This window comes from Accipiter gentilis, chromosome 5 (assembly GCF_929443795.1).
Source record: "Accipiter gentilis chromosome 5, bAccGen1.1, whole genome shotgun sequence".
NCBI classification, from domain to species: Eukaryota; Metazoa; Chordata; class Aves; order Accipitriformes; family Accipitridae; genus Astur; species Astur gentilis.
Genome location: NC_064884.1, coordinates 33,676,251 through 33,732,761, shown reverse-complemented (window position 1 = coordinate 33,732,761; position 56,511 = coordinate 33,676,251). Strand labels below are relative to the sequence as shown.

General features: G+C 40.2%; 2 protein-coding genes across 3 annotated transcripts; one reads left to right on the top strand and one right to left on the bottom strand.

Annotated features, from left to right (window-relative positions):
- Positions 1–354: 354 nt before the first annotated feature.
- NUP43 (nucleoporin 43) lies at positions 355–9,429 on the bottom strand. The gene is made up of 8 exons (XM_049800555.1): positions 9,292–9,429; positions 8,807–8,929; positions 8,429–8,506; positions 7,339–7,516; positions 4,939–5,074; positions 3,876–4,027; positions 2,782–2,904; positions 355–1,446 (listed from the first exon to the last, which is right to left on the bottom strand). The coding sequence occupies exons 1-8, from the start codon at positions 9,409–9,411 to the stop codon at positions 1,232–1,234; spliced, it is 1,125 nt and encodes a 374-aa protein (XP_049656512.1). The 5' UTR covers positions 9,412–9,429; the 3' UTR covers positions 355–1,231.
- A 6,389-nt stretch (positions 9,430–15,818) lies between these two features.
- Positions 15,819–51,696, top strand: PCMT1 (protein-L-isoaspartate (D-aspartate) O-methyltransferase). 2 transcript variants are annotated; one of them, XM_049799924.1, is made up of 8 exons: positions 15,819–16,080; positions 28,375–28,479; positions 29,677–29,708; positions 31,440–31,544; positions 34,938–35,058; positions 39,799–39,884; positions 41,482–41,651; positions 49,450–51,696. In XM_049799924.1, exons 1-8 carry the CDS (start codon positions 15,819–15,821, stop codon positions 49,460–49,462), a joined length of 894 nt encoding a protein of 297 aa, XP_049655881.1. In that variant the 3' UTR covers positions 49,463–51,696. The 2 variants fall into 2 exon arrangements, with proteins under 2 accessions (XP_049655881.1, XP_049655882.1); XM_049799925.1 differs by having other exon boundaries at positions 41,482–41,698.
- The last annotated feature ends 4,815 nt before the right edge of the window (positions 51,697–56,511 follow it).

Sequence of the window (56,511 nt, the reverse complement as noted above, 5' to 3'; positions counted from 1 at the left end):
TTCAGACCAACGGGGAAGCAAAATTTAAGACGCTGTGGGCAACGCCACCCATTCCTGCACGAAGGGAGGACAGCCCTGTCCCCAGCGCACCATCCGTCTCCTCCCACCCAACACACAAATTCAGATCAGGTAAGGCTGTGACGTGGAAGTACAGTACACTCTAAAGCGGTTTTGAGGGAAAGTGACATGTAAAACCTTGTAACTTCATCTGCTGCTGCCCCAATCCCGAGGTTTCCCTCCATCCTTCAGATTGTATCTCCAGGGTCAGTCCAAATAACTTACTATTATTTATCTTCCTGCAAAGATGACTGCAAGTACAGCTATTTGAACTCATTTAGTAAGTCAGACCAGTACTCTTGTGCAAAACTTTTTATTAAAAAGAGAAAGGGTCTCTGCAACAAAAGGTAGGTACAACACTAATCGTAAAATTTTAACTCTTTCAAGATTGCAACAGACAAGATGTGAAATATTGACTGTGACAAAGACTTGCGTCTCAAGTTTACAAAGTCTTATTCTCACACCTGAAAACACAGCCAGCACATCTGTCAATTATTACCTCTTTAACTATAAAAAACCCCACTTTTCCATTGAGAGAGTTACAGCATATTATCAAGTTTTAACATGTAGTATCCATGATGAAGCTGTAAATAATCCAAAGTAATGTTACTAAAATGCTAAGATTCCTATAGAACCTTACATTTCACAACTTTAACAGTTTTTCCTTTCCAATTCTCATGAGCTAACATAAAAAGTTATGTTCCCCGACATACATAAAAAATGCAGCTTAAAAAAACCTCATCTCTCAGCTTACATAAAAAGAATTTCAAAGAACTCCATAGTTTGGCCTTAGAATTAATACCTGAAAAAATACCTTTAAAGGGAAAAAAACCCCAAACCACAAAATCAGGGGTTTACCTTTTCTTCACTTCATATGCCTGCATGTATCATGGACATCAGTTTACAGCAAATATCTTGCTCTAGTGACTACCTTCCCACTTACCAAAACCAAACAGGCACCAGGGAAGAAGTCAGTTACCTATCCAGGAGCATGAGTAACAAGTGACAGCTGTCAGTATCTGAGGTACCTTACATTTCTTCTGCAGTACCAGCACCAAGCTGTAGACCACTCCCACACACACTGATAACAGACTAATGAGTATCATTAAGAATGAACCTGACATTTCCCAGTAGTTCAGGGTGAGCCATACTTCAAAGGGATACTGGAGTTGTTTCATGCAAAAAGTTGTCTGTTCACATAAATAGCTTCTGCATCAGTACCATATACTAGGCATGGTCCTAAAATATCTAAACTATTCACAGACAACGTCTGATTTGGAATTAAGTTGGTGATTTCCATGCGGTCTTTGGTAGGATCGTTGCTTAGCCAGGCACTTACTACAGACTGGTTAATGGTACTGTGTGAAAAATAGGTAGTACTTCTTCCTCCTGAAAGGAGAGGAAAAGAGGGAAGAGAGGAAAATAAGTTCCAATGTAGTTTATATATTCTCAGAATTGGAGAAACGTAGGTATGGGGCAGACATAATGGAAATACCATTTTACATTTAAGTCAGTTTTCAGAGAAGTTAACTGTTGTCATCTCTTTGGTAAAAAAAAAAAAAAAAAAAAAGAAGAAATAGCTTAAAAAAAAACCACAAAACAAAACCCAAACAAGTACTTGAAGTAATTACAGAAACCTGCTACCACTTCTTTCCTCAGCTAAGACAAATAGGTCAGAACAGCTACAAACTCATATCGCTGAACAAACGGTCTAAGTATCTAGAAGTTTTTCTAGCCACAGACTAAAGCAAGGACAGACCTAAGAACAGAAGTCTGTTTATACAGTGTCTTCCTATATTTGGGGCATCAGCTTTGCTTTACTAGCACTTATTCCCTACTGTCCCTTCTCCCTACTTACTCTGCAGCAGGTGATATACCTGGATTTGACTTAGATTTTTTTTCCACACAACATTTTACATTCAAACTGAAGTCTCACAGTTTGAGAACTATCATTCAGCATAAAATTAACAAGTGGCTGAAGTGGTGCTAAAGGGTTTAAATTCAGTATACCTGAAAACATGCAGAGTGCAACTTGAATTAGTTGTCCTACTGTTTCCCCATATAGAACTGAGCTTTGAATGGCAACTTTGATGCCAAAGGCAGCAAATAACATCTGAAAGTTTCCCTATTGTTTACAGTCTGAAGTGGCAAGCAATTAAGTGGTCTTTGTGACTAAAATGGGAAAAAACAATGTTTATATTAAGTCAGTATATCTTTAATTAAAATCCTGCCACAATACAAAGGTATCCAGTTTCATTCATTGAAAGTTCCAATTATGACCTTCAGTAATAAATTCATAATTCCACTATCCTATTAACGCATCAGTTATTTTGGTATTGTAACATTTTGTTTATCTCCCTCAGAGACTCAGATAGTAATATGTCATTTAGGCTGCCTTCATTTCTCTTCTATGTACAGATGATTTTTAAGTGCACATGATCTATCTTTGAAATACTAGATGTGCCTCTTCACACATTGGACAGAGTACAGCAAATTAAAAAACTCAAACAACCAAACAACCCAGACCACAAAAAACTCACACAACTGTTAGCCTCATAAGTAGTTTTCTTGAAGTGCCTATCAGGGCTTTCTTTCCAAGACAAGAAGCCACCTTTTAATTTTCTGTATTAGGATTGTGTTATTAATTGGGTCATGTGAGAACATCGACTTTCATTATGTTGCCAACTGACAAATTCGGTGCAGATTGACTTCAAACATCCTTACCTTGATGAAGAAAAGACGGTTTTTCAGATATGTCTGTGGAAGTATCCCAGTGCCAAAGAGATCCATCTTCAGAACATGTAAATAAGTGATCAGGGTTGGAGGGATGGAAGTGAACTTCCCACACTGGAAGTATCAAACCAAAAAAAAAACAAACAACAAAACAGTTCAGAACAAGCATCAAGTACTTTGCTCAGTGCACTTTGGCTAGTATGATGTGGACATGCACTTACAAGAACCCAAGCCCCCACCAAAACCTTCCATTCTTAAGTGTGTGTGGGTAGGAGACCCCAAATCCCATCCTTAATTATTTACTGCAGTTTTCCCTCCCCTTGGAGAGGGAAGAGAAAAAAAAAAAAAAAAAAGACACTTTTGTAGCTTTTTCGGTACTGCGAAAATTGTTAAAGGTTAAAATCTTATCTGAATTCAGGCATTCTGAATATTTTCTCATGCCGTCTTCCCTACTATTAAGTTTAAATTTGCACACAGCACACATTCCTTTCCAGCACACACATTATTATTTTGTGTCCAAATACCACAGCTGGGGACAAGATATTTAAGTCAGTAAAACTTAACATCTCAAGAAATATTTTTACTCCTTAGATATAATTATGGCATCAAGTCAAGAAATTTTCAGCACAAAATGAATTGCTATCTTGTTCATATAAAGTTACCAGGAAAGTGAGCTGTTTCAGCATTGTGGAGGCACCAAATGGATCTCTACTATCTCCAGTTTCCCCTCCTTCCTCACGTTTTCAAGTTCGTTAGTAACTGCATCCTTGCTTTACTATACCTGCATACCACAGCATCAATTTCTATGACTATTTATATACCTACCCTTCTAGAAACACAGCCATTCTGATTAAATGCATCTAACAACTCATTAAAGAACTGCTTACTAAGTCTACTTTTAGTTTAGATAAGAACAGTCTCATATACAAAGAAGGAACAAACTAAAGCCAACTGCATGAAAACACATTAAGTAGCAACTATGTGGTTGGTTTCCATCACAGCTACACCACCTTATTTTTTTTACAGAAGTTAGAAACTTTTCTAAAATGCCACCTTCTTCTCTCCCCTCCATTTCAGATACTTACTTTCCGCTTCATGAGCATTTAGCAGGGACACTGGCATAGTACCCTGCCTGATGTCCCATATACTCAGCATCCCATCCTGGCCCCCCGTGGCCACAATATGCTGCTGATTGGGATGCCTGTCCACACAGTGCAGTGGCACTCTGTCACCTGTCCTGCAAAGGAGAAGGGAAAAAAAACCCACAACCCAAACATGAATTCTTTATTCAGCTTCTGTTTTCTCCTTCTTAACCCCCTTGGAGTGTTGACGAACAAGGTAACGGTATCCACTGCAGCTTCAATTTCTGTAGCATCTGGTCACTACAGGCTGAAGCCGCATGACATCTACTGGAAATTAGCGGTATGGCAGTAACGTGAAGCTAAAATTGGATAAGAATCAGGTTCTGTGCCCTATGGTATACAGGCATCTGCAAGGTATCTGACAGCTTTATGGGACTGAGAAAGCCTTGCATACAGATAATACTCTACCTATAATAATAATAAGGTTACTCTGAAATTCGTGTTATAATTACAGTTTCAACATATACTAAGAGTTACAAAGGGAGACTGGGCACTAACAAAACCAGGTACCTAAACCACAGCCTATTAACAGCAATGGCAATTATTCCACAGACAAGATTTGAGTCTAGCTCAGTTTGTTTTCTCACAATACCTTATAAGGCACAAAGTTATCTTTCAAATACATTTCAAGTGCCAGAAACTTTATATTAGGCCTGTGGAGAAAAACAGATGTAAAGTATTTTTAATGAGGGAAAGAGGTTTTGGGTTGAGGGTTGTGATTTTATTTTTTTTCCTTTAAAAAAGAGCAAGTGTACAGGTGAGAGAGTCCTTCAAGAGTTAAATCATAAAACAGACCACCTAAATACAATGCCTAGCCATAATAGTAATTCAGCCATTAAGCAGAGTCTGCTTTTGATTATTTAAATACCAAAGAAGTTAAAAACCTTTAAAAAAAAATAATTTATCATCCCATTGTCAAGAAGGTATTAAGAAAGATTTAAATCAGATTATATAAAGTAACACATGCTTCTCAGTAAATATGTAAAAAAGATAATTAAAGTCTTACAAAGAAAGTATTTGAGATGGCTCATTTCTTTGCTGTCTGAGGTCCCATATTTTTAACTGTCCAATCGAATTTACTGTCAAGATCTCAGTTGTGCGAAGGAAAGTCACTGCATGGAGGGTACTGCTGTCTGCATTGTCTGCAAGAGACAAGGAAAGCATTCAGGTAAACCTATGGAATGCTAGTCTCCATTTAATTACAACAAAATAACTCTTTAGAAAACAGAACACAGCTGCTTCAACATGGTTACAACCTGCATTTTCGGGGGCAGAGACAGACCTGTGTCATCTGAATTTTAAGTCTTGCAAGGGTACCCTGTGAAAAAGGAGACCTTGCTTCCTATATTAAACACTACTGAGACAAACCTGTAAGAAGCTGTATTTAATTAGCTCTAGTGCTTACTGAACTACTTGTTGATGCATAAGATTTCTTTCCAATAGTTCCTAAGAAGAGGAATCAATTTAGCCAGGTCCGTGGTTTTCATAAGATTTTTCCTTATCTGCTCTGCCTCTACTGACAGCAGGCAAGCTATGGAGCTTTTCATAAAGCAGTTGCTCTTTTGAACACAACAAACAGTAACTCTGGCTGAGAACATTAAGCAGTTGTATACAGAAGCACTTAATTCACCAACTTCTTTAGACCTTTTCCAAGGACTGTCAATCTGATATCCACCCATGTCCCTAAAGCCAAATCAGAATTTCGCTGTGCTTGTTAATAACTAAATGGCAAAGCTCTTTTTTCAGGTCCTTTCCTCCAGTGCTTCTTTTGGTCACAATAATTTACTATGTCAGACACTTCACAGCATCAAGGTGAAACTTATGAGGCTTTAGGAGAGAACACAGACACTATTTTCCTTATATTTTCATTCTATTATTTATATATAAACTTTTAATCTTGATTACGATGGGGTAACATTAAGTCTACTTTCACCTCAAGTATTTTAAAGTTTTTTGTGTAAGCCCATACTGAAAACATAGGTGAATTTTTTGCTGCATAAGATGGAAACCTTTTCTGATAGTGAGACAGGCAAGTTACATTAATGCCTGGTTACAAAGCAAGCATTTTTACATAGTACTATTAAGTCAGCACTAAGAAAACTAACAACTTGCATCCTGCACATTATTAAATCTGTATGTAAGCATGTGAGCAATTGCACAGAGAAAAATACCTATTTTTTTGTGGACATCTGCTTCCTGTGAGTCAGCAAAACATTCTACTCTATTAAACTTGCACCAGAACACTCTGTGTTAGTATCTGTGTATAAGTAAAAATTAAAAAAAAAAAAAAAAAAAAAAATCAATCCTTTTAAACTAGTTAATGTTCTCGCCCCTCAAAGGGGAAGTTACCCTGTTCTGTGTGCCTGTGCTAATAAAATCTGCCTCATGCCCTGCTACCTTTTTTTTTTTAAAAAAAAGCATGGGAAGGTTTCCTACAGGAATTCTCAAGGACCTTCAGTAAAGGGCTGTATGCAATTAATAGGATTTATCTTATGTGTGTATATACAGCTGTGGACACACAAGTAACCTGTCTAGAAATCCCACAGCACTTCCTTCCTTAATTGGCTTATCACTGTGTGAATTCCTTCATCTGTTGAAGCAAAGACTTTGCTTGAAGAGAAACACAGGTGCTGTGTCAAACTGTAGTTTCAGGGAGAATGTCCTGGTTTAATAATGCCACTATCAAACATGGTGTTACTGTCCTTTAAATGATTTCTGCTTTTAAGTTGCATTTCCAACAGGTGCTACAAACTTGTATTCTATTTCCACGAGACTAGCATGATAGAAGGGTTGGGAATAATGAAGTTTTGACACCTTTCACAAATATCTTACTCTATCGCATAATCTATTACTCTAGGAAATATGGAGCTTTTTTCATTAAGGGAAAGATGATCTGTGTAAGCCATGATATCTGGTAGAAGAACAGGGTACAAACAGTGGTTTCTGGTTCTTGGTGTTCCTTTAGACACAAATAGATGTTTCTGTATATGGACACCATGAGGACTGATATTAGTACAAATAGTGAACTGAAATAACCATTTCACTGACCTCCACTTAAGAACTTGAGACACAATACTTCTTGAAATCTAACCATATTTCATGTACATTCTCATAGCATTTAACAATTCTAGATGAAACAGAAGTCTAGAGAATGTTAGGCTTGAAACTTCTGCATCAGTTAAAACATTAAGTTAGAGATACCTGAATGAATATAGAAATACATCTGAAATATGCTTCAAGCGTCTTAAGTCTTGAGGAATACAGGGATAATCTGGAGCAAATGCATTCAACTTGGAGTATTTAATTCAATTCTCAACTGACTTTTTTTTTGTTATTATTTGAGAAACTAAAAAAAACCAAACAAACCACTCCCAACTAAACTAATTTGAACAGTTATTTGACATACCTATAGTTCTTACTGCATCCTTTTGGTCAGCTCTGAAGAGATTTATTCTACCATCTTCTCCAACAGTGACAATTTCTGGGTTGTTGCAAATGACTCCAGTACACGCTGCTCCACCACAAGATGTGTTTTGATCCACATGATAATGGGCTTTCTCCCACCGCTGGTTGGCAGATAAAGTCTAAGCAGTAACAAGACATGAAATTCTGCTGTTAAATAATGATCCTGATAGACCAAAGCTTCCAGAATGCTCACAAAACCAGAAACAAGCTCCACGAAAGCCATACTACCTCACCAGAATGAGAATCTCCTATACAAATAAGAATCAGAGATCTATATTTTCCTCAACACTTGAGCACACAACCCTTCAATGAAGCATTATTTCTTGTCTGAACCACCTTTTTCACATGAGGTAGAAACCAAGAAGAACATAATCTATTTATGAACTATGAAATGTCTTCCACTAGACTTATCCCTTCAATCTTTCTCCAGGACAAGGGGAAATAGCTGAGGCCTTTACAAAACATAAGGTCAGATTTAGATTTTGAGTGCAAGGAATTTAGTTTATTTTAGGTACCACATCAAATTATTAACAGATACTAGTCTTTACTGTGTCACTGTGAATATATATACAAAAATCATTATGCATTTATATTCAGTGATTTATAATCAAAGAGAAAGACTACAGAGTTTACAAGTCATCTCTCACATGACACTTGTGAGAAGAAATTCAACATGTGTCATTTAGTTCAAGAGTGCAAAAACTCTAATAAGGCAGGTACCAGTCCATTAATACCCACTCCCCCAAAACAATCCATACTCTTGAAGTATGTTATCAGTGAATGGACTATTTGATTAGATACATACTAATGGATACCCCAGCCTATCTGCAATTAATCTATGTAGTATGTGTGCAAAATGCTTTTTTCTTTCCTTGTATGTATAAAGCCAAAGCTTTTTCTAGCAGACTGCAAAAAATTTATTTTGGTATGCAAAAGTTTCTTGCTCTAGTAGTTTTGAGAAATCTTACGCTAAGATCGAAGTGATCTGTATTACATAGAATAGCAGCTTAAAGCCAGTGCAAGTTACTTACCTGGTTATTTTGATGATGACGGAATACAGTTACAGTTCCTGTTGATGAGGCAACCACGATTCTCTCTTGATCCAAAAACTAAAGAGAGATAATAAGCACGCTATTAGTTGATGTCAGTACCAAGATGATCATTTTGATTTTGGAGGAACCTAAAATATTAGTAGATACAGTAAAAAAAAAAAAAAAACAACCAAAAACCAAATAAACAAAAAAACCCCAAACCACCACACAACAAACTGATAGCGGTTGGTTCTTTGCCCTTCTTCTTCATCAGGATTTTTTTTGTCAACCTCAGCATTTTGACAGCTCCCTATCACTTAATTTCTCTTAAGTGACAAGCCCTTAAAAAATACAGATCTGTTCAACAAGCTACTTTACCTGCATATCCATAACATCACCGTTGTGCCTGATGTCACACAGCAGCTGAGGTTCTCCTTGATATTCACCACCGAGGCCCACATTTCCAAGCTCTCCAACAGACCAAATGGAGACCCTGTTATCCTGTAGGGAAACGACACCACCGGTTTGACTTTTGAAAATGCTTTTGAAAGTACCTTAACAGTAAGCCAGCCTAGATGTCACGGCCTCCTCGCGGCAGCCAGGGAAAGCAAGGGGCCGTCGGCCGCAGGGAAGGGCTCGCCCCCGCGGGATAACCCTGCCGAGCAGCGGGCCGGCCCCCCGGCTTCCTTAGGGACGCGAGCGAGGCACAGTCAGGCGAACGCGGGGTCGGGCAGCGCTCACGGCCAGCTCCGGCCCTCCTCTCCCACGCGAAGCGGCGGCGGCTCGGGGGGCCGAGGCGGCGGGGGGCCCCGCCGCGAAGGACGCGCCGCGCCTCCGGGCCGGCCGGCCGGCCCGCCCGCTACCTCGTTGTCCCAGGAGCCGGTGGCGAAGAGGTCGGGGGGCTGGAGCGCGGCGGCGGGCAGCGGCCGCCAGCGCGTCTTGCTGATCTTCTGCGACACGAACTTGGCGCACACGTCCTCCATGGCCGCCCCCGCCGCGCGCCGGCTGCCGCCCGCCCCGCCGCGCGCCTGCTGATTGGCTGCGGCGCGACGGCGAGCGCGGAGGGACAGGTTTGGAGCGCGGCGGTGAGCGCGTCCGGCCGGGCCGGGGCCGGGGCCGGGGCCAGCCATGGCGGGGGACGGGGGCGGCCGGCTGCCCGGCCCCGCCGTATGTAGCGGCCGCGCGGCGCCAGCTGCCGGCGTTTACCGAGACGGACGGGCCGGGGCGCGCCGCGCCCCGCCAGCCCCGGCCGTTCGCTAACCGGCAGCCGAGGGAAGCGGGCGCGGGGCTTACGTCCCCGTCCCGGGGTAACGGCGGGACGCCCAGGGAGGGAGGGCGGCCCTGCCAACAGGGACGGCAACCGCTAAAAGGGCGCCGACCGCCCAGGCGGTACCCGCAGAATCGGGTCCGGGAGGTGCAGGAGTGCGCTTACCTGCCTGCTGACCTGCGGGGGGTCTTCCCCCACCCCCCATCCCCCTCCACGTCACGCGCAGGTGTCCTGTCTGCGAGGCCGCCGCCGGCTTTTATCTCCTCAAAATCAGTGACCTTTAGGCCAGCTCATCGTCTCTGGTCTAGACTGGCTTTTAAATACCTGCGAGTGGTACTCTCCTCCCTCCATCGGAGTCCCACCTGCACAGAAGTACAACAATAATTTTTTTGTTTCAAAGAGCGCCTCAAATCAAACAAGCGCACACATGCACTTCCTTTATCGCCTTTCACTTGAGGCCTAAACAACCGTGCAATAAAAAGTTCAGAGGTTAGTTGTAAAACGAGCTAAAGGCTGACATAGCTACGTTGTCATTTCGGACGTTGGGACTCTGTCCAGTCCCTGCAGTGCAGTAAGGGACTTCCTCACAAGCACCTTCCTATTTTTACAACCTGATTTTCTGCTCCATTTTTGTCAAAGCTGCCGCTGCCAGCTTTCTGAGGTTCTGTCAGGTGGACTTAGCAGCAGCAGCAGTGGCTTCGTCAAACTTTCACCCCTGTTACTGTGGTTCGCCTGCTAAAGCCATGTGTCAGATTTTTTTCTGTACAGCACTGCTGAGTTCCTCATCAAGTCTGCTATGCTGTTTTGTAATCCTTCAGATGTGATAGGAAATCGGTGATGTTTTATGTGCTTTATGCATCATTTGAACTTCAATTGTGAGGAACATTTTTTTTTTCATAATTACGCACAGCAGAATCCAAGACTGAACATATTCAAAAAGCTGGATGCTATTGTAGTCTTACCATACTGCAAGCCCTAAAACAGCTTTGATGCATGCTGCAGCAGCATTATTATTCTACAGTAGCCAATACCTCTGGCACCCTGTATTAAGCTGCTAACAGCAATCCTGCAAGTCACTGTCAACCCCAAGGGTATTTTCAGCTAACTCTCACAACACTTGTGGGAAAGGTCAGTAGGCAGCCTCAGAATACAGCTACAGACCAGATAACTAAAAGTGGAAGAGATAACACTTTGGGATTATTGAAATGTTTTATTAGGCAAATATTTTTGTTGGTTACTTTGTGATTTCTGTGTGTATTTTTTATCTTGTGTTCTTGGATGGTTTCTTTCTTTGCTCAGGATTGCTTGTTCAAAAGCATTTGGGAAGTATTAAGGAGAAGAGGTTGGACATAGAGGCTTATTTTCATTAAGAGGTAAAGAAGAACCGCAATTTTTCTTCCATCTTACTTTTTTTTTAAGGAAATATTGGCAGCATGTTATATGATGGAGGTGAGGGCTGTGATGGATTTAGGGCTACTCTGTAAACCTTCAAATACATCCTCTGTGTTTGATCACTATGAAAGAGGTGTACTGTGTCAGTATGTTGTTTCAGTGTAATAGCAGATTTAAATAAACAAATAAAAGGAGGAAACAAACACCAGGAGAAAATATGCCTCATCAAATATCTCTGAGACTGTCAAAAAGGACATTAAGTCTAGACGAAGCTGACTCTGTGCATTGGGTCCAAACATGTTAGCTGAGACAACAAGGATCATTTATGGATTATCCTTAAATGTGGCTAAAGCTAGGAGTGTGAGTGAAAGCAAAGAGATCTGCAGGCATGCCTGTCTCTCTGCCAGAGGTTAGGGGGCCTGGGAATGAAAGCGCTTTCTAGATCAGTGGATGTGCTGGGGCAGGATAAAGCTAATTCTGAACTCTATTTGCTTATAATCTGCTTTCCTCCAATTATCATTCAACAATATTTTAAGGAAGTTATTTGGAGATGCCAAAAAAATATTTACTGTTGGTCATAACTCCTGGAGTTGTGCCCAGTTCGATCTCTTGAACAAGCGCAGTCGCTCTGCAGGGTAGTGCAGAGCAGATACCAGAGCAGAATGCCAGAGCTCGGACCGCGCTCATAAGCCTTACTTGCCCTCACCTGGGGCTCCCACCTGGGCTGGGGCACCCTCTCCTGGCCTGAGCTGTGTCGTAGGAGGGCCTGTGCCCAGCCATGTCCCTGACTTGGCGACTGGCTTGACTCGGGGCCTGACTTGTCACTTTGCTTTTGCTTGATGGCAAAACCACTACCGTCCTCAGCCCTGTTCTGCTTGCCTGGCTCGGACACCATGGCGTGGTGTCCTGCTCTGTGGCACTGTCATCCCTGGCTCCAGGCTCACCTTCCCTCATGGAGGGGTCCCAGTTCTGCTCCTCCTTAATGCGGAAAGTCCTTCTCACCTCCTTTTTGAGTGCAGGGCTGGGAAAAGAGGGATGCCAAGTTCAAAATAATGTAAATTTCTGAAATGGAAATACAAAATGAAGGTATGCACTGGACTGGCTTGAGGAGACAGGAAAAGAGATGAGATGAAGGAGAGTGATTAAGTTAAAAACAGAATGGAGGCAAGGAGAGGAGTGAGTGTAGGTGTAGAAGCCAGTTAGTGTGGGGTTTGGGACATAACTGCGGAAATGTTCAGCAGGAACATTTCACAAGGAAATTTCTGCTTGTGGTATGTATATGCAGCAGCAGATGGGATCAGACAGTGATGATCAACTTTTCATATGCTTTTTAAATTCAAAGAATTAAAAAAAATCTAATGGGTTCATAAGGTGGGAGGGAAGGGATGAAACAGAAATAGTAGCGTGGAGGGGTTTATATATAAATGTATGTAAGTACGGCTGAGGAATTGAGATGTGGGTGAATGTGCAGAAAAGGAGAGAGATCTGACCTGCTTACAATTAGTGGGATCTCCGTGTCAGAACAGTCAAGTGATGGCCCACTCTGTCTGTTGGCATTCCCATGCCTCTTCCCTAACAGGGCCATGCACCAGCTCCCTGGAGAGTCTAGGGAGATGGCTGTACCTGTGGAAGATGGAGGTGCCTGCAACTGACAGTGGGCATCCAGGGACCAAAGTGCTTACACTTGTTTGGACAAGCAAGGGAGAAGAGGATACAGGAATGCCAAGAGTCAGAGCAAGTGGAGAGGCTCCACATGAATGCTGATGGCCAGAAAACATATATTTAAAAATTTCTGCTTGTCTTTTACCCCAGTGTAGAATGTCTACGTTCCTTTTAGTTTTACGTTAATGGATATGCTCTTAATAAGCCTAAAAAATGGACTCATGGCCTGGGGTTATAGAGCAGGAAGAGCTAGGGACCCTCATGTTTGTTTGTTTACTGCACAAATGGGTGCATCCTGTCGCTATTGGTGCATGTTAGTTTCTCTGGGCCCTTTGAGGCAACTTGGCTTGTCTTAAAGCTACTGGAAACCTGCAGAGCCAAGTGCTGTTTCCTTCACGCATGCCTGGAATCCATCCAAGACACCCCAGATATCGGTTAGGAAGGCTCACACTTATGTTGTTGTTATTCTCTGAATAGTCATGCCAAGAGACTGCCAATAGGTAGATTCAGTCCGAAAGTGCCTGGGCAAGTCTGCAAGTTCCTAGGAGATAAAGGTGGGCTCTTTCTTTGTGCTCTGTGACAAGTTTAACACTAACTCAAGCTGCTCCTGCTCAGTTTGTATGTAAATGGTTTCTCTTGTGTTTCTGGGCTCCCAAGGGGGTAAGTATCCCTGGAATGCTTTTAAACATGGGCCAGCTAGTTTCCTGCCAACAACCTCTCTATGTGAGAGCAATGCAGTTTGCTTGCATCTGACAACAGAAAATGTCTTTTGCATTTAAAAGAATGAAGTATTTTTGTGTGTGTATTTTTACAATGTCTGTCTGTTCTCTGTACTTGCTGCCCTTCGGGGATTCCTCTAACTCCATGGCTTCTTTCCTTCTCTCCCAGCCCACTGGATGTAACAGGGGGACCTTTTATATTCTGGGGCAGGCTGGGAGCCTCTCACAGACTGGAAAGCAGTTGCCATATCATGCTTAGGAGAAGTTAGATGGAGAATACAGAATGAAGCAGTGGATTTGTGTCCAGGATTAACAGAACCAGATGGGAAAGGTCTGGGAAGTCTATGGGTGGGATCTGGTGTATGCATTGGGCAACTGCCAGGTTTGCCCTGGACTGACTGCTAGCCAGAAAAGCAGATTCCCACCTCCACCTCATTTTCTTCACCTGAACCCGCAATGATGGGATGGAGTACGTGTGTTGTGTGGAGCTGGAACAGGCTCATCCCTCCCAGGGTAGGTTCTGTCACAGAGGACAATGTCACCTGTGTCTCCCATGGTGGTATGTTAGGCTGTGTGTGTCCTTTTATCAGGAACGCTTTTAATAAACAATATAACATTTGAAATTGTATCTGCTGGATGATACCTTATTTTCTCTAATGTTTATACAAGGTACTATTGGTAGGGCCTGCCTATTAATAGTTAGGTATCACTATTTTCACGTTTCAAAAGCAAAGAACTGAAAACCATGCCGTCCAGTTGGTACCAAGCAGATGACACACCTGGGCTGTTGCGCCTGGTCAGGAGAGGAAGCTCTGTAAAATTGCAGTCCCGGGCGTGTGGAAGCTCGTTCACGGGGACCAGAAGGGGGCACAAATGCAAAAGTCACAGCGCTGACAGCGGGTTCCCCGACATTGTCTGCAATAATGGAATTTGCTTTCCCTTAAAAGCAATAGAAACACAGAGAAATAACAGGTGGCAAGTGAATATTGGTGGCAAAGTTAACCATTAAGGACTTTAGGAGTACCCAGGAATATCAGATGACTGTAGGAAGTTAGTTCTATGGTTTATAGCATCATGCTGCAGGCTGTGGGAGGAACCGGAGGTGCTTCTTTTCCCTGAGGATTGCTACTTCATCGCGTGCCTACGCTGGGACAGACTAAAGGCCACATCGGAAGCATCCCTTTGGCATTTGTTAAATGCTGAGTCAACGATTTTGTGACCCAGACACCTTTTAAAAGGAATTTGGATTCGTAACTCGGTCCCATAACAGCACGGCACTAGCGGATGCCGTCGCAGATCGTTGGTACTCCGGCGGCGTTTAGCCACGCACGCAGGTGCCAACTCCCATCACCTTCCATCCCTCCCCGTGTTTTGTGGTGTTTCCCAGCTCTTCGGTCACATCTTCCTTCCCCCGGCAGCCTGCCGACCTCCCCCGCCCCCGCTCTCCCCCCCCCCCCCCCCCCCCGCCCCGCGCAGTGACTGCCGCCGCGGGGGCAGGGGCGGTGGGACCGCCGGCGCGCCCGCGCTAGCTGACCAATGGCAGCCTCCAACACGTAGGCCTGGCCCGCGCGGGCTGGCCGCGGCCAATAGGCTCGCCCCATGCAAAACAACCCGCCGCGGGACGGCGATAATTGGCTCCGCCGCAAGGGCGGCGGGGCGCGCGCTGGGCCGCTGGCGGCGCCAGCGTAACCGGCGGGCCGGGGAGCGCCGCCCCGCCCCCTTTCTTCGGTACACGGCGCGTGCCGGCTCGTTTCACGAGGGCGGCCAAAGCCGGGTGGGTGGGGGGGGGAGGGGAAGTACGGCCGCGCCGTTTCGCCAGCTCATTCGTTAACGGAGCTCCTAAGCTCACAAACCCGCTCACGAAGCCGCCGCCAGCGCGAGATCCGCGGCCCCTGCGACCAAACCCGCGAACCGGGAGCGGCCGCTGAGCCCGCCCGACTGGCGCCGCAGGCTGCAGCTGTGGGGAGGGGCGGGCTCGGGCCCCGGCGGCCGGGCGGGAGGGCGCTACCGGCACCGGGGCTCGGGCCACCCGTGTGCTCGGCCACCCCGGGCGCGCCCCGCGGCCTCTCCGCACCCCCGGCGCCGTGCGAGCGGTGCTGCGACCGGGGAGGGGGAAGGCCGGCTCCCCCGCGCGGGCTGCCGGAGCGGCGGCCGCCACCGGCCTCCACCGCCGCCTCCAGGCACCGGCGGGGCGGGAGGCGACCGGCCCGTGACGGGCGGACCAACCGCCCCGGCGCGCGCGGGGCTCTCCCCCACGCGCGCCCCCGGGGGCGATGGGCGCGCATGCGCGGGGGCCAGCGCGGGCCGGCGGAGCGGTGGCGGCGGCGGCCGCGGCGGCGGCGGCCGGAGAATGTCGGGCGCGCGGGGCGGTGGGCGCGTGGCCCCTCCCCTCGGCGGGCGCGCGGCAGCGGCCGGGGGGGGAGGAGGAGGAGGAGGAGGAGGCGAGGAGGCGGCGCCTGTGTCGGCGCTGGAGGTTGTGTCCTTCCTGGGGAAGCTGCTGTGCGCAGTCGCGGCGCTGAAGGCGGCTCTGTACCTGCTCCGCAGAGTGTGTCTAGCGATGGCCTGGAAGTCGGGAGGCGCCAGCCACTCCGAGCTCATCCACAACCTCCGCAGTGAGTCCGGGGCGGGGCCCCTCTCGCCTCAGCCGCGGGGCGACCGTTACCGGCCGCTCGGCCGCACGCACTTCGCATTCCCGCGGCGCCCGCCCAGCCGCCAACTGTCAAGGAGCAGCGCCGGCGCGGGGGGAGGAGGCGAAGGCGGCGCCCGGCCCGGCCGGGGCGGGGGGGGGGGGGGGGGGGGGTGGCTGTGTGTGTGTGTGTCCGGGTGTCCGTCCGGGGTCCTCCCGGGAGGGCGCGGCGAGCGGGACCGCCGCTGTCCCGCAGCCGGGCGGAGGGCGGCGGCCGGCGGCTGCAGGGCGGGCCTGGGCTGTTGTTGCGGGAGGCGATGCGGCGGGAGGGGCGGCGCCGATGGCGGTCCCGAAGGGGAAGCGCTGTGCGGCGGCCGTGGCTGTTGTCAGCCCGCCTCCTTTCCCCCCCCCCCCCCCCCCCCCCACCGCCCCGGCCCCGGCCCCGTTCCCGCCGCCTCGTCCCCGTCTGCCCGTAACGCTCTTGGGCGAGCTGTGGCGGGGCGGCGGCGGCGGCGGCGGCAGCCCCGGAGGGCCCGTGATCCTCCGCACGCACCGGGCTCGGCGTCTCTCTGGCTTCGCCTCGGCCGCCTCTGCCGGGTCGGCACGCCCGGCGGGCGGGCGGGGGAACGGACGGCGGTGTCGGCGGGCGCGCAGCGACCGTCCTTGGGTCTTGGCGGCCCCGGCTAAATGCAGCCCGGGTTTGGGAAACGCGCCGAAGAGGCCAAGGTTGTTTTTGTTGGGGCAGCGGCCCGCTCGCGGGGTCCGAAATGCTCGTTTCTGGCCCCAGCCCCGAGTCGCTCCGTTCGAAGCGGTGGGCTGGGTCTGCGGGGAGAGGAGCGGAGATGTCGAGGTTACAGGCTCATGCTGTGCCCGAGCTTTCTGGTGACCGCCCCGGACTTGGCGTTTCTTGTCCTTACCGAAGGTTTGTGCTAACCCCCTGCTGAACGTGGCAGGTGTCGGTGCTCTTCACTGAGGTTCTTCAGTACATCCTGACGTCTGCAGGGTCATCTACATGCGATCCAGGCTGAGAGGACAGGGTGATAACACCTTCTGTTTTTCAGTGCTTCCATTTTTCATATTGGCCTCAGATTAATCTGTTAGATACACTTGTAGTATCTCTTTTCTTTACTCCTGGTCTTTCCCTTCCTCTCCTCAAGTCTGTGTCCTAGACATAAAAGTGTGTAGATTTGGAGCCTGTGTTATGGCAGTTGTCTCCCGTTTTAATGATGCTGCAAGACTACAGACAACTTTGCCTGTTTGGCCTCCTTGTTATTTTGGAGACAGAGGAGACTCATCTTTCTCCAGTCTGCTTATGTTAGATCCTCTGATTCTGCGGTCTTTTCCAGTGTTTTCTTTTCCCTCTCTTTTGAGAACTCTTCCATCCAATAGAGCAATATATGCTGAGGTGACTTTCAGTTTCAGTGTAAAAACTGCCTGTTTAATAAATAGGTAACAAATTCTCTAGTTACAAGAGTCGCCGTGCCTTTTTTTTTGTTGTTGTTGTTTTGCAGCTGTAAGGGCTAGAAATACTGTTTTATTGAAATTCTGTTCCCTTACACAGCAGGGGAAAACTTTCTGACGTAAAAATGAATGTCAAGCTCCAAAACGTATCCAAAAAGGATCATTGCCAGAATTGTCTGTGGCTCTGAGAACCTGAAGGCAAAACTGATTTCTTTGTTGGAGAAAACAATGACAGTGGTTTTCAACACATGGAAACTGTTTAGGGCTTTGCAAATAATGAAAAAGCTAAAAAACATTATAGTCAGTGCACAACAATAGTAGTATAGGAGAGGACAGTAAACTAGAATTGTTTAATATTGTAATCTTAAAATATGCAGTGATGGCAATTACCTGGAAAATTAGTCTGTGATTTCCCCCTCTCTCTTTGCATACGTATGCCAGAATATTTTGGGGGATGTTAAATAGTGGATTGGAAACAAAATGTTGCAGAGACATAGAGGCTTTTGGTCTTGCAGCAAGACTGTGGTGTTGACCTCAGGAGGACTCCAGGGATGGCATAGGGCTTTATCACTGCAGAGCAGTTGCAGAATTAACACCATAACTTTTAAGTAAAAGTTCTCCAGGTAAGATGATACCTTGTTGCTAAAGTTGGGAACAAGTTTAGAACCTTTTTATAGGATATATAATTATCTTAGATATGTTTTTAACAAACTTAAAAATCATTGGTTACAGAAAGACTAAAATGTTCTAGAGAATTCCTTTTGAGTAGTAGATCCCTCGTTGTATTTAACTTTTTTTTCCTGTAAAACCAGCTAAGTAGTATAGCATTTCTAGCATCTTCATGCTAGAAGTGAGAATACAAGGCAGGTGAGGTTAATTTGATGTTGTCTGAGTGTTTATCTTGTGTGTAATTTGCATAACTCAAAGGAAATAATGCAGGTTGTAATGACACAGTATGTTTTCTTCTGTAGCAAAATGTGGTTGAGAGGTTCTGGCTCCTGCCCTTACGCCACAAGTCTTCTATTCACTGTGCTTGTAGAACTGCTTGTGAGGGAGGCTGTGTTGTAAGACTGGATCACTTTCTCATTACTCTTCTTGCAAAACATCGAGGTTTAAACTCCTCAATATCTGTAAGCTGTTGTACTATCATGGTTACAGAAGCAGTGAACTTTGTTATGGGTATAAGTGGGCTGGAGAGAATGGGAACTTCTTAAATTGGTTTTGCTTCCAGATAAAAACCTCAATGGAAAACTCCTGTAGGCTACATATTCTTTTTGTTTAAAACAGGTATAAAGATTTTTCTTCATTATAAGCTGTTACTGAAAGTTACTAATGCTTCTATTTTGTGGCAATAAAGTGCTCTAATTTCATGAAACTATTAACATATGCTTGTTGCTCATTTCACTGTTGCCTTACAGAAAAGTTAATTCTATAGTTAATGGTAACGATCATTGTGTTAGACCAGTGGTAAGTGCTTTTGTGTATTTGGATGCAGGTTTAGGCAAGTACTCTTTACAAGCTTTATCTTTGCTTTCATGTTTTAAAAGGGACAAACTAATGAAGAGGGCCCAGGAACTCTGCATATTTTTTCAGTGCATACTTAGAGACAAGTGACTGAAGAATGGTACATGACTTTCTGTTTTGTTGTTTTGATTTTTAGCTTCTTGTTTCATCGTAAACATGTTTTTGCACTGTTAATTTGAGGCATCATAGTTGCAGAATGTGACATACACAAAAAACTTGCTTAAAATGCATTCTTTTCTTCACAACAAAAATGCTGTCCTTGAATGTGCAGTTTCCATGAGGTGTTCAGCTGCTTTGTTTTCCAGTGATTCTCGAAACTACTTCTCATTTTAAAAAATGCTTTTTTCTCTGTTTGATTCTTCCAGCATTAGAGCTATTTAAAAAAAAAAATAAATCACCTTTACAGAGTAATTATTTCAATCTTTGCTTCTTCCTCACTGAAAATAGTTGAACACGTGCCTTCAAACTTGAGCAAACTTTCCCCCTAAAAATATTTAAATGAAGAGCTTTTAGCAGATGACAATTCTAGGAAACTATCTAAATGCAGGTTACTGTAGGGTTAGAAATCACGCTAAATGTAGAAATAATTGACTATGTTTAAATCCATAACTCTGAACTTTCTTTTTTGTTACAAACCTGCTGCATAGGGATGCTGAGAAAGCAGGAAAAGACTGAGTAATTGGTGACTTACTTACTGTTATCTTGCTTGGTTGAAGATCGTGCTTTCTAAATCTGTTATCTTTTTTTTCCTCTCTCTATCTTCAGTTATCCACTGTTCTCTCATCTTGCTATTGGGTCATTTTGATCTCCTTCTGTCTTTCATACTTGGGTTCTTGACAAGTCCTGTTACTTTACAGGCCAACATCTCAGAAACCAGCTTTTCTTCCCCACCTGCAGAACTGAAATGTTGGTACCTGTCCAATTCACAATCCATCAGAGTTAATTAAGTTTCCTTATCACACTTCTTTCTCTCCTCCAATCAATACGGTATGCTGCCATATGATAATCTTTCTTTGCTTATTTCTCTGATGGTGTTGTGCCAATGGTGTTATAACCACGTATACATGCTTTTGAATCCACATTTCCAGGTGAAAGTGAAGGTGAATTAACTTGACTGTGGCTTAAGTGCTGCATAATGTTGTTAACCATCTGTGGGTTTGTTTCCTGCTACACTCTTTTCTCTTCCTCATCTAATAAACTTGTATCACAAAAGTTAGCAACTAACTTATGAGATAGCACAAATTCCATAGAACTTCATTCCTTATTTGAGACCAGATTCCTAATTTTTCAGTGTGAATGGTGTTTCAAATCAGTATATATTCAAATATCGTCAGGCTTTGCAAATTCTGTTCTTAGAGATGCTAAAGACACTTCTCTGAGCATTTTATTATTTAGATGTTAAATAATTCAAAATGACATCTTGGCAAGTTTCATCATGGTAAAGGCTTATCTACAATGATTCTGCACTTTTGTTGCAGGCTTCTGATTGCTGAGGACAAATCTCTTTGGGAACTGCCATCAATGTGAAGGCATTGAATATGGCATTGCTAAGCCTAAGCCAGGTTCAGCAAGAACTAAATGTTTTTGTTTTGTTTTACCCCCTGCCATGTCATTTCCCTTGGTTTATCCAAATCTCTTCTACATCTGTCTAACTTTGCTCAAGGAAGAGTATTGTAACTTGGATGAACATGAAGAAGGGACATAGCAATGGAAAATCATACCAATAAAACCCACTTAACCCAAATTTAATACCTCCACTGTACAAGCAGTTATGCTGCCTGTTGTGTACATTCAGTGAATGCAGTTTCTTTCACCTTATGTGTTGTATTGAGGCTTCAGTGACTAAGCATTGTAACTTATGGCTGGGTAGTGAAACAGTTGAAAATTGAACTATTTTTTTAAATTAAAAATTAATTCATCCACTGATATGCTTATGAATATCTAAAATCTTTTAAATTTAGTTAATGTCCTAGGTGGCATAGAATTGGAATCTGTGATGCTATTTTTTTGGAACTTTGAGTTTTTGGTTTTTTTTTTTAGTTAGTAAGTAGTTCAAATAATTGCCTGAAAGAGTTGCCATGAGACTTTTTTTATTAGTGATTTAAGTATTTGTTAGTGATTTGCCCATGTGAGTGAAATGTTTTGAAGGAATTTCTACACCCTTGACCTTCTAAGAGGCAGGCTTTCAAGTAAATCAAGATAACTTAACATCCCAGAAAATAAGAAATGTTAACAGAAAGGAAAAATAACTTTAAAAACATTCATCACATTTTATCTATGTGTAAATTAGGATTGTGTTCTTAACTAGTTCTTTGTTGTTGGCATAATTTTTTTTCCCCTTAGTGTTAGACAAGGTGTCGATGTAATGTTAAAAACATACCCATTCTTTCCCACAACAACCCCAAAATTCAGTGCAATAAAGTGCAAGTCCTCAGTCATCCAGGAAAAAACAGAGAGCATGTTTTTGGCTGTTATGTACATCACAATGCTTTATAATGAGTTGTTTTAACTTAAAAATGTTTAGCTCTTTTGCTTGATTGAATATATATTTTTCTTTGTCTCTGGATTTAATGCCATAATATGATTTTTTTTTTCTGGTAGTCTGAAGCTCCCTAATAATCCATAGTAAAACGGAAATAATTTTGCAAATCTGTTGCCTACAGGTGATTACTGTTGCTCATGGGGATGTTAAAAAAGAGGGAATCTCTTTTGTGTTAGTTTCAATGTAACTCCAAGCTTTTGTTTTAATGCTGCTGTTTCTTTTATTCTGATGTAGTATCAAGAGCTCACTAAGAGCTATATTAAGCTTGGAAAGAAATGTATAATGTTTGTGTTCTTTTGAATAATTGCTTCTGTGAATCTAATACCTCAAAATCATGTTTGTTAGTGTTGTGATAACACTTTTTAAAGTAAAAATTTTTCTTAAGACTGCTACAAGATGAGGTTAATTTTATTAACGTTTTAAATTTTGATTTAAATTGCCAAATTTTGGCAAAACCAGAGTAAGCTCTTTCAGACCTTGAGATCAGTAAAATTTTGGATTGACATCTCTCCTGGACTGGTTGACTTGTGAATTATGTTTTAAGACTTCAGAATCTGAATACTGCAACATTGGACTTGAGCACAAAATAGTTTCAAATGCCTGCGCTGTCAAAATCTGAGAGATGGCCAGACATATATAACTTCAGAAATTCTTCCTTATTTCTGCTAGTATGACAGTTTTGTGTCATTTTGTCCTGAGAGTCGGTGTCATGTTTCACTGATTTTTTAGTCTTCCTCAGCTTTTGCGTAGTACTACTGCCTGTTTTAATGAAACCACCTTTGTAATAACAGACTGTTCGTGTGGCCTGGCTGCTGGTCTTGACAGCATTGGCTTTTCTGAAAACAGATCAGCAAAGTGGTTGTGTGGAATCTGCTCAGTAAGGTGTAAGATGTGCGGCATCTGCCTTTCTTTAAAGATCTATTGCAGCTACTGAAGTAGTCTTGTCTCAAGCCTTACTGTGAGGAGAGTTCCATATCTATCTGTTCTATCCCGCTAAGTTTATCTTAACCTCTGCAACAGTTCTTAGTTATCATTGATGGTTGTTGCCGCTTTGTATTGAACTCTTCATTTTTTACGTTCCGTGTGATTTCTAAGGTGAAGTTCAGCCCTCTCAAGTGTAGAGGGATCAAGGTGTGCTCAGAGGTGAAGTTTCCCTTGTCTGCACACAGGTGTAAAAACTTCATTGGAAAGTGCAGTTCTGTGTTCTTGCAGCCTGAACCCAACCATAGAGTCGCTTTCTCCTTTCATATACTCCCCAAAGTTTCTTCACTTAGCTGCTTATAAAGATTTGGGTGAAAACAACATAACCATTTTGATAAATGTGAGTACATTATGGACAGCTTTTGTGATAAAGATATGCACTGTAGGACTATGAACAAAGAGCTAGCATGCCTTTCTCCACCCCCGGAGAAGAAAATGGTTGATATCAACTTTGCAACATTGGCCTACAGTATGAGGAACCAATACAGCTGTGGTTAAATATGTCTAAATTAGCTATCTGCAGACTTTTAGATCCATGAAAATGAATAGAGAGCTCTTATCTGTTTTGCCAAAATGGACGGGTTGTTTTTGAAGGTGATCGTTATTAAATAGGGAAGGAGTACTCCCGTAAAGTAGAAGTGAAATTTTGGAGGGTAAGTTTGAATCTTGAGGCTGTATACTCATCTAGTTTGTTGTGTTGAACCTAGCTTTAGGTTTCAGTGTGTTTTTATCTTTACATGTGTTGAGTAGCATTTAAATGCTAATTTAATATATATTTTTAATTTTTTTTATTTTTAATTTCTACCTCTTTGAGATTTTAATGGGATTTGATCTTTGTGTTTAATTTCTGGACTCTAAGATTAGTTCTGATGGACCCTTACTTTCCTCAGTCTTTCCGTCATTGTGTCTCTGAATGATGGACTCTCGACTGATTCCTTCCAGTTAGCGTATGCAATGTTCTGTTTGAATAATGTGTTATTGTGAATCCAAATCATAGTGATAACAGACATGCAGGTGAATGTTTGAGGCAGATACTCTTAAATTATCAGCAAAGCACAAGAGGTTTGTATGTATGAGCAGTTTAAAAACCACTTGTTTGCAAACACCTACTTTCAGTTTCTTTAGCACAAAGAGCTTTGTATGTTTTGGGGTCAGTGTCCTTTATTGGATCTTGGGATGCTGATCCATCATTTCTTGTTGAGAGCGCTTTCTTTGTGTTCATGGCTTACAGTGAAATCCTCCTATGCTTGTTACTTCAATAGAATTGTATTGACTGAATTGCTTTCTTTCCCATCTTTTTCCTTCCTCTCCCCACACAAAAAGACCCCAACCTTAAAAACATCAGTTGATCAGCTGCTTAAAACCAAGTAACTCAACATTGCTTGAAGATCAAGATTGTGGTTCTGTTCCAGCTGACTTCCCTCTTGAAAGTTGCTAGCTGGTTTGCATGGGTCAGATGGAGACATCTGGAAACTGTTGTTTGTCACTTCAGTAATTTTAATCTACTGGATTTCATGTTTTGTAATATAGAGCTGTATGTGCTTTGCATCATGTTGAAGACCTCTATGATTTAAAAACATCACTGTTTTGCTGGAAAGTTATCTTCATAAGTGAAGTACTCTGCAGTACTTCAGGTTATGGAGAAAGTAATCTGGGGAGAAACTAGGCTATGTGGATGCTGAAATAGCCCCACAGTAAATGGCTTTGGGATCTGCATGAGCATTTTGTTTATGTAAAGCCAGCAACAGGAGGTGTCTGAGTAGCTGTTTATAGTTTGTATAGTAAGCTTGTGTGCTGGATTTTGTCATGTGGCAATGAGACATCCTTTTTCTGATCTGGAAGCTAGTGTTGGCGTAAAAGTTGACTGCTAGTGTTTTATGGTTTGGTTGGAAACTTGTTTGATCAACAGTCAGGATGCCATCAGCGATGTAGGCTGTTCTTTGAAAGATAAGCAATGGATTTGTTGCCAAATAAAAAGATAGGTTGTTTACTTGTTGCAAGTCCATGGTACCTTTTCAGACTTCAGCTCTTTTTTCCTTGCTCTTTGACAGCCAACTGCCCAGTTTCCCAGGTTACGTTCAGCAGTGGTATGTTTCCACCTTCAAATCCATGCACTGCTCCATGAGCTCTTTTCCTGTTTTCATGGTGTTATTTGTGGAAAAGAAGCAGACCAGAGTGAGTTTTAAAAACATGCTCCAATTATGTCAAGTTGTCATTGCCGCAGCCTCTGCACAGAGTAACTCTTGAACTCTGCAGGCTGTGTTCCACTCTTAAGTGGTTACGTTTTGGCTTCAGCCCTTTGAAGCTTAGGAGTTGTGCTGATACAAGTCTAATAAACAGAGTATACTTTTGACTAAGCTGTAAGATAGTGTGTTTGTGTACTAGCCTTTGCTTGTAAACACTTTATAATTTAACATCTGATTTGTTTGCAGTACTGATTATAAGTGTCTTGAAGCCCAGCAGTTTCCACAAGGAGGGTCTTCTGTACATGTTATCATTGGAAAGGATAATCAATTTAAATATGTATGTAGTTAAGAATTGTTTTCCTGCAATATATAGCTTCCTTTTAAGATTTAGAAAATGTTTTGCATTGGCACTTTATTAATAAATAATTTACTGTTGATTGTCTTGGTTTTTTGGCACTTAGATATGGCATGAAATTAGAATGTCATCTTTGCAATATGAACTTTTATTATTGGCTTTTTTAGGGGATATACTTGTTTTCTGGACTTAATTCAGATTCTGACAGAGATTTGTTCCAGACGGAATTAAGATCCTGGCAGTTGGTCATCTTGGGACTGACTGTTGCAGGAAAGGACTTTCATTGGAGTTCAGTACCTTGCAGTTGCTGTGTTTCACTGTATTCAACTGTGAGACCAAGAAAAATTCTTTTTGTTATCAACACAGAAAAAGCCAATATTGACTTTACTGTTTAGGATTTGATTGCTTTTTTTAATTCCCACCTAAAATTTGTTGTTGTCTCCATTGTATAATAAGCAAATTTGAAAAGATGACTTAGTCTATGGGGGGATAATGTGATACCCTGTAATTCCACATTCATAGCTGAGAGGATGTATTTTTTATGATGAGGGTTCATTATTCAATAATTGAAGTATATGGCTGAGACATGAGATCCACCTTCTCCCAAGGATTCTGCTGGGAAGTCTGAGTATGGGTAACTTGCCTAACTTCTTATTTACTGATGAAAATGATGACACTAATCAAAGACAGTCCAACAGTCAGCAAATCTCATGAGTGTTTGCTGAATGAAAGCATCCTGAATGTTCAGAATTTGTAGAATATTAGTAGCTACAGGTTTTGATTCTTTTTTTCATTTGCCTGTCACTCTCGATAAAGTTATACATACTTTGGCTGAAACAAAGTTTTGTGCTTTGTTTTGCACAGACATCCACAGTTGATCTCTGCCATGGAGCTCTTATACTCTGATTAAATAAATTGGGGGAAGAATGGGTAAAATATATAAGTAAAGTAACAGAATGGAGGTGGAATACAATTTGCAAATGCTGAGAGGTGAATTCACTTACTGATACTCTAAGTAGAAAGATGACAGGAGTAGATGAGAGAGGTGACAGGCATGGAGTTTTGTGAAAAGAGGAAATGGATTATGGGTCGCGTGAAAAAGGAGGTTTGGAAGAAGCCTGCAATCACAGCAGTACAGAGAAGGTCCCCTGAAAACTAGAGGAGGTTCTCGGCCTTACAGTAGGGCCCTGCAGTTGCTCTTTCAAGCTGGAAGCTTGATCTGCTTATTCTCTGCATGTCTTTTTCCCCAAGGCACAAAAGGAAAGAGCAGATGGCTACCTGTAGCTTCTAGAATGTATGCATCTATCTGCACAATACACAATCTCAAGGAATAAATCGTTATTTTAGATATTTCCTGAGTGCTTCTCTGCTGCTGCTTTTTGACCTCCCTTGTACCCCCCAGAACCTTTCTCTCTTCACTCCTGTTATCATCAGCTTTGATTATTCTCCTGCCTCTTTTTTTTTTAAAGTACATTTATTTTAGACATACTAATTTCTTGGTGATACCTAATGAGAATCTAAGAGTAAAATTTTGATTTGTTGTTTCTATGCTTTGTTCACAGAACTGATGTATAACTAATTCCAAGTGGTCAGGGGAAAACGTTTTTGGTTTGGGGTTGGTTTGTTTTTGGTTTTGGTTTTTTCCTACTAGGTTATATTGTCAGTGACAGTATGTTAATGGATTGATTGTTTGTTTTCTTTTGAGGGACAGTTTTGCTCAGCAAGTAAACTTATGAACTGCTGCCTCAGACTAAAAAACTTGCATTGAAATGATGAGTTTCCTCTAACTGGAACTGTAGTATACAGTTCTAAATGAAGTCAAAGCACAGAATATGTGTAATGTGTGTGATCTGTGAGGGGAGTATATGCTTTTTCTGGGACTTACCAGATATAGAAATAATTCTAAAAAAGAAAATATATTTTTAAAATAATTGTGCTTTTCCATAATAGTTTGGCAGTATATTCCTATTGCAGTTCTATTTGATACTTTGCCTTCAGACCAAAAAGCAAAATGTTTTTAGGGGTTATTTTGCTCTCTGAATTCAAGCCTCTGTTATATAAGATAATTAAATCCTGGACACAGGTAGTAGATAAGAAAAAAAACCAAAAGAAAATCCCACGATTGATAAGGGTAGTGGGGAGTACACTGTAAATGGTCAGAGAAGCCTCTGCAGAAGTTAGCCCAGGCCTGGGCACAGGTGTGTTAGTGTTGGTAGTACTTTAAAAAAACCACTAGTGTGACTTCAGTTAGGACAATCTTACAAAAGCTCCTTAATCTGATTTTACATTACTGCATTTTGGGTTAGATTTTAAAGATCCTCAAATTACCTATTTTTTCCCTTTTAAGTATAATTTTCCAAATAAGTCTTCCTTGTTTAAAGTAAGTAGTTCAATGAAGCAATCCATTGTTGAAATTTCAGATATTTGTAGTTTTCTGTGTCTTTTAACATAAGTAATTAATTAATTTCTTCCATTTGTTTTCTAAAATCTTCCATTATTCATAAATGTCTTCAGAACTTTAAAAAAAAGAAGTATCAATGTTAAAAATTCAGTAAAATTGCAAGGAAAGATGGCTGCACTGCAGTGCTTCTGATATTTTACATGTATGTGCATTTACATTTTATTTTGAAAAGTGAACAAAGATTCAAAGTGTTTTGATATAAAATCTTTGTCCTCAGTCTGCCCCAGCGTAAGAATTCTGATTCTGTAGGAGTTTCTTTACAAAAGGATTTTTTGCTTTTTCCAACACAAAAGGGAAAAAGATCTTGAAAATAAAATACTGAGCAAGGATGCTGCAGCTTCACATTTCTAATCTGCTTTTGTATATTTTTTCAATAAGTACTCACTTATATAGCTCCTTAGGAATATGAAGTATATCTTGTTTGGTGTGCAGAGTAGTATCAGTTTCTTATTGATTATGTTTTCAGGAATATCAAAAGTGTGCATGAAGTTCAGTTTTTCTAGGGGGTAGATCTTTGTAAATGGTCTCTACTGTTTCAGAAAAGCATCTGTAACTGGTGGGAAAGTCTTGTTCAAAGTTCACTGGCTTTGTTTGATTGATTTAAGCATTGTTTGATCTATGGACCACAGCTTAAATTCTAGTATGATGAGGGTTAGAGTGTTATAAGAGGGTAAGGCAGCATGATTTCTTACAATATTAAGACTATATTAATGGATTTCACATGCTGTTGCATTGCAGAAGAGAAACAAATAAATTTTATTTGTTTACAGAAAATGGAATAATCAAATCAGACAAGGTATTTGAAGTAATGCTGGCTACAGACCGTTGCCATTATGCAAAATACAACCCTTATATGGATTCTCCACAGTCTATAGGTAAGACCATCTTGTAAAAACGATTGAGATTGTTCTAATTTGCATAACTGTGACTGCCTTTGTCATATATATGTTAAGAATGTGAACATACTTTTTTAAACTTGGAAGCTTGTTTAGTTCTTTATCAGTTTATTCAATACCTTTTAAGTAAGTTTCAATTTGTTATGGAATGCAATTGGCATACTTGGATACATCAAGTAGATGTTCTTTAGGCAATATTAATATATTAATGTGTAAATATGTATTTACTTTTTAAACCACAGCAATTTGTGGTGGTGCAGATGATGTTTAAATACTTAAAAATAATTTGTATCCAGTTTAAGTCAGAAACAGTCTCTCTCTTTACAGAAATGATTCAGTTGAGATCAATGTGGAGTTACTTACACCTTTACATGAGATTTTTTTTTATTATGAAAATAGGCTTTAAAGGGGAAGATCTACTGATAGGACAGTTGTTTCCCATCCAGATTGCAGTTTTATCTTTTCAAGGCAGGAGAATGAATTATGAGAATGTACTAATTTCTGGTTTCTTGATTTGCACACACCCCCTTCCCCTTTGTTAGTGGGTGGTGAGAACTATGAATGGTAATGGGATTTTATTATTTGTATAGGAAAATTCTTGATTTTTTTTTTCTTTAATACTGGATGGTGAGAATTAGGAATTGTATTAGGTTTTTATTAGTTGTATAGGAAAATTAAAAAATCTTTTAAGTTACATGCATACTCAAAACTTATACCTTCAGAGAAATAAATACAGGTAAGTGTTTGTCTATGTTTTCTCATAGATGTGTGCTGGTTGCAAAGTAGATGAGGTTATTGTCTCTGGATGTCCTCTGGTCCCCACCACATCAAAGTAAAACTAACAAATTCAGGGTTTTAAGTAGGGACTGAGCGAAAAAGGCATTATGTTATTCTGGGAGACATTACTGTTTTGAATTCAACACACTTGATCAAGCTAAGGCAATATAGTGACAAAATGGAGATTGTAACTGAGATCAAGGATAGAACCTTTTTTTTTTTTCCTGTCCAGAGCTGACATGGCATAGCTTTCAGATGATGTACCTTAACTCACTTCTGAAGTAGAGCACCTGTGTAATGGGGGCTGTGTGTAGTGCCCTGAATGAGGGCAACAATTAAGGTATTGCATTTGCTTTCTGAACAATGATCAACGTGTGCTTCCATTCTCTTATTTTACAGGTTTCCAAGCAACAATCAGCGCTCCACATATGGTAAGCTTAAAAATTACGTGATTAGTATAGGTGATTTAAAAAACATCTAAATGCTTCTGAAATAAAATATTTATCCTAGCCAATTTAATGAACAGTCGATTACAGTGAGGGCACAGAGAAGATTGAGCCTGACTTTTCTTGGAGATGCACAGTGATAGGATAAGGAGTAGTGGACAAAAAAATGCAATGTGGGAAATTGATTAGTTTCTATGGTGAAAAAAATATTTCCCTTTGAGGGTAGTTAAGCACTGGAACAGATTTCACAGACTGTGGAAATTCTGTTCTTTGACATACGAAGCAGCTGACTGGATGGGGCTCTAAGCAGTCAAATTGCCTCTGTGTTGAAAGAGGGTTGGACCACAGGATTTCCAGAGATCCTTTCCAACCTAATTACTCTGACTCTGTAATTTAAAAAACCCACAAGAATTCAGGAGTTGATAACAATGATTTCTATAGTATGGTATTGCTGTAATGCTTTTAATTCTTTGCACAGGGGAAAAAAAATCCAAAACATTATACTGAGATGCAGGGGTTTTTGCCAAGTGTTTTGAGACCAGGGCATTAATGACTGAGCGTTAAGAGGGGATTTCAGTACATAGATCTAGCAGAGACATAATTTTTGTGTGTTTCTTTGAGAATAAGGATGAATAGAAGCATATATTTTGTCCTCGCAATGTTTGGAAAGTGTCAAAACATAGTAAAAATCTGCTCCTCTTGATGAAAAACTACCTAGTTGGGTTAGAATTCATTTAGTTATCAATATAAAAAAATCAGGAATTTCTTACAGAAATGTCAACAATTTTAGTCAAGGAAAGACAGAAAGAAGTCCTGTGACTAAGGGAGAAAATAAGTATAAATTATGTTTTCAAAATTTTAACTAAGTCATTATCTTTGAGTTACCTTATGCTTAGCACTAGTAGTATATGAAGTATTAGAGCAAAAACGAAATGTATTCTCTAAGCAAATGTTAAAAATAACTGTTCTAATTACTTCTGTTTTCTGGGTGTGATGGATTAAGTTGTAAGACTGTTGTAATGACTATCTCTGAAACATTAAAGAATGAATTGGTTTGGTTTTTTTAGTGTGTGACCTAAGCTTAATTTTTGTACTGGTTCACCACGTAGGAAAGCAAAACTCATTAAGTGTTTCTGTAGCCTACTGCATTTCATATATGAGCCTGGCTATCTGCCTTTGTAAAAGGCAACTCCTTTTTCCTACTCTTTGATTCAGCAAATGTGCAGGTAATACAAGAGGTAGTTTTAATAGCCATTTTCCTTGATGCTCCAGAGCTGCTTCTTCCTAGCTAGCTTCTCTCCCAGCTTATTCGAATATATATAGCATAATGACAAGCTGAATTCTTTATGGGCCATATACTGCTGGAACAGTAAGATCTACCAGACCTGAAGATAATTAAATTGGTTTATGGTGCCTCTCCCAGTAACTATATATAAATTGAGTGTGTGCTAGAAGCTTGAATTGTCAGATGAATTTATATTTACTAAAAAAAAAAAATTAAGGAAAAAAATACACAATTTGTTGAAGTTGATGAAATAACAACGATTATATTGTGTTAACTCCCCCCCCCCCCCCGCTTTTTTGTAATAGAAAATAATTCTGAAATTTCCTACATGAATCCTCAGTCCATTGCCCAAAATCACTGAACAACATATATTGGGTAAAATAGACACTTAAAATATTTTGAAATTTTCTGTCTCTGTCTTCTTCTCTTAGCATGCGTATGCTCTTGAACTTCTGTCTGATCAGTTACATGAAGGAGCCAAAGCACTTGATGTAGGATCTGGAAGTGGAATCCTTACAGCGTGCTTTTCACGAATGGTGAGATAATTAGTTTAATCGCTTGATCATCAGAACTGCTCGAACTATGGCGTAACTCTGAATTAAAGGGGGGAAAAACCCCCGTACTTCGTACAGTGGACTGATGTGTATTATACGAAAAATAACTTACTCTCCTGGGTATGATTAGTACCCATTTCTTACCCTAGCTGATACTAGATGGTTGAGTTAAAGGATCCAGTAAATTGTGTGATGGTGAAGAAACTGCCTAAAGGGGAAGGGTTTTTTTTTTTTTATTACATCTTAGTGGTTGCTTTATAGCTTGAAGGAAGTTGGTGTTTGTCTTGTCCACCCCAATTTTTACATTATCTTGTGTGGCTATGAATGTTCTCATTGTGATCAATTGTCATGTCTTCCTGCTATGATAAGAGCTTAGTGAGACCTAAAAGAATCCGATTTCCACAAGAACATATATTGTATGTATATAAGTTGTCTTTGAATTTTAACTTTTTTTTTCTTGTTACTATATTGTGTGAGCATCACTATAAGTATCCATTTAATCTTTCCTAAGGTAGGTATTAATTTATATTAATTTTACATCTTCTCCAAGTAACTTAATTTCTGGGTTGTTCAACCTGTACTTAAGGAATTCTCTGTGGTTCCACCCTGTCTTACATCAGGAAAAAAAGATGAAAAAAAACTGTTTTCTGATGGCTTAACTACAGTACTGTTAGACTAATTTATGTAGTAGAATTTAATCAGTTCTTCCTTCTCCATTCCAGGACTTTATCATTGCTTTACAACTAGCAGAGACCTGCATTAAACTGCCAAATAGTTGTTTGGGTTTTTTTGTCTTTCTGAGAAGTTAATTTGAAATTTTAATGCATGTGATAAATTCTCTCTTTTTTTTTTTTTTACTTAGTTTTCTGTTTTCAAGCACTGATGTGTTGAGTCTGCAATCACTTCTGGTTTCCTGTGTTAAGAATTAGATAAGAATGTTTAGGACTGGGCAATGCACTAGCAAAGTATCTAGTTTTCTTAAGTGCTAGCTGCAAAACTAAAAAAAAAACCCAGTAGTTGAAATAATTTAACCAAATTGCAGTTTAGATGAAATCTTAAATGTCAGTTATTCAACTTTCTACCTATTATTTTTGGTCTAACTTTGTAGTCAGTAATCAAGCGCTAGTAGCTTGCATGGGAACTCCAATCCTACAAGCATTAAAACTTTTGTCAAAGTTATGTGTATTTCTCACTAAAGTTACAATGCATAGAGGAATAGCCATTTTTGATAAGACGTGATAAGTTGTGGTTGTGTGCTTTCTTCTTTTAAAACAGCTGTATAAGAAAAGCTGAAAACATCTGCAGAGAAGTTGGAATTGCCACAAAAAGGAAATATCTTTCCAATTTTGCTGACATTAATCACACTATCTTTTTATTGCCATATAAATGTCATGTTCCTCTTCTGAATCCTCCTTGGTAGTATGCTGTGGAATGCCTTACAGATGTGTTTTGTGAAATGCTGGATAAATGCTTTGTTCTGTTTGATAGCATTACTACTGTGCAATACAGGTCTTGCTTCATCCACTTGAATGAACATAAGATAAGATAATATGTACTGCTCTGACTTTCTCTGTAAGGTTCTTTCTAATAGTAACAAATGCTTGAAAGAAGTATATTATTGGGAATGATGATAAAGTGTTTTGCTATCAAAATTCAATTGGGGATGTGCTTACTGGATCATGTGGGTGTTGCTTCAGTCTACTTGATCTAGAATGAATAGCTTGCATTTATGGCTCAGGTACCTGAGGGCACATTGATGTCATGGCAGCTTTACTCCTATGATAATCATCTCATTTGTGGTACTTCTGGGAAAGCTTTATGTTTACTTAGACTAGTAGAGCATCTTTAAGATTTTTGTTTGGGTTTTCATGTTAAACTGCTGTGATAAACTTACTTGCATAGCATACAAACTTAAGTTTATTGGCTTTTAAAGGCTGCTGGCAAATTAAATGAATTGTCGTTTTCATCCTGTAAGTACTGGAATTATAAAAAGAGTGGGGTATATTTTTATTCCAAACAGACCATGGAGATACAAAAAGTTGTGCCATTTTGCCATTGTCTCAATTGCACACATGTCAAAGTTCCAGGGTAATAGAAGTAATTGATGAGGACTGTGATATGCAGCAGGAGGTTCTCTTACTTTTATCAGGCTATTTCATGCTATGACCATTTTGCTAAATTTTAATTTCTGTGACATTACTCTTTGGAGTACAGTGGATCTTTTGTCAGCTTCCAGTACAACTGACTGCCAGACATTCCTCCAAATAACAGCCTGTGATTGTCATAGTGAAAACTTGCCATTTGTCTTGCTCTATTTCAAAGGCTAGGCTGGTCGTCTTCCACTTGAAAAAAAGAGATAAAACTGCTCTTTTGATGTTTTTAACATAGAACTTGTCCATAATAAAAACAGAAAAAAATCCTCATGATATTGATACGCAGTTGTTAATTTTCCATGTCTTGGCAACATTAAAATGTAACATGCAGAAACATAACCAATACATTCAAATGTGCCCAAAGACAAAGTTGTATGACAACATGGGCTGCTAGGACATACTGTGCCATTGTGTTCTTTGAGCTGGATCCTGTTAAAAATGGTGAGATTTTAAGATTGGAATTCTTTTTCTCCTCTTTCCAAAATTGGAATAGTTTTTCTGGAATAAAGACACAATTCCAGAAGAAATACCTGTAATGGAGGAGTTTTTTGTTAGCAGGCCTTTTTTCCCCTCAGAATACACAGATCTTTTTTGACCTTTTGTGAGTTACGAGCTCTCAAAAGTTCCACTCTTCCTGTGGAGAGAGCTGTAAATCTGAAAGTAGATTCATGAATGCAAGGGTAGCTGGAAGGTAGGTAGTTCGTCCCTCACTGTTAATTGCTGCGTTTGCTTCTGAAAGAATAGGCCTCTTGAGATAGCTTAGAACAAAATGCATGACTTAACTATTTTCCTTGAAGTAGTCTTCTCTAGAAAAACCTTAATCTTTAAGTTTATTCAACATGAAAGAAGGTTAGTTCTAGTATTTGTCCTTGAAGTTGTTACTTTCTATTGCAGGTAATTCAAACACTCATGATCAAATTTGAACTTGTAAAAATTCAGAGAAGAAATCTCCACTAATAGTATAACTTACCTGAATCACATCTCAAAAAGATGACTATAATAAGCATTTATAAGACTGTACTGACAAACTTTAATTACCAGTTGCTTCTAGCAGTCAGCATGTGTCATTCCAAGCAGCAGTTTTAATAACATTGGGAAAATATACTACCACTTCACTGTTTTTGTTTTGATTTTAGAGAAATGGGCTCAGGAGATAGAAATACTCATTCTATAAATAAATCAAAACTAGCAGAAATTATTCAACTGTATATTTTTATTCCAGGTTGGTCCCAAAGGACAAGTTGTAGGAATTGATCATATCAAAGAACTAGTAGATGACTCAATAAATAATGTCAAAAAAGATGATCCCACATTGCTGTCTTCAGGAAGAGTGAAACTGATTGGTGAGCATCAGACTGATATACTTACTAATTAAACTGATATTCTTTCTAGGAGCTGGTTGAAAATGACTGGAATTGGATGTGATTAAAAATTCTAATTTAAGAAGTTAAACCAAAGAAAGAAGAGACAAATGAAAATTTAAAATCAGTCATCTTTAGGCCTTTGAAAAATATCATCTTCACACAGTTTTGAGAATATGACTTCTGGTAATCTTAAAGAATATGTAATTATCTATTAACAGGGAAGTGTTTTCCGGTGAAAATACTTTACATGCTGAAGGTCTGTCATGTTAAATTTGGTACTTAAATTTGGGGTTGAATTCACAACTTTTATTGAATAAATGTACTGTCATCTAAATTTGAGGGTTTTAACAAAGCCTTCATTCTTCTGATATAGTAATTGAGAAAGCTGCACTCAGTCGAGTGGAAAAAGTACTAGATTGGCAATATGCATCACTGAAGTTTTATTTCACTTGTTTTTAAAATTAATAGTATTTGTATGTTAGGGAAGTGATTAACTGACACCAAACTAATTCAATCAGAGTTACTGAGAGGAAATAATGTTAAAATTATACAAGGACAGTGAATTGTTTTAAATAATACTTTTAAATAAAAAGAAAAAGATGCTTTTTTTTTTTTTTTACAAGATGCAAAGGTGGCAGGAGGAGAGCATTCCCTTCATTATCATTCTATTCGTTAAGTTTAAAAAAAGTTGAAGGTCTGGATTATTTTGAGGCTTCTTACAAGAGTGCTTGGAAAAATGATTATTATGTGATGTTTGGCTCTCACCTTAATTACCATTTTGATTCCTGGTCTTTTTTTTAATTGAGGGACTTTTCTAAATATTTTTTAAATAAGCCAATTGACACATGTACTTGTACATGTGTATAAAATGCAGCATACCTCACTGAGAACACTTATGCCTTAAACTTTCTTGGAAAAGAAGTTATACTGAGACTGTTGGGGCTGGAGAGGTGGTATGGGGGAATAATTTCCATTGTTGCTGTACAAGAGCAATTTGGCCTTATGCTTCTGGGTATATCTGAAACAGACTCTGATGCTCTTGGGAGTCTACAATTTGAAGTAAACAACAACATCTATATTATGTTTGACTATGTAGCAGGATGATGAAGAGACTTCTGAACAGTTTTGTTGTGAGGTACATTTAAAAAGTACAGATGGACAAGTAGCACTTTTGTGAATTAGGTGAAGAAGAATGTTTCAGCTGTGCTGGATTCCTGGAAATTCTTTGATGTGGGGCCAGAATCCAGAGCAAGCTCTTTTTTTAAAACAAAACAACAAAAAAACCAACCCCGAAACACCCCCTCCCCAACACACACACACTAAAACCCCCTGAAAACCCAGGGTTGATTGGTGATGGGAACTGTATGAGTTAAGACTAGGTAAGTCAGTTGCTGGCTTTTCAGAAGTAGGCTTCAAATGTTCTCCATTGCTTTGTCACACCTCAGATATACCATTACTGCACTTCAGAAGCATCAACATCATTTTGGGGTGTCTCAGTAACAGAACTGCACTGAGAACTTGGGAATAGGTATACTTAGGGTATGTTTGTGTTAGTTTGTGGGTTTTTTTTGCTTTTTTTGGTGTGGTTTGTTTTTTGTTTTGCCTTTTGTTAAAATCAGGAGGGTGCCTTTGAGGTGAATCTCTCAACTGCTGCTACTTACCACACTTTGACTCACATGAGAGCACTCCTGGAGAGCACAAACTTTGATTCCTTTTGGATGAAACTAGACTGGATTATGAGAAGCAACCAAATATGTTTGATATGTTAATGGCTATTAAGCCAGTAAGGCTAGAGCTAGACCAGAGTGATCGTTCCGAAATGCACATGTTGCATGGACATCAGGTTCTCAGCAAAAACTCTTGCTGTACAGATCTGCTTCTATTGTACTGCACTATTTGCTGATGCAGACATAGCCAGAGGGGATAAGGGTAGTCTAACCACAGTGAAGTAGTTTTTTTCTGTTTCTGTGCTCATGCTACAACTCTGCGTGAAACAGATCTGCATAGAGACACTGAAGGCTTGAGTACCATGATCAGCAGATCAGGTCTAGGTTCAAAAACAAGCTACAAACCCCAAAACCCTTTTACGTCAGAAAGTTCTGACACTACTTCCCCCCTCATCACCACCCGCCACCACTTCATTAACAGGCTGCATGTAACTGGAGATCTTAGTAGGATAGGTGGTGTTACTCAGGATGTAAGCACAAGCTCAAAATTTGGGCTGCTGTCTCCCCTTGGACATTGAATAATAATTAGTATCACATTGAATATATGAATGACAGCTTAACTTTTCTTTTTAATCTTCTGGATATCTAAAAGTGTGTTCCCATTGTGGGTGGGTATATACCTGACTGCTGTAGCCAGAATTTTTTGTGGTTGTTAAGAGGGAAGAGCCATGCCATGACTGATGTATATAAAGGAGCCTGATTTTTTTTATTTTTTTTTTTGTGGGTTTGTGCTGATTCTGAAGATGGTAGCTTTGGTTTGGACTACTGATTCTAAGAGAAAAAGGTTTAGATGTTTTGGGTCCTTTTTACCACTGCCAGTGAAGTAATAAGGTGTGCCGAAGTCCCATTCAGAGTTCTCTGGACAGCGCACAAGGTGCATTTAAGTCCCAGAATACCTGTGTTCTTCAGAAGATAACTTAGCAGTTTCTTTCACAGCTGTTTCTTCAACTTAGCAATCTCTTCTTTTGCCAGCAGTACTGGAGATCACTGCTTCTAATGCCTACTGCTGCATCTTAAGGAATGAGGGTCTGTCTCCCTGTGTAATTAACAGCATTCAAAGCAGTATCTCTATGTTTGAGCTAAAGAAGTGTTTCTCCATTGCCTTCTCTGATGGAACAGCAGCTTGATACAGTAACGCATCACTGCTTCCTTTTTAGAGGAGGTGTACAGTCCTGCTAAGATATAAGCAAATGTAAATGATGTACTTGATTGCCTTGAAGTGGTTACTCCAGTAGGACCCACTTTGGCAGAGTCAGAGAGATTAAGTCCTGGAAATACTGGAACTTTCATTACTGGCAACAGTAATGGAAGCCAACTTAGTAGAATTGGTGATCAATAGGCATGAGTTCTCTTGAAGCATTGGTAGTTCTTGGCAGCTTCTGCCTGTGGCCCTTTGTTGGAGCTTGTGCTGGTCAGAATTGATGATAGGAGGAAATAAGTCACTGAGCTTTAAGGGGGTTCTCAGCTACTGAGAAAATGTGCTCTCTTCTTATAGTCTTTAAGCTTTGGGTGTAGAAGGCTTTTGTAGGGTCTTGTTCCAGGACCTAATATGAAAGCTGACAAACTCCCCAATTTTAATTGTTTCAAGAAGCTGTCCAGATCTTCCTGTACACTCTTGGATACTTAAGGGTGGTGTTACTGTCCAGGTGGCCCTCGCTGTCACTGACGACAAAATGAAACCTGCTATGGCCAGCATGTATTTTACCTGCCTTGTGAGTTGTTGCAAGGCAAAAAGTTGACAAATTTTCAGCCTTTGGTGGGGGGGTTTAGAACTTCTTTTGATTCATTCAGCTTTTTAATTAACCTGTGATAATAGTGATTGCACAGAGGTTGAAGCTCAGTCTGAAGACAGGGAAACCCCAAACAACTACTTGTGCTGAGCAGAGGACTATGTTCATTAGCCTCCTTGCTTTTTCTTCTTGACTGGTTACTGGGACTTACTGAGTATGAATTTATGGATGCTTTAGCTTCATTTGCTTCTTTTGTTCCTAAATAACTCCAGAGAGAGCTTGCTTAACGTGCTCTGAGTTTCCCATTGGTTTCCTGTAAATACTGTGGATGCCACATTCACATCATCTTCTTTCAAAATTTAACTCAGAGTCTAGTTTAGTTTGCTACATTTCAGTGGCTTAAAAAAAAAAATCCAATCTGTTCACCTTTCATCCTGCATAACTGGGATGGTAGGAGACATCTGTGATAGGGTGCTTCTCCATGAGTTCTCCACCAAAGCTGAAGCTGCATCTGTAGTCCTCTGCATGACTTAATTACTCCTAACATCTTCCAAGCAACCACCTGGAGCCTTAGCCACAGATCTGACCTACCTATCTGTATTAATCCAGCAAATTGTCTGCAGGAAGGATAGTGAGACCCATCTGCTGGCAAAGGGGGATGTGTGTGGGGATTAGTGGCATACTGCATTAATGTATAAATGTAGGTGTGGACTTTCATTCCAACCAGTAGTGCAGTTATAGGTGTATAGTCCATGTGAATACTTGCTTTGTCTTTTCCTCACCTTTGGAGTCTTCTGATATGTGCTTCTGAGATTTAATGCTTTAGACTTATGATTTGCATTATGTTTAGGAACAGTGTGTGTGAAGGCAAGGCAAAGCAAAGCTTATGTTTTGAGAGGGTAAATGAGGGGAAAAGTCACCTGCGTTGGAATGGTAGGGCACATAAATACTTAAGTATCTTTTCTGGGTGGATCATGTGTCTCCCAAGAACTTTCATTATAAATCCATGCTTTCTAATTTCAGGTGCTTCAGTAGTATTTTGTATCTTTTGTAAGTGTGTGTATGTAAGTATGAGGGTGTTTTGTTGCATCTATTTTACAATTTTGTTAATATTTTTAAACTGATTTCATCATGTTATTACTGCTCAGCAGAATTTTAGTTGAAGTCTGAGCATAGTTGTTTATCTACCTATAGATATGGCAGATCAGCTGTTTTCTCCACTCCTTTTGAAAACGTTAAAAAAAAAAAGTGTTTTCTTGCAGTGGGAGATGGAAGAATGGGATATGCAGAAGAAGCTCCCTATGATGCGATTCATGTAGGAGCTGCAGCACCAGTTGTGCCCCAAGCAGTAAGCCTCTCTGTTTTATGTGTATGATTTGGTAATCTCTTAGCTGTAAAGAACATTTTACATACATATGTATGTAAAATACTTGATAGACTTGCACTGCTGGGAGTATCAGTGGGCCGTGTGGTATTACTGTGTGGTGTGTGGTTTTGTTTCTGTTATAATTGAGCTTCCTGTTGGTTTGCAAAAGGTGTATATTCTAATAACTCTCCTCTGAATATATTTTAAAAAGACTTGTGCACAACCCTCTATTACAACAATGAACTGGAGCATTTTATTTAATAAATTAATTTGGTTTTATCAAACATTGAATTACAGAAATTGAGTATTTATTTCCCAGGTTCCAAGGTGTTAAGCCTGTTGGAAAAGTAACATGCTCAGCTGGAAATAAAGACAATGCCATGTGTTTGTAGCTTTCAGAGTGGATACAGGGCAGTTCTTATTAGAGAAGCTGAAGAGTAACTAGGGAGTTTAGAGTGTGCATACATGAAGTCCATTCTTGCAGATCAGATTTTTTTTTAAATCTTCCTTTCATCAGGTAAATGGGAATATATAGCATGATTTTGATATACTCAATACCAGTTAAGTTTTTTTAAATCTGAATTTTAATGAGGGATATTGAAGGACTGGAGGTTTGAGGTGCTGTATACAGGTTAGACATTTCCAGACATTGGCTGTGGTTTTTGGGTTGTTTTTTTTTTGGTTTGGGGGGGGGGGGGGTTTGTTTGTTTGTTTTTATTTTGGGGTGGGTGCTGGGGGTGTGTGTGTTCTCAACAGTGTGTTGACAGATGACAATTTAAAAGATAACTTAAAGCTTATTAGCGAATGGAATAGTTCTTAATTATAACTTCTGTTAGTAACAGGGATTAAGATTTTTTTGTTTACAGCATCTGGGAAGTACTGAATTTTCCTTGAGAATACTGTTATTAGCCTCCTTCTTGAACTATGAAAGCAAAAAAAAAAAAATAATCCAAGTATTTATCTCACATACTCTGTTACTTGTCACTTATCTTACTCATATTCATATATTTTAGACTAGTTTCATAAAATGCTGTTCCATTCACAGAATGAAGGAGGACCTGTTGGGTAATGAGTGTATTGTAGACGACTTAAAAATTTTCCAGGAAGATAAATAAAAAAAAGTTACAAATCTTATTCTGTGGGCTTAAGAGGGGGTCAGTTACCCCAGACATGTTAGACAATGGGCATGCACTGGTGCACAATAAGTATCAAACAGTTAAAACTGGCAGTTTAAAAAGGTTGAATCTACTGTAAAAATAATTCATGATTCACATACTTTTTCCCCTCTTATGTAGAAAATAAAACTGCAACCAATCCAGTTAATCCAATTACTATTTTACTTTCTTTTGGAATTACATGAAGTTACTGTGAAATGTTTTTGTAATACCAGTTGTTGTACCATGTTGTTATGATACTCTCATTTTCAGTGCATTTTTTATTTTTCCTAATTGAAGTAGTTATCTACTGCATAACAGTAGATAGATAAATTGTGGCAAAGCTATTAATCTAATGTAACAAACTTTGGTTCCAGCTTCTCTGAAGTGGCTGGTTACATTCTAATTTCTATGTTGTGTTCTAGCTTATAGATCAGTTAAAACCTGGCGGAAGATTGATATTACCAGTTGGTCCTGCAGGGGGAAACCAGATGCTCGAACAGTATGACAAACTAGAAGATGGCAGTGTCAAAATGAAGCCTCTGATGGGAGTGATATATGTGCCTTTAACAGATAAAGAGAAGCAGTGGTCCAGGTGGAAGTGATTTTCTGTTCCACTTACTTCTTCCACACACATGCAAGGTGAAAGGGTGTGAATTTTAAGCAGATAGACTGCAAGGCCTGCCTTTGCTGCTGTCATTGCTTTCTGCTCCTCCATACCATGAAAAGTGACTCAGTCTGCATTACTACATCACCAAAAGGAGGTTATGCTAAGTTTGAGTTAATTTAAAAGCAGAAGAAATATATTGCATGGGTTGCACTTTGTCTCTTTTGGACATGTTTTCTTTAGTCTTTGGTGTGTTGAAGTTTCTTGTTTGTTGTTTTGAACACATTATTTTCTAAATTTAAACTTCCCTTCTAATGAACTTTTTATAAGTAACTTGCCCAGTAATTAGGGTAAAGTGTAAAATGCTACTTAAGAATAAATGTTGTTTTGTCCTGTGAGTTAGTGGTAATTGGGTGTTCATTTTTTATTTTTCTGAAATGTCACAAATGAAGAAAAATCTTTGTAAAATCCTTTGTGGGAAATACAGATAATCTTGTGAGCACTTCTTCCTCAGCCCCCAAGCAGCAGAAAGTGGAGAAGGTAATCCCTTCTTCCCTAAAGTATAAATGTAGTTGAGTAGTGTTCAGAAAATTTTCTCAGACATGTTATTAAAAGTCTGTCATCTGTCTCTGTTGGGGACATATTTGCGTTTGCCAACACAGCAAACTCTAAAGGCCTTTCTAGATGTAGTAAACCTTCCAATTTGCTGAATTGAATGGCCAGTAACATAGACATAACACAGCTGTCAGCTTAAACCATGCTAGGCATTAGTATGTGAATGAACAAAGTAGCAGTCCTGTTTTGCTTCCTGGCAGAAAAAGCTTGTGAATGTATCATCTGTGTATCTGCGTTAATGAAGTGCATAGATCTGTATTGGGTTCTGAAAACAACTTTTGAGCTTCATAACTCCTAAGTGTAGATTTTGGGGTGTTTTCCCTTGATATTCTGGAGTATAGCTTGTGATTTGGATACGTGAATACTTTGAGTTTAAGCTATTAAAATGTCCATAAAAAGCACAAATAAAGCAGTTTACTGCTGCTTACCAAAACCTCTTTTCAGTGTTTCATGGTTTACTGTATAGCCACCAAGTACAAATTACTCTTAGAACAACTTTGAGTTACTGTTTAGTTCAAAGCTTGTGAAGTATGCTCGCTCTTCAGATGTTTTGTATTTGTTATGCAAATTAATACTTTGTTGTCAAATATTGCCAATACTCCCTCAGTGTGGTACTCGGGGCGGAGGGGGTTCCTGCCTCTTGTAAGGCTTTGGAAGTCTTGCTTTGTGGTCGGTTTCTTCCTCTGGCAAATGTGGTGGACTTTATTATTCAAGTTTGGAATCCATGCTCTGCCTACTCTAGAAAGAGAAGTATTCTTAAGCCTTCCTTTTTACAGAGAGGCTTTATAGATTTCTCTGCATTTCCACCTGATCTGATTATAGTAGCAATTGGGTTTTTTTCATAGCAGCAATGTGCGTTCAATAAACACTATTTATAGGGAGGGTTTCTGGAATGACAGTGGTTATCCTTTGCTGCCAGTGAAGGTGGTGTAGTGTATTAAGGGACTAGAATTCTAAGGTCTTTGCATCTCTTCTGTGCAGTTCTGTAGTCCATTTTCTCTGCTAGCTCAGGAAGAAGTAATAGATTGTCTTTGGGACTTCTTGGTCATGAGTCTTGTGGAGTTCTTTTCCCCAGATTTTCTTAGCAGTTTCTGTTCTGTTCTGAAATATTTCTTTATTTTATTTTTAATTTGAGTGTTAAGAATATACATTGGTGTTATCAGAAAAGGTAAGTGCTTAGCCTGAAGGGTTACCTTGATCACTACAGTGGCATAGAGGCTGTTTCTTGCTACACTAATTTAAATTTGGTTCAGACTTGGAAATCTCTGTTAAAGGAAATCTCAGAAGTTCACTTCTTGCAATGTTTGTTTTTAGTTTAATTACCCATTTTGTGATCTAAAGAAAATTCCCATTACCTTCTCAAGGATAACTGCCAGTGCACTGCTGACCTTACAGGAGGTCTCATCCATCTTTTCTTGTTGTTTTTCATTATTGATGAGTTTGAAGTATATGGTCAGCCAGCTGCTGCTAAGGAAACTCCTAATTATAAATAGGCATTTGTTATCTATGCTAGCAGCAAAGATGAAAGAGGTATTCTGCACTTCCTAGATTTCAGTTTAACTTTCCTAAGTTGTTGAAGACCTGTGAGCAGAGATCAATTAGAGACTCCTCTGAAAGAGTGTCTTTCAGTCTTTCTGTGATAAAGAGCTGTAGTATATGAGAGACTCCAGTTGTTGTCAATCTAAAATTCATTGAACATTTGTCTTTTTCTGGAGTAGCTCAAGAATCCTATGTGTTTAGCTTGTCATTCTCTTACTTTACTTTGTTATGCAATTTCATTCCTAATTGCAGGTAACTGTTACATGACGTTAAGAATTGGTATCTCTTCACAAAATACAATTGATACGCCAGCAGTATTTTCGTAGGCTAGCAGACCTTCCAGTTGGCAAGAAAGTATCCACTTGAACTTTTGCTTAGCCATTCACATGCTGGAGAAGTTACTACAGTTCCTTACTAGGGCTGCGAGGTGCTCTTTATAAAGCAGCACAGTAGTGACTTGATCTTTAAGTGGTGTTTGAGCTCAAAGCTACCTTCAGATGTTTTGCATCATTTTTCACTAGGTAAAACTGGAACTTCTAGCAAAAGAAAATCTGGACTAGCTGGAAGGAAAAGACTCCTTGGATTTTGATAAATTGATGTTGTAGTGCTAAATAAAGATTCTTATTATTATTGGATTTCTTTAAATTTAGTCTGTAATATTCTAGTTTGGGTTCAGCTGCAGTAGTATTTTTGAGATCCAAATATTAGCGGGAATCTTCTCAAATGTGACTCCATGGGACACTTGGAAGCAGAATATACACAGGAACCCTCTCTCTGGTACAGAATGAAATGCATTAGTGTACCAGAGATGCAACAGTAGGTGCCCACTTACGTGATTATGCTGGTAAGGATGTTTATCCTTTCACATAAAACTTCCCAATTATTAATTGATTTTTTTCTTACTGGTAAGTAGGGAGGAGAGAAGACCTCTTGTGCTGCACAGTTGAGAACACAGCTTATTGGCTACCTTGTTCGCAGTTTTTGTGTAAGTTAGGATCTCTCTGGTTTTACTGCTCTGTGAGAACGCACTTACTACTGGTATGGAGAGACAATCTAAAGAATCATAGAATCGTTTAGGTTGGAAAAGACCTTTAAGATCATTGAGTCCAACCGTTAACCTCACACTGCCAAGTCCACCACTAAACCATGTCCCTATGTATCACATCAACACACATTTTAAATATCTCCAGGGATGGTGACTCAACCACTTCCATGGGCAGCCGGTTCCAGTGCTTGAGAACCCTTTCCATAAAGAAATTTTTCCTAATATCCAATCTAAACCTCCCCTCGTGCAACTTCAGGCCATTTCCTTTGTCCTATCACTTGTTACTTGGGAGAAGAGACCAGCACCCACCTCAGTACAACCTCCTTTCAGGCAGTTGTAGAGAGCAATAAGCTCTCCCCTCAGCCTCCTTTTCTCCAGGCTAAACAACCCCAGTTCCCTCCTCATAAGACTTGTGCTCCAGGCCCCTCACCAACTTGGTTGCCCTTCTCTGGACACGCTCCAGCACCTCAGTGTCTTTCCTGTAGCGAGGGCCCAAAACTGAACACAGGACTCGAGGTGCGGCCTCACCAGTGCTGAGTACAGGGGAACAACCACCTCCCTGCTCCTGCTGGCCACACTATTTCTGATACAAAGAGAAATAAGAGAATTACAATGTAAGGAATGTTTAGCAATGAGTCTGTTGCAATATTGGATTTTATTTACAAACAGGCAGCTGTTTTAGAAAGTTAACAACTTTTTAACTTAAAATATTTCATTAGTAGAAATTATTTATAAATGTCATGCTAAATTCACATTTGCTGATAAAATACAAAATTATAATGACAGTGTAACCTTTCTGAGCAAAAACTGCAGTGACTAGACTGGGGCTGTTACTGTGTCCCACATATCTGTACATACAACATGATTAAGCAGCCTTTTGGAAAATGTGTTTATTAGAAAATACGAAAATATGTTTCTGCTTAGAAACTCTTATTCAGGGTTTCAAATGCCCCTGATGAGCTAGTTGTCTAATTTCAACTGAAATTAGCAGGAGTTTTTTGCCCAGAATTCCTTAAGCTATGCAGAGTAATGATAAAGTTTTTTTTTTACTTTGGCAAAAAGAATCTCTGCACAAAATATTTTAGATTAAATTTAAAATTTATGTATTATGCAAAAATGCATGTTATGTAACTGATAGGTTGCAGAGAAAATTCCTTTTCTTTGTAATTTCAACATACTGTCAATTTGATGATTCATCATAGCAAATAATAAATACTTTATAACAGCACCTTTCCAGATTAAAATGCTACAAGTCCAAATATTGTGTCTAAACCTTTAAAATTACCAAGGGAGAAATAAATGCCTGCTGAAACACTGAGTAGATACTGAAATTCAGTGTAGCCTAATATGAATTAGAAATACAATATCAGTAATGACAGCATATTTTTCATAGATGAATGATGTATCAAAAAGGAAAAGTCAAATGCTGCCTAATGACAAGAAAATTGGAGTGGATCAAAAAGTGAGTTACAGATTTCAGATAAATTTATACATGCTCGATCAAATATTTAATTAGAATGCCTTCCACCAAAGAGGTGGAGACAGATCACAAAACTTCCTGACTTACCTGTATCCCAAACTTGTTGATAAGATTTGTGATTTTTTTTTTCTTTTCTTTTCATAATGAACTCTGACATTTACCTGAAATACTACCTGTTAGTTTTTTCTAAGATTGTTTCTTAGTTTGTTGTTGGATATTCCCAATGGGAAGTGTGGAATATTCCTCTATATGTTTTCCCTACTAGTAAGCCAAATTTTTTCAAACTTTCTTAAATTTATTTTTAGAGTAGTAATTTTGAGCTAATGACTTCTGAAATTTGCTTTAACTTGAGCTTATAAAGTTGCTTTGATGCCTCAATTGACAATATTAGATGAGTGATTCTCTTGCTAGAATTCCAAGGGCCTGAGGAGGACTATTGTGATGACTTAAAACCTAAATATATGTATTGCTTACTAAGCAGGAGCTAGTAAGCAGATTGGAAGGAGCGCGTATATGAAGGTGGAGGTAAATTAGGTGAGTTGTGTAAGAATCACAGCAAATAGTCGTGGCTAGAAAAAAGGAGAAAAATAGAAATTAATTAGTAGATCTTTCCTATGGCTTTAGAGGACAACAGGATATTTTTAACAAGGAAATAGCAGTTGTCTTTTGAGTCTGCATTTAAGCTTTGTAGGAGGATAGGCAAGTATCCTGTTTTTTACCAGTAGTTGAAACCTGGTGTGTTTCATAGCTTGGCAGCTTCTGATCCATACAACTGAAGTTCAGATCAACTGATGCTGTTTTGCAGTGGATATTTAAGTCTGCAAGCTGTTCGCATTAGGTGGAAAGCTGAGAAGTGTTACCTACCTAATGATCTGAGACTTTTCTGTAACTTTCTAATATATATAATCCAATAGTACACATATAAGCTCAGCTTCTCATAACAGTAGAAAATAGATGCTGCATAATTTTAACACATACATCATGGATTGTTTTGGGCTGGCATGCTGCTGTTAGATTAACCAGTAGCGAAGAGCAAGTGAAAAATCTCAAGGGAAGCTGATCCCCTTAATAGAGTAAATGTTCTAATAAACGGAATATGAAAATCTTTATTTTCAAAGTGACATCTAGGATATACTTAATTTACAGGAACATTATTATGTGGTCACGAATAGCTTAAAGCAATGCAAAATACCAACAATTAAAACATTGGCATGTTAGTATCACTTACTTGAATTCTAAGGACAAATACCATTTTGTAAAACGCGTTAGCAACATTATGCAAAGACCTTGCCAACATCTGTGGCTGGGTAAAATTATCATGTTTAATAGTTTCAGAGTAAATACGGAATTTTTCTTAGGCTTACAATTTCTTGAGGATCTAGCTTGGGTTTAGAGGATTAAGAATTATTTTTCACAGTAAAAGGCCAGGCTTTTACAAAGCTATGAGAGTATATGGCAGGAATTGGGATGAAAATCACATCGGCAATTAGGCATATGAGACTAAACCAGCAACAGCAGTAGTCAATACTTACACTTTTTGAAGTTGTAAATATTAACTGATGACGCAGCTCCTGGAAGCATTAAGGATGAATGAAGTACTTGTCCTAAATTCACTGGCACTGCATTTTAAACTGAGTATCAGATGTTTATTCTTTTAATCTGTTTAAGTAAGCAAATGCCCATTCTGTGAAATAGGCAAATATGGAGAACTTCCAAACCTTTGGCTATAAATAGATTTTTCTTTATCCCTGCCAAGATGTGTTCTTTCCCTTTTTGCCTTTTTTCTGCTTTTTGTAATTACTGCAACACTCTGAAGCTGTATGATTAGTACCTCGCTATTAGAAGGCAGCACAAAGTGCAAAGAATGCAAATATTTATCACTAACAAAGCACAAGGTTTGCATCCCAACTGCATTAGATAGAAAACTAGTCATTTAACCACTAGTTGCAACAGCCTTTTCAGTTGCTTTTAAAATGTTTTGCTTGCTGTCATTCCACGCTATGTGATTCCTGAAGGATAATGCCTTTGTAACTTTAAAGCTTTTGCTTGTGCGCATGTAGCACTGTATTTTTGTGGGTTAGTTTGCATGATAGCTGGAAATACTATTGTGTATTGAGCCAGCAATCACATCAGTGAAGTTTTTCTTAATTCAGACAGTGTTTGCTTTGGCTAATGAGGGTGATGCACCTACTAAAAGAAAAATTGCAGCAAATTCATTGTGAGTTTATAGATTGCTTGTGCCTTGAGGGGGGGAAAAAAAAGCAAACACTTCTGTTTGAATTTACCAACATTCATAACAGCACAGTGCACAGCTTTCAGTTTTGATGGACATTTTGCATTAAAGTTAATGCTTTAGAAATATTTAAACAAATCACCAATATATGATAATTTCACTGTTGGAATATGGGTTCTATGGGTTTCCTGTTTCAATGTGTTTTAAGTGTTCTGCAGGAACAAAAGCCTGCATTTTCTAGATTCCTTATAGTGATTTAGAGACTTGTTGATGCATCCTTTCTCCTACCTGAATGTCCTTTTAACACGCACACCCACCCTGCCCCCACCCTTTCCATAACCTAGTCCTGATTTAGCACAGTTCCTTCAGGACCTAATTGAGCTCCTCTGCGAAATAAATACAATAGGTGGTACAAACTGCATGACATTGATGTGAGATTTTGTTCCTAGCTTTCTTGAGTGACGGCAGCTGAGGCTAAACTTGCCTTTTTGGCAGCTACAGAGAAAGTTTTTTGCCAATACTCTGTCCAGTAAGTTGGCTTAGGTTCTTGCCAGCGTGTAGCCAACAGAGTTTGGATGACAGGTAGCTGTGTAACTAGCTGTGTGGCGTGGGCAATGTTCATTAAAGCAAATGTTCCATTAAATGTAAAATGGAGGGACCCATATTTCACGATACATCACATAATAGTATGAGATGAAGGGGATTGCTGTTGCCTTTCCCTTCCTTTTATTTTAACCTTAAATGATTGAAGAGATTTCTGAAGTTTTGCTGATGTGCATGAGCACTTAAATGTAATCTGATTCTATATCAAAACTTTTCAAATATGATTTCCAAGGGGAGGAGAAACATAACTGCATGTGTTTTCTTTCTACAGGGATGAATTGTAAAAGCTACATCATCTTGACCCAAACATAGTGTTACAGTGGACTGCTCATCTCCAGTTCTAAAAGCTTTTTGAAAACCAACAGCATTGCAGCTTGTTTTGGACTTCGTTATACTGTTGTTATCAGCATGGAAAAGCGTGGTGTTTGTTTTATTTTTTTAGATGCTCAAGGCAAATCTGATAAAGAAATGGTGGAAAGTTTTATGTGGGCACTGTTTTATTTAACATGCCTTTATTTTACTTTCATCTGTTCAAAGTGAATTTCTGCAAGACTGCAGATAAAGACCTCTAGCTTGTGAACTCTAATTTTGATGGGGGTACTTGAACACTCACTTCTCTCGGCTCCTGTGTCCCTTGGTAAAACTGCTTCTGTGCACCTTATGACACTACATAGGTAATACCAGGTTTTCTGTGTTCCGATGTCTGCTAGATGCTACTAAAAGGAGATGAACTTCCTTTTAAGCTTTTGACATGGTGTCATAGACTAGCATGTAGTAGATACAATCAGCTGCTTTGTTACCTTAAAACCAGGCATTTGTATATATTAAACTTCAAGACATCAGAGGTGGGTGGTCGCTCTTATCAATCACGGCTGTTCAAGTTGGACATAACAGACATGGTTTTCCCTTTCCTTCTAAAATTAATTAATGGAATCTTGAAATTCTCTTTTGGTTTATAGCTCACTGCTGATGTGATACACATGGATTTAACTCCGTAAATATGAAGTAAGCTGTCCCAATCACTGAACAGTTGATGCAATGCTGCTTTGCCAAATAAAGTTAAAAGCAAAAGGGGGCTTGTGTGGAAGGTTAGGATCAGTATGTAGTAGACTACCGAGATGTGGATTGCTAGATTCTTTATTAAAAAAAAAAAAAAAATCCAGTTTGATTCTAAAAGAAAGTTGCTTTTGGCAAAGCCATGTGCTGTATTAAAATTCTCATTTTTCTAACTGCGGGCACCCAGGAAAATTTCTGGCTTTTTAGAAAGTGAATTCTTAATTGCTCTACAAGGAAAAAATGATACATGCAGAAAGAGTAATGAATCCTGGACTCCGAAGTACAGAGAGATATGCAATTGTTCAGTTTTCATATAGAAGAACAGTTGGGAGGCAGTAAACATTTTTTTTTTCTGCCCCAAGTTTTCTGCTTTGGTACTGTAAAATGTCAACAGCAAATTGCGAAGCAGTACAGTAAGGTGGGCTGCTTTGGGAAAGGGGGGAAGTGTGTCTTGAGTCATCTTGCTCAGATTTGAGCAACCAGGAATTAAAGTAAACAGCATGTTATCATTATTTTCTTTTTTTTATGGTAAAAAAAGATTATAGAATAAAAGAGCTTGCATAAAAACAACCCATAGTGATCACTGCAAAAATATATTTGACTTTTATGGTAGAACAGCAATAATTTTGTGACAGGATTAATTCCTGAAAGCAAGAACATTAAAATTCAAAGGCTTCTGAATATGGAAGGGGAACATTTTAAATAACCTGCCTTTTGAAGGTCAGCCCCATCCTATTCCTGTGTAAAAGATATGTATCACTTGATTTGTTTAGACATTAATGTACCCCCTCCTGATCTGACTGCAGCCTGGGAACACATACACAAGATTAATCTTATAAAGGAATTAATATAGTGTGTATTCTAGAAAATACAATTCAGAAAAACCCACTTGCACCTGACAAATTTGTACTAACCCACAATCAACTGTGAATCTAGTTCTTGGTGTTGAAGTGAAATATCTTAAATGATGCATGCTAATGTTCAACCTTTTGGTCACTGTATCGTTCAATTTCAGTTCAGCTTTATTTACATCTTCTCACTAATTTAATTAGCTACATGAAAGATAGGAGCTCAACTGTATCCAAATTCTTGTCTCTGGACACACTGTAATAAGCTAGCCTAACTTAGAAGAGGTGATAAAGCTGAGACTTAGTGACAACTTTTTTGGGAGAACCACTTCAGGAGGTGTAGGACTTCAGGGACCAAGGCTGTTGGGATTAGTGCACCCATTCCACTGAAGGGGTTGGTGATAGTCAAGGTACTCAGAAAGGAGTATCCCGGAGTAGCATTTAGGAATTGGAAGATGAAAACCCCTCCATGATGGAGCAATGGTTCTGAAGTAAAAACTTCTTGGAGATGAGGACAAGTTGAAATGCAGAAGATTTGAAGAGCTTCAATAAATGCTGTGTGAACTGTCTGAATTGCTACTTTGCCAAATAAAACAAATTAAGAGGAAGCTGTATCTAGGTGTCTATCTGTTTTTTGTGGGTGTGTTTTGGTTTCGGGTTGTGTTTTTTTTTAACCTTCACAGGACTTCACATGTCCAAAAATAAAGCACGCATGTATAAAAATACTAGTTTACTAAATGACCAGAACTGTGTGTCTGTTTTCGGTTAATATATTGCAGCAATTACCAAGCCTGGTAATACCATATGGAGTGTAAGTGGAGTTTTACTTGGCTGCTTGGAATTTCTTTTAGTTCACATCTATGTGTTTTGGGGAACAGTGTATGAATTCTGCCTGCCATCTGTGGTTGAATCCAGCTAGCTAGGAGTGTATGATCTGCCACTTGCAAGGATTAAAGCTTATCTTTTTCCTAAGAGGTGCAGTGACGTTTCCCTGGACTGTTGCGATCACCTTTAAGCCAGAACAACTTGGGAGAACAGTTTGGCTGAACCAGAGATAGTCACTTGTCAGGTTGTTTCCAGGGGTCAGGCAGTAGAAGACCTCCAGCGTTTGAGCAGAGGAACCAAGAGCCCATACCTGTATCTTGAAAACCTACAGACAATGGTGAGCGCTCTGTAGAGAAGAGCAGTTTGGTGTGCTGTATGGATGCTTTCTGTTCATGTAGCAGGAATATTTTTTTTGTTGCTGTTTTTAGAGAGAAACTAGCACACAGGCTGTACACCAGCACTGCTGATTGAGGCCTCCTGGATGATTCCTGAAATGTTTTGTAGTCAGCGAGTTTGAAATGGGCAATAATGCCTGGAGCGGGGAGGCTCTATGTGGTAGGCTCTGGAGCGTCCAGCTGGCAGCGGTTCTCTCTGCATGTGCAGTGTTTTTGTGACAAGGTGACAAGCTCCAGGGTTTTCCAGTGTGGGGAGACTGTGGAATTAACTATCAGCACAAAGAGGTGAACTAAAATGCCCAGAGGCATTCCTGCCAGGAAGAAGGATGTTAACCATTCCTACAACAGCAGTGTTTCCTTCCTTTTACTCCTTAATGTGCCCTAGGACATGCTGCATTTGATTTAAATGCAGTTCACAGAGGATATGATTGCATATCCTTCTTGATTTTGACATGATGCAAAGGATGAGTACTGCAAACCAAGCTCATGATTTGTATCTCTAGTTCCATTTAGCTGTTTTTGAACATATTATAATGCAGTTAGAAAGAGCAGTAATACTAATTACCTTTATGGAACCCTTGTTCTTTGGTCCAAATGATGTGGAAGAGGTATTCTGCTGAAGTGAATGAGCACTGGTCCTGGCTCAGAAAAAAAGGCATGATGAGGTTATGCAAGCTCATCGTGCAGAATAAAACAACAACAAGGAAACAAAAAACCAGAGCGGGGAAGTGCTGTCCAAAAGGCAGCATGCATGCAGGGGAATGCAGGGGTTGATGTGGTCTGAAACTGGTCTTTTATGTTTCAGGGCGTCCAGACTTTACACATCAGGAAGTGTAAATTAGAGTTTAAATGCTGTGGTATACAATAGATGGATTCGAGCATGGGGTTTAAGTTGTTTTTTTGGGTTCATACAGTCTGCCTCTGTTGGCTCTATTGGAGTTTTGTCTGTCTGCTTATAATTATGAAGAGTTGAAGACCCGTTGTGAGAAGTGCATAGACACTCTTAAGGTATCATAAACCCCTTTGCCTTGACTGTAATTGATATGCACTTGTGTGCACAGAGCACCTGCTGGCAAGGTTTGGACTTCCATGCCTCAGCCAGGTCTGAGGAAATCAGCTTGGGCTAAAACATGGCCTTATGCAGGCAGAGACACCGTAAACTTTCCTCTACCTGACCTGTTTACCTCCCGCATTTCGTCCTTTATGTACAGGGCTGCTTTCTGCTCCAGGTGGTAGTTTTATATGCAGCACGAATCTGTAAAGCAGCTGATGTATTCTGAGTTTTCCTATGAAAGGCTGTTGTTCTCTCGTGCTCTTGGCAGGGTGTTAGAGACGCTCAGCAGAATGTGCTCAGGAACTAACATCATATTTCTTTAAATTATGAACTGAATGGACGTAGCTACTGCTGAACTATGTATGGAGGAGATCCGGCTGCCTGTTGAAAATTGCCTGAAAGCTTCAGGAAGGAGAAATGGAAAGAATTTGCTTTGTGTCTCATCACACCAAACTTGAAAACTTGAGAGACTCAATCCCATGCCTTTTTAACAAAACTCTGTTTTAGCAACAACAATTTTCATAAAGACTGTTGACGGAGTTTTTCTGAGCTCTCGCTTCGATCTTCTGATGTTTCTTTCTAGTCCAGCCATTTCATGAGGAAATGAGTTGCTGAGGAACTAACCTGATAGGTACTCTTGAAAATGTTCCCTCATCCTACTAAGCAGCTGAAGTCCTTTTTTTCAGCCATGTTTAGGCATATGTTTGCATCCTGTGTGTCTTTATCATGAACAGGTTAAGTATCTTGTTTACCATGTTCTGTCAAATTTTTTTGCTATAATGGAGAAGGGGCATCTGAGATGGATCAGTAACTTTTATTGCAGGTGCCTTATGGACTAGGAGGGCACTCTCAAAGGCCTCTGGTCAGGGAAATGGGTGATTCAGAGCATCTGCCTAGGCTAATGCTCTGATCAGAGCTCTGGAGAAGCTCGTCTCCCCTGGCTATAGAGGCAGCCTCAGGAAAGTTGTCTCCTGTGCATGGAATTAGCTTTCAGGGATGCTTTCCCCAAAGTCCCTACTGCCCATTGTGCTGCCTGCTTTCAAGTCCTTTCCAGTCCTGCACCTGTTCCAAGTTTCCTGCTCCCTCTGTATCTATGTTGTTCAGTCATTTGTTCTGAATGTAGGTACCTTAAACGCATCTCTTTCGTGCATTAAGATCTGGTAGTTGTGAAGAACTGTGTTAAAACTTCTTGCTTTGCCCTCTTTACAACAGGATTAAGCATCTCTGTTGGCCAAGCAGCTGATGACGTCCTTGCAGGCTGAGACTCTCAGTCTTTCACAGCGCTGAACCTTTCTGCCTTGTCTGGTTTTTCTCAGCCTGCTCAAAATGCACTTTTCATTGACTTATGAGTGGTTTGTAACTGTCAGCCAGGAGCCTTACAAATGCAAAAATTAAAATTCTAGCAGGTACCTTTAAAGACTTGTTTCTGAACTGGCTGCTTCTGCCAATTCAGTCCTTCCAGATGACAACTTTTGTGTTTCAGAGCTCCAGTGCAGAGTGCAGCATTCGGCAAGTGTTTCTGTTGTAGTACAAATGTATCTGTAGCCTTACATTCTCACTTTCTGACTTAAGTAGCCATTAGTTGAAAAATATATAGCAAAGTTACTTCTACACATTTTTTTCCCTCTAAATACTCCCTGTTTACAGCATGTTTCCCTTTTCTTACTCAGGTCAAGCCGATTGTTTCACAGGCTCTTTTCTTTCATACTAATTACTATGTCTTTGTTGCCTCTGTCTGGTCTTTACAGCCATCAGGTCTCTCTGGATCTTTTCTAGCTTTTCCCTTTGCTTTTACCCTTCTAGCTTTTGCCATTAGAAACTGAAAAATCCCAATTCCTGATGCTCGCGAAAGCAGCAAGCGTAGACCTCAGTGATGCATGACTGTGAATTCTGCTGGGGCTTACTAGAAAGGCGCTCTCTTTGTTTTGGGGTGGCGTGTTTGTGTTGCTATTGGTTCGTGTCTCTGACTCGCTCTGTGGAGTTTGGGATTGAAACTCTTAGGCTTTATCTAGGATTTAAAAAGCAAATGGAGCATCACACTGACCTATTTCAGCCTTTTTGTTTTGCAAATGTGCTTTTGGAACTGCCCCTGCTATAATCCTGCAGTGCTATGGAAAGACTACAGCAGGGATGTTCAGTCTAGGATCCCCTGCAAAAGTGTGCAGCGAGCAAGCCACTTTACGGGAAAAAAACTGACTTCTAATTATAGATAAAACTCCGGTAAGTATTGTCTGTTACTCTGAAATAATTTGTACCCTTAAGTGTACATAAGTTGGTCTGAAGGACAAAATAGTTGAAAATATAAGAAGCATTCTAACCAAAATACATATCTTGATCAACATTAAAATACACTGACAAAACAAATCATAATGATCTAATACACAGACGAGCAATATGCACAGGTATACGCTATCAGAGCAATCAATATTCTCTGCTTATCTGTCTAAAGCATGCTGGTAGTAAAAATAGGTGGACTGAGCATATTCCCAGATGTGTGGATGGACGTGTCGGTGTTTAGGACAGGAAAACCAGATCTGACAGACCTCAAATAGCAATGATTTTCATACAGAATACCTGACTTTTCTGCTGCAGTATAAACACTGTATATAAAACTCCCTAAGTCCTGCAGTTTGCATGACAAGCCGTGAAAGCAGTTGGCAATGCGACTGTGAGGATGGGGTGGAAGCAGTGCCCGCTCAGGGGCCTCCTCTGCGATTGCAGAGAGAGCCCCAACCTCGGGAGCGGCGGGGCAGGGGCTACAGAAGTGGCGTCAGCGGGAGGCAACGGCTGGGAGCAGCTGGGGAGGAGGAGGCAGCACACCCAGCACGCCGACAAGGGTGTCTTGCTGCAGCTTCTTCTGCTGGTGCTCAGTAGCTCAGGATCACTCATTTAAAGTCAAACAGCACGACAGCTATTAAATGAAAACGCATGTTATCAAGGCCAGTGTGTATTAATTGCAGGAGCTGCCAAGCCGATCTGTTATTTTGCTAATTTTGTCTTGCTCTTCATCTGGCTGACAATGCCCAGGCTTTCTGGTAAGGTGCAAACTTTTTTTTATTTCAGTCCAGCTGTGGAGTTTGTAATTACCCAAGAAGTAACAGGCCTCTCAGGCTGGTGGTCTGCACCGCCGCAACCATCACCATCTCCTCTCCAAG

What these genes read in the sequence shown, in the direction of transcription:
- NUP43 (XM_049800555.1), bottom strand. Translation starts at nt 9,411, where the DNA reads ATGGAGGACGTGTGCGCCAAGTTCGTGTCGCAGAAGATCAGCAAGACG. An exon ending in CCGGCTCCTGGGACAACGAG is followed by an intron (nt 8,930 to 9,291) that starts GTAGCGGGCGGG and finishes GTTTCCCTACAG; the next exon opens with GATAACAGGGTCTCCATTTG. An exon ending in ACCGTCTTTTCTTCATCAAG is followed by an intron (nt 1,447 to 2,781) that starts GTAAGGATGTTT and finishes CTCTCCTTTCAG; the next exon opens with GAGGAAGAAGTACTACCTAT.
- PCMT1 (XM_049799924.1), top strand. Translation starts at nt 15,819, where the DNA reads ATGTCGGGCGCGCGGGGCGGTGGGCGCGTGGCCCCTCCCCTCGGCGGG. An exon ending in CAATCAGCGCTCCACATATG is followed by an intron (nt 29,709 to 31,439) that starts GTAAGCTTAAAA and finishes TTCTTCTCTTAG; the next exon opens with CATGCGTATGCTCTTGAACT. An exon ending in CACCAGTTGTGCCCCAAGCA is followed by an intron (nt 39,885 to 41,481) that starts GTAAGCCTCTCT and finishes GTTGTGTTCTAG; the next exon opens with CTTATAGATCAGTTAAAACC.